The sequence below is a fragment of the Pistacia vera genome, unplaced genomic scaffold (genome assembly GCF_008641045.1).
Source record: "Pistacia vera cultivar Batoury unplaced genomic scaffold, PisVer_v2 Contig375, whole genome shotgun sequence".
NCBI classification, from domain to species: Eukaryota; Viridiplantae; Streptophyta; class Magnoliopsida; order Sapindales; family Anacardiaceae; genus Pistacia; species Pistacia vera.
Window position 1 is genome coordinate 13692 of NW_022196196.1, and position 72089 is coordinate 85780.

General features: G+C 34.1%; 3 protein-coding genes and 2 pseudogenes across 3 annotated transcripts; 2 read left to right on the forward strand and 3 right to left on the reverse strand.

The window, feature by feature from the left end:
* The first annotated feature begins 8583 nt into the window (after nucleotides 1-8583).
* On the forward strand, nucleotides 8584-11926 carry LOC116140707 (protein SULFUR DEFICIENCY-INDUCED 2). The gene is made up of 4 exons (XM_031426302.1): nucleotides 8584-8731; nucleotides 9835-10047; nucleotides 10676-10831; nucleotides 11314-11926. The coding sequence occupies exons 1-4, from the start codon at nucleotides 8645-8647 to the stop codon at nucleotides 11719-11721; spliced, it is 864 nt and encodes a 287-aa protein (XP_031282162.1). The 5' UTR covers nucleotides 8584-8644; the 3' UTR covers nucleotides 11722-11926.
* A 321-nt stretch (nucleotides 11927-12247) lies between these two features.
* LOC116140676 lies at nucleotides 12248-28682 on the reverse strand (annotated as a pseudogene).
* A 2722-nt stretch (nucleotides 28683-31404) lies between these two features.
* Nucleotides 31405-34848, reverse strand: LOC116140701 (annotated as a pseudogene).
* A 5048-nt stretch (nucleotides 34849-39896) lies between these two features.
* On the forward strand, nucleotides 39897-62729 carry LOC116140706 (chromosome transmission fidelity protein 18 homolog). Its single transcript, XM_031426300.1, has 23 exons — nucleotides 39897-40438; nucleotides 40801-40862; nucleotides 41816-41953; nucleotides 42088-42363; nucleotides 44246-44332; nucleotides 45760-45861; nucleotides 45943-46008; nucleotides 46917-47027; nucleotides 47105-47166; nucleotides 47715-47759; nucleotides 49097-49170; nucleotides 53589-53656; nucleotides 54779-54847; nucleotides 54942-55042; nucleotides 55130-55211; nucleotides 55323-55401; nucleotides 55517-55604; nucleotides 55700-55853; nucleotides 57221-57412; nucleotides 57503-57562; nucleotides 60366-60661; nucleotides 61429-61531; nucleotides 62282-62729. Exons 1-23 carry the CDS (start codon nucleotides 39943-39945, stop codon nucleotides 62333-62335), a joined length of 2865 nt encoding a protein of 954 aa, XP_031282160.1. The 5' UTR covers nucleotides 39897-39942; the 3' UTR covers nucleotides 62336-62729.
* A 1085-nt stretch (nucleotides 62730-63814) lies between these two features.
* Nucleotides 63815-67655, reverse strand: LOC116140677 (cellulose synthase-like protein D1). The gene is made up of 5 exons (XM_031426275.1): nucleotides 67027-67655; nucleotides 65913-66723; nucleotides 65324-65699; nucleotides 64837-65242; nucleotides 63815-64760 (listed from the first exon to the last, which is right to left on the reverse strand). The coding sequence occupies exons 1-5, from the start codon at nucleotides 67653-67655 to the stop codon at nucleotides 63815-63817; spliced, it is 3168 nt and encodes a 1055-aa protein (XP_031282135.1).
* Nucleotides 67656-72089: the final 4434 nt, after the last annotated feature.

Consider the following 72089-nt stretch of genomic DNA (forward strand, 5'->3'; position numbering starts at 1 on the left):
TGGGTTCTATGGCTTCTTCTGCTGTGTATTTTTGACTTGTGAGTTTGGGAAGTCGATTTTGTCTAAATTTGAGATGTTCCTTTCTGTGCTTGTTCCTCCCATGACTAGTGCAATGGGGAATATTGTGTCATCAGTTACAAGGGTGCCTAAGGAATTGATTAATCAAAGAATGCAAGCAGGTGCAAAGGGGCAATCTTGGGAGGTTTTATTGAGAATTATAGAGAAAGATAGGGTTTGGGGGCTTTATTATTCTACTACATTGTTGAGGAATTTGCCTTCTGGTGTGCTGAGTTATTCGTCTTTTGAGTACTTAAAAGTTGTGGTTTTGAGTAGGACTAAGAAGGGTCATTTGGAGCCAATTTAGAGTGTGTGTTGTGGGGCATTGGATTGAGTAATTGGTTTGTATATGTCAACGAGCTTCTCCAAATTTCTATCACATGGTAATCAAATACATGCCTTAGTAAATTCTATAATTTTTTTCATGCTAAATTGAATTTGTAAATTTTTGGGATTTTTTTTCATGCTGATGTCAATATGATGTCACTAGTCCGACCAGCCGATTGGACTGGTTCGATCACCTAACCCGGAACCCGACTACCTGGCTAGATCATTGGACGGGTCGGGTTTCAAAACATTGTTTATTACCCAGCTAAATAAGGGTTAAGATCTTATTTTTATGGAACTTATTCAAAATTGTCAATCACAGGGAAATATCCAAATATCCCTAAACTATAGGGATTAAGAATATTTTATTAAGATTAAACGCTAAACCATTGGTTTTGACGTTCAAGAAGCATGATCTGCAATTATGCATTTAAGCTACTTTGAGGGTACCATTAATGTTCTAATTGTATTAATGATGTTCAACAAGCATGATATCTTATATCATATTATAAACATATATTCTAGATTATATATATTTTTAATATATACCTTTTTAAAATTCTATAATTTATTTAAAAGTTGGTAAATAAGAATATCAAATACCATACAATACAATATCTATATATTTATATAATGCTGAAGCATACTGTTTCTTTTGATGCCACGTAGGATTGATATATGATCGCCATGTAAGATGTCGTTAATTGGTCCACATGTTTGCTGTTTATTGGGCTTACTATAATATGGATTATTCACATGCATTCAATTAATGTATTCAATACAAATCTTTCACATTCCTCTTCTAATTTGATAAAATAATGCTGAAGCATATTGCTTCTTCTGACGCCACGTAGGATTGATATATGATCGCCATGTAGGATGTCGTTAATTGGTCCACGTGTTTGCTGCTTATTGGGCTTGCTATAATAGGGATTATTCACATGCATTCAATTAATGTATTCAATACAAATCTTTCACATTTCTCTTTTAATTTGATAAATTATTAATGATTTGCTTGTGTGTTAGTGATTTTCATGAATATTAAGAGATTGCTATAATAGAAATTATTCACATGCATTCAATTAATGTATTCGATACAAATTTTTCACATTCCTCTTTTAATATGAGATCTTTCACATTCCTCTTTTAATTTGATAAAGATACAACATATCTTTTCATATTCGTGAAATTCAATAATACACTTTATTAATCCATTAATATTCAACGTTCATTCATGCATATTAATAATTATTATTAATTAATATTAATATTTTTGTACCCCTTCACATTCAATTAATTATTATTAATATTAATATATCTTTACCCCTTCACATTCAATTAAATGTTTTTTATAAAACGTATTATCATTTAACATTTAATATAAATCTGAAAATTTTAAACACATCCAATAACAATAAAACATTTAAATCAAAATAACCATAACCAATAACATGCAAACACTTACTAAAAAATATTAAAAGTCATATTAATTAGCAATAATCCAATTACATTGAACATAGCACGAACAGTTGTTGTAATCATTAATTATTATATAATATTACTTAATGACATCTAAAGCTATATAAGAGTAAGAGAATTCAACAATCCATACACCTTCAAATATTTCTTTCATTTCATACAGATACCATTAACAAATGGAAGACAAAAGACCAACTATTGTCAATCCAAAATCCAAACAAACAGAAGCGTGCGGTAAATAACATCAACTGATTACTCTTATATTCCTTCTACATATTTACATTTACATGTCCATTTTTTTATTTTTAGCAGGTCAAGCTGCAACGTCAGATGGTTCGCCTGAACTGGAAGGTATTCTACAAAACCTTAAAGTCATGCTGGACAAACTCAACACTGCCAAAGTGATGAACAGAGATATAATGAATGCTTTGTTAGAAATAACAGGCTCAACCATACATGTAATATTCGATTTACGGAAACGTGAATCCCTGATTATTTTCCAAAGAAAAGGAACTTGGTATTCCTCAAGGAAAAAAATAGAACTATATATATAAACAGTTCTATTATCAATAAAATCAATAAAAGATTCACAGTTTATTGTTTCCACTGAATGATTATACCAGAAGCTAATATAAATATTGTTTATTCTACAGTTAACGCATAATTCTACATTACTATTTTACACCTTTTAATCCATTTCTTAATTCCATTTCATTGTATAACTTAATGGGTTGGATTTAGATTTTAAAAGTTTTTAATTAAGTAGTGAATAAGTTTCTTAACAATTGAACTTAAACTTATTCTATATGTGTTGAATGATTCATTTCTTTGTATAATTCAATGACTTAGATTTAAATATTGATTTTTTTTATATGTTCCTAAAAATGACATAAGAACTAAATGTCTACAGTTGTTTTTGTTCTCAGAATGATCCAAAATTGTCTTTTTGCAGATTGGCTATATGGCGATATGTGGGATTGGTTCCAGTCCGGGTTTGGAGGGTGTTGAGAGATGGAGTTTAAGTGGGAATTTGTCAACAAGGCTTATTAGTAGGCAGTTTGTGGGAAGTCAAAGTCATGTGTGATATTTCAGAGGAGAAGTTTTGGAGTTCAGTGTTCATCTTCGAGGAAGGTTGTTTCTCGAGTTGAATCTGAGGTTGTTTCTGTGGAGGAAGAAGAGTCAGGGTATGTTATGAGGTTCAAAATGTCTGATTTCAAGATTTTTGATTGTGTTAGCCTTGGCCTTGCTAGGCGAGTATGTTTGTGTGAAGAATTCAAATGTTTATTGGAAATTTGATGGCGGTGCTTGATTGTTTTTGTGATTTAATTGAATTGGGATTTCCTGTAGGTTGATGAGGTTGTTTTTGAAGCCATTGTGAATGATTCTAACTGGTTTCATTTTTGTTTCCTTCTCATTATTTTCTTATGATATGTTAGACTAAGGCGTGAACTTATGATGTTTGTATTGTGAGATTGCAGCCCTTTGTATAACACAAGAGTTGTGCTAGAAAACCAGATGAAACGTAAGATCAATTGAGGAGTGAGTAACTTCTATTGCTATTGGTAGTGCTTTTGGGAACCAGCATGGTTATTGGTGATGACATTCTAACTCCGTCAATGTCTGGTATTATTTCTTTCATACATTACATATATTTTCCATGTGAAGTTATAGATTGATTATGGTACATAGCATAATGGTATGGTTTTGTCCATAGATCTCCATCAAATTGGATATGATATGGTTTAGCTATTGCACAATGTATTAGCTTCCAAGAATTGCACAACTTTCTCTTACTTTGTCACATTTAATGCATATACAGTATGTGTTTATATGTGTGCATGTGCATGGGCGTGTGATGGGATAAATGAGTAACATCCTTTTAATTTTTTTTTTTTTTTTAATCATAAATGAACTTGATTAGTTCTCAAACCCAGCAGCTAACATGATGGAAAGCAGAGACCATATTCGAAAGGTAATCTTTTCTTTTATAGAGTCAAAATTTGATGATTTATGTACCAACTTAGTGCAATCTTAAAAGCACTTACTTTTTAAGTTTTCTTAATGTCTAAATGCAGTTGAAATTTTTTTTCTTTGGTGCTTTTATGCAACCAGACTAAATTTAGTAGCCCATTATTTTCTTTGAGTATAAACTCAAACTTCTTGCAGAAAGAGTTTTTCAAATAGAAATTTTTAAGTTTTTAGTTAACTTTTGCGTAGAACTTAAGTTTGGATTAAAACATATGCGGATGTTTGACAAATTCTTGGATATTCATATTCATATTTGGCTAATTTGACTAACCTCTTGACTTGAGGACGAACTAAGCTCCAGCATCAAGGTCTTTGGAGAATCAATGATGCCTGTTTCATTGTCAGTTTTTGATATATTCATGGAGCTTGGAACTACAGTTCCCATCTTTCTCTCTGTGCTTGACTAAGAGTTGTTCCACCTACAACAACAACCTATACACAACCTATTGAGCAACCGGAAGTGGTCATTCCAAGTATAGCCAACCATTGCCCCACTCACAGATGCTTACTTTAAACCATTGTTTGTTTATGAAATTTCATATTATTATTGATTTATTTTTGAACGTAAATTGATTCAGTTTTGATTCATTTATTATGCAGCCAACCTTTGACAATGATGGTCACAGTGAGCATTGATGGGGGTGACATTCGGAATAATTTAGTGAACACTTTTTTTTGGCATAGACACAGTATGAACCATTTAAAAAAAAAAAAATATTGTCTATTTATTTTGTTTTTCTGTGTCTTATAAACAATGTTATATTGCAAAGTGTTTATCAATGAAGCATATTTTATTATCAAAAAGTTGCAAACTTACATTCCTAGATAGGTTATACATGTTTTTGTTGTGGACTCTGTAGCCAGTAATAGTTTGTGTTTTGCGGCGAATAGAGTTTGTGTTAGATGATGAAGGATGACAATTTTTATTTTATTTTATTTTTGCTCATTTCATGGTGTTGGGCAGCCTTTTAAAATGGTAAAAGATTAACTATTGGACCTCAAAGCAATGATTATATTCCATGCAGGAACTACTAATTTTAAGAAGGGCAAAATTGTTATTTCAATTATATTATTATGTACCAAATTGTTGTAAGAAAAGTGTTGCAACTCTTCTTTTGCTTTGAAAATGGAATATATTCCTATCACTAAAATATTTCTATCACTAAAATATTCTAGTATTATTTCGTTCTTCAATTAATTAATTTATTTGTGTCAAAACCACTTTCATAAGTTGCGGGACTTTCAACTTCTATCTATTGAATTCAATTAATTCAATTCCTACTGAATTACAAATTGACAATTTCAATCTTCCATCACTTGCATTTTATCAAATTAAAAGAGGAATGTGAAAGATCTATACTGCTTACATTAATTGAATGCATGTGAATCATCCCTATTTTATCAACACCAATAAGCAGCGCATACGAGGACCAATTAATGACATCATAAATCGCAATCATATAACGATTCTCAGTAATCTTTAAACATAAAAACCCAATTAAAAATAAAAAAAAGAACAATAACAAAATATTCTATTATAATCAATATTTGACATATTTTTTTATGAAGCAATAGTCTTTTACAATTTCTTGAAATAAAAAAATTTGATAATAAAATAAAAACAATATAATAAATAAACCCGTGCAACGCGCAGGCATCCCATCTAGTATATATATATTCTTAAAGCACTTGTTATTTGAACGCTACATAAGACTCTATAATTGTGACAAATGTCAACATGTTATTAGTTTAAACTATAATTGTTACAAGTGTCCGCATGTTACTGATTTAGGCTATTTTATATTATTAATAACAGATATATTCAATATTTTATAAATATTAAATGTGTTATTATTATTATATAGATCAAAAGAAACTCTTCACATTCATGATAAATGATTTATGATTATACATAGCTTTCGTTGTTTTTGTCTAATTAAATGTGGAGGGGTTTAGAACGTGAAAAGGCACAGAACTGAAAGGAATTGAAGATCATTTATTCGCAAAGGTTAGTTAATTAACGCACGAAACGCTCACTAACGACAAATTTTCAAAGCATAATCTCACTGAATCATCATCTACAGATTTATAATTGGATTTCTAATTTTTAATCCACTCATCTCAATCTTAATTTGTGTCATGCATTTTTGATGATTTTCTAGGGTTAGGGTTATATTTTTGCTGATTTAGACTGATTTATATGTTGATGTTTGAAATAGTTTGATTAAACAAGTTTTTTTTTTTTTTTTTTTTTGGATTTTCAGATTGGAATTGTTATTTGAGCATAACAAAATGGAGGACGAGAAGAAGAAGAAGAGAAACAAGAAGAAGAAGAACAAACAAACGAAACAGGCAGAGGACATTGCGTGTGGTGCTAATGAGAATCACGTGAGCAATGGGGATGATAATCATAGCGAAGTTTCGGAGACGGCCGAGCTTCAAAATGGTGGTGTGGATCTGAGTAGACACCAACACCATTCCAATGGTACAGAAGCCGTAAGTTTGGCTTTAATCAATTTGGAGTTACTGCAATTATTTTTATCATGTTGTATGGATTTATGAATTAGGGTTGATGAATGGGCCTACATGATATGTTTTGTATAATCTGCTTTGTATGGCGTGATTAGTTCAGGTTAACATGTAAGTACTGATTAATATTAAAGGAGAATGAAACAGTTTATACGGTTCATTTATTTTGTGAGAACTCTATAAAGATTTTTAGAGATTCCTATGTGTTCTGGTATCTTTTTTTTTTTTTTTTTTTTTTTTTTTCCGGGTGTTCTACTAAACTTGGACACTACTTTTTTGAAAAATTTGTTATACAGGCCATTTTAGCCCAAGCTAAGAAACAAGAGTTGCTGCCAAGAAAGGAGAGAGGAGACTTGTGAACTCTTAGCTGCTTTTTTTTTTTTTTTTTGGGCGGGGGGTGTGAAGTGAGGAAGTGAATATTGATGTTTTTACAGGGGAAACATTGAAGACGCCACTATCGACATCTGCGTCTCTGTTGAAAACCCATCTGCCATCACTATCAACGATTTCTTTGTATATTGAAAACACAGAGAGAGAGTTAAAAGTTGAGTTTGTGGTGTCTTAATTCGTTTATTCTTCTGTGATTAACATCAATATGATGATCAAACGAGAGGTAATTTCATTCTTCTTTTCGTATATTTACTGTTTCTTTATCCATCTCAATTGGGAAGTGGTTTTAAGTTAGTTTTATTTATGAGGGTGCTTCTGATGCAGGGGTCTAACGTTTCTTTGCTTTCAATGAATAGACAGCTTGAGATGCATTCAGATATTGCTGTATAGTTTTTGTTCCTCCTACTGTATTGTTTTTATTTATGGTGCGATCATCTTGTCCATTCGTGTACCTCCTTTTTCTTCTTTAATATATATCTTTATGTTTCCTATAAAGACATAACCAGTCAGTTTGTGCTCGGTTACTTTGTTGGGTGAAAGAAAAAAGAAATTGAAAAAAACTTAGTGTGGCTTCCATGGCACCATGCTTTTCTTTGCTTTGTATTTCGATCTCTTTCCTTTTGTTTTCGTGTCGAGTGTTGTTCAAGAAGAACCAGACATGGAAGTCTCCAAATTTCCTTGATCTGGCTAATATTCCCATGTTGTTCACCACTTCCATTAATGTCTCAATTAAATTAATGTTAATTTGAAATAGTTATTCTTACGGATGGAATATGCTTTTAGTTTAGTTTAGTATTTGTTGAGAGAGACTTTGCAGAGAACATGGGCTGAACTCTGTTGTTGTTTGGCTCCTCCACCCTCTTCTCCTCCTCTGCCTCTCTCAAACGTCCCTCCTTTAAACCCAACACTCTCCAACCCAGTTCCAAGAAAACCCAGACAAAACAAAACATAAGAAAGGAGAAAGACAAACACTGCAGGCATCTTCAAGAAAATGTTCAGCGACACCACAAGCCAGACCTAACCCAATCTTCGCAGAAAGAACAAAAAAGTGAAAGCAAACGAGGGGAAAATGAAAAAATAAAACCCTAGGAACTTTTACAAGCAAATAAACCGGTTTAAAATGCATTTAAAAAACTGGACTGCCATGCAATTCAAAAAACAGAAAACCGGAAAAAATTGCCTCTTTTATATACAATATTTCCATTAGTTTTTGCATATAAATCAATAATAATGAAAATAAATCTTTACACCTACATTAAATATATACTATTTATTTGATATATAATAATTTTATTATTGATTTCTTTAATTATCAATTCAATATCCAATGAAATTCAATAATACATTTAACACCACAAGGAAAATAATGTAAAAGAAAAAAAAATACCCGCGCAACTAGTATATTATTAATCTTTAATCTCTTTAAGTTTTGTATATGTTTCTATAAATTTTGATCAAGATTCATAATGGATTTAATAAATTATATGAAAACTTTGATAAGTTTTAATGAGAAATTAGTGCTTCTTGACTTGGTAACGCTAATCCTTACCCAAAAGCCAAAATCAATTATATTTTATTTTATATTAAGCTTGCAGCAATTATCAAATGCAAAGGCACGTCTGCATAATAAAAAATAGCCACGTGTATAGAACTCATACGTGGCAAAAATTTTGTAAAAGAAATCCATCAAACAATGAAGCTGGACTTCCGTTGCGTCCAGGTTCATTCCTTTAAAAAATTTCTCTCTTAAAGTCTCAGTTGCAAATCGAAAGTTTTTTTTTTTCTCAAGAAACAAACATCTTGAATTCACAGAAAAACAGAAAAGTTTCTGAAAATGAGCCAGAAGAAAGACCAGCCTTATCATGTCTTTCACAAACTTCCTCCCGGTGACAGCCCGTACGTTCGCGCCAAGCATCTCCAGGTACGTACATACATACATACATCAGAGGCATACATGTATGCATGCATTTGTGTTGCATCATGTTACTGAGTCAACTCATTCTTCTTCTTCTTCGTTTTCTCCTTTACTTGTTAGGAACTGAGTTTTATATCTGTGGACCGTTGATTTTATGGTGTAAGATTAACGCGGTGATCTGGACCGTTAGATACATTCTTGTGTATCTGAACTCTGAAGTTACCTTCTTTTACTTTTTGACTGGGAGTGAAGAGATATATTTTTTTTTTATCGTGAAATGACTAGAATACCCTTGTGTTGAAGTCGTATTTACCTTTCTAGTCATTAACTGTTGAAGTAGTTAGGTGTTGTGGTTGTCGAGGCAATGGTAGTTCACAGAAAATGGAAAAGGGTGATTGAGTAAATTTAGTGTGACGGTTAGTTTCAGGTGTCTCTCAGTATCTCTGGAAATGTTTGATACAGACAGAGTGAAGGTAGAACTAAAGACTTCATAAATTCTAATTATAATAACATATAAAATTAGAGTATAAGTTTCATGATTAAATTAAACACTCAATATTATCCATATTATTTTAGTTGACTCAAATTTTTAGATGATAGGTATAAATAATAATTTTTATTTTTACATCCAAAAAAATGGATGGGATTACTTGCAATTGCATCCCTACTCTTATTCTTGCATCCAACCTTCAATTATTTAAAAAATTATTTTCTCACTCTACATATTTCCATAAGCTGTGTAAATCTAATGTAAAGAAATTGACCATAACCTCTGTATTTCTTTTTATATACTAGTGTTTCCTATCAGAAAAAAAATATGACTTGCAAATGGAAATACTAATAGAAATCACCATTGTCGTCAATTTTCAATAGTAATTTTTTTTAGTTTTATTAGTATTGTTCTTTTAATTAACTTATATTAAAAAAGTTAACAATTTAGTGTAATTAATTAGAACAAGGAATGGAAAGTAGTTTTAGGGGTGCCATAAAAAAATTTCAGCTTGGTCTAGAAAAAATACTTGATTAATATTGTATGTTAAAAGATTTTTTTACACAAATGTGTTATCTCAAATAATACTTATTTTTACTCCCTGTCTATGCCAATTCAGTTAGTTGAGAAGGACCCAGAAGCTGCTATCGCTTTGTTTTGGAAGGCGATAAATGTAGGAGATAGAGTAGATAGTGCACTTAAAGACATGGCAGTGGTTCTTAAACAGCAAGATAGAGCTGAAGAAGCCATTGAAGCTATAAAGTCTTTCAGGGATCGCTGCTCCAAGCAAGCCCAAGAATCACTAGACAACGTCCTCATTGATTTGTACAAGGTACCCACCACTACACTAAAGTAAATGGCATGCCAAGTTTATCCGGACTTTGTGTCATCACAATTGAAATTATTAAATGTATAACAAAACAGTGTCTCTTCTTTTAAATAAGAGAGTGTTTAGTAAATAACTTAATGCGATGAATGACTAATGAGTTCTGCATGTTTCAACCTCTAGATTTTTCTTTAATAACAACACGAATCTTTTATTGGATTTGTTTCAGGAGAAATATACAACAATCTGTTTAGTAAGAAACGCTATCATCCAGATAACTTAATTTCAAAGAGTAGTTTATTAGATCATGAGGTTTAACTTTTGTCATTTTTTTTATAATGCTTTGTTTAATTGTTGAGAAACTTGTTAAAGTAGAAATCTATCTAGCTGTTATGATTCCCAAGTGTTCCTCTACTCTCTAACCTATTTGGGAATGAATTTAGGATTTATAGACCCCTTTCACCTCCTTTTCGCTTCAAATGAAAAGGCCTGATCCAATTTGTTATGAACCAAAATTCAATATTATTTTTCAATCATATGTTAATTTCAGAACATGTATATGGGTAAGACTTTATTGCCTTGGTTTTCTTCTGCTGCTTTATTGTTTAGGTAGTGACCCTATTAAATTTGGCAGAAACGTGGGAGAATCAACGAACAGATAGAACTATTAAAGCAGAAGCTTCGAATGATTTATCAAGGAGAGGCCTTCAATGGAAAGCCTACTAAGACAGCACGTTCTCATGGAAAGAAGTTCCAAGTCACCGTCAAGCAAGAGACCTCCAGGATACTGGTACTAAAGTTATTCTACTCAGCTTTCTGACTACAATATTTTCTACAAGTTAATTTACGTGAGCTTTTCAGAACTGAAAAAATTAAGTTTGGTCCCCCATTGGTGAAATGAGGTGTCATATTTCACTTACCGCAGCATTTTACTAGTAGCACTGACTCATACTGATCTTTTTTTTTTTTTTTTTTAGGGTTTTTTTTTTTTTCTCCTGCTTACTATTGACATGTTATGCAAGAGCCTCATACTTCTTCGTAGTACTTTGCTCTCTCGCCACCTTTTAAAATTCCCTTTGTTTACTTATTCAACATTCTTTGCTCTCCCCGCCGTTGTTCCCTTTCTGCCACATCTGATGATACAACTTTGTAACTTTCTTTCTGAAGGAGAAATTTTGTGCATACATGAACTCCACTTAGTATTGATCCCTCAGTAGCCCCATGGTTTACATTGTCTTTACAATTACCTGACTTTACAAACATGTAATTCAGGGAAACTTGGGTTGGGCATACATGCAACAAGGAAATTACATGGCGGCAGAAGTCGTATATCGTAAAGCTCAGCTTATTGACCCTGATGCCAACAAAGCCTGCAACTTATGCCATTGCCTGATCAAGCAAACACGATATACTGATGCACAGTCAGTTCTCGAAGATGTATTGCAGGGTAGATTATCAGGGTCTGCTGATCCCAAGTCTACTAACCGTGTCAAGGAGCTCTTGCTAGAGATAGAGCAGTTGCAATCCGGGCCCTCATCTTTAACTACAATAATACCGAACTTAGAAGGTGCATTTTTGGAGGGCCTTGATGATCTGGTGAACCTTCAGACCAAATATAGATCACGAAGACTTCCCATCTTTGAAGAGATCTCTCCTTTTAGAGATCAATTAGCTTGTTGATTATGTGTTAGCTTACCAACTTATAGTTTAGGCTGTTGAGCCTGAAAAGAAATTATAAGTTAGGACTAGAGTCTGTATACAAACAAAAACACTTAAAAAAGTAACTCTGTAAATCTTCCTCATTGTTCTTTGAAATAAAACTGCATCTGTCAATTGGATGTAGCTGTGGCTGAGGCCATGCTATATAAGCGAAATTTCTTGTCCAATAATCACAACTTCATAAATATACCACGTGTGCCAATGTGTCTAAGTCTTGGAAGCATGCTTTGAGAAAGATTTAATTTAATTTTCTAATTTAAAAGGCAAAAAAAAAAAAAAAAGATAGTTATTATGCAAAGAAATTCAATTCACTGGTATAATAAGTTTAATAACAGTGTACATATCTTCTGCTAAACCAATCTGGGAGAACACATGAAATATTATCTATGCTTCTAGGCCTTTTATTTGTAACTTATCACTCTGCAAATTCTTGAAATATAATATTTGTATGTCTCGTTATCTTGCTTCCTATACAGCTAATACTTGTTTACTCAGTTCCCACCGAAGCTCTGGAGCTGGTACAATCTTGAATAACTCCCTGTGAAGCTGCAACAAGAGTTGAGTGTGAACCCATCTCCACAATTTCACCTTTGTCCATCACAACTATTGTATCAGAATTCATCACTGTCGAAAGCCTGTGTGCAACAGTGATCTGAGTGATCCTGGATGGCAATTCTTCACAGCTGCCTTTCTGATTTAGTGATTCCGGGCACTCACGATGACTCTTTCAGACTCGCCACCAGGGCGCTGTTGCTTCGTCTAGAGTAATATTGCCGGCTTCTTTAGTAGAGTTCTGGCAATGCTATCCTTTGCTTTTGGCCTCCGGAAGTTGGCAGCCTTTCTCGCCTACAACTGTGTCGTAACCATCAGGCAAACTACTTATGAATTCATGAATGTTTGCTTTTTTTGATGCTTCCACAATTTCGGATTCAGAAGCTTTATCATTCCCATAGTAAATGTTGCTCTGATTGAAGAACTGAAAAGAAGTGGTTCTTGTTGTACCAAGCCTATTTGCGACCTCAACCTTCTCAAATTGTATTCCTTATGTCCTTCCCATGAATCAGAATTCTTCCTTCCCGGGATCATAAATCTCAGCAAAAGGGCTATACAGATGATTTTCCAGCTCCACTTGCCCCACTAGAGCTACCTTTAATCCAGGTTCAATTTGTACTGAAATTGTTCAGAACTGTCACCTCAGGTCTTAAGGGGTAGTTGAATTTTACATTCTGAAACTCAATTTCACCTTCAATAGCCGGAAGTCTGAAGTCTCTGGTGTGTCAGGTTCAATTTCAGTTTTCTCTATCAAGGATCTCAAACACTGGATTTAGGACATTTATGGCAGGATGACAAGAGGGCAGTGTCCATAATTCTGTGATTGAAGGTACTGTGAGGAGAAAATCTGATATGCTCTTATGCCATTTTTAACTGGCCTGGTTCCTTTCAATCAAAATTGTTGTGTACCACAAAGCAACAGCGTGTGCTATATTCCACAAGCAGAGGGAGACGCCTTGAATGAGCCCGTACTTGATACTTCGTTTCCTGCTATTTCTCTTGGAATTTCTGAGAAATTTGGCTTTCCTGAGTATATTTTTCTTCGTGCAAAAAGATGCAATGGTTCTTATGTGGGCTGCAGACTCAGAAGTTAGGGCAACAAATTCAGAATGTGCAGCAGCAGCATTACCTGAAATCCTTAGCAGAAATGGCTTGAATATATCCCCCTATGAAATGGCAAGGCATCACTGCCCAAGCTACCAGTGCCATTCTCCAATTAACAACTGCACTTACTATTGTCGCAATAATAGGAAAGATGCATTGGACAATAACAGACATACGATCAGAGATAATGGTCTTGCCCATGGCGGTGTCAGTTATAATCCTTGAGGTAAGTGACACAGCATTGTTCTCAGTTTTTCAAACCAAGCTAGCTCATTCCGCAGTACACCTACAGCATCATTGAAGTGAAAGTTATAGTGTGCTTTTGTAGTTTGAACCTTTGAGAAAAGCTCATAAACATGACTAATTATTATCTGTTTAAATCTAATGACGCATGTACACCCAAAAACGTTAATTTTCGATCACTTCCCCTTACAGGTAAACCTTCATATTCTGGAAACAACATGAACTTTCTAGAAGAGAAATGAAACTTCAATGGAGGTTCATGTTGATTTTCAAAATTTGGAGGAAAGTTTAGTCTATTAGAATGACATAAGAGGGAAATGATTTTTCCTGAAAAAAAAAACGTTATGCAGATAATGCACATAGATGAAAGCAGTAGAAACCTGTATTAGAGCTCTTTTGAGGTTTTCATGGCCTTCTCTCCTACCACTACCATCCAAAGAAGTAGTGCTGCAAGAGTGTAGTGAACAATGAAAACAGTCCAACCAAGAGAAGAACAATGAACCGTCCAACTTTCTGCTTGGCACCTTTCTCTATATGCCACTCCTATTGTCATGATGAAGAACCCAAATAAAGGCTTTGAGATTCCAGAGAAACCTGCTGCAACGGAACCAATGACAGTCTCTCAGAATGTCTCCCTCTTTCAAGCCAAACCAAATTCTGAAGAATATAGTCCTTCTATTCATTGTCCCTTCTTGTTGTTTGGTAGATTCACTAAGCTCCCTGTTGGCCTCTCCAGATTTCTCTTGTTGCTCAATATTTAAAAGTTGTTCATGAGTACTTTCAGGCTCTTCAGTGGAATCTTTAACTCTGCTATGCATTCAACAAAAGCAAGATATAAATTGCTATGTGCTCATCATGATTATATATGAGAGCAAGATGAATTCTTTGTCTACCAACCTTGAATCGCTAACTTGGTCAAGGTTCTGCATGTGAAATAATCTGCTGTAGAATTTGCTGGTGTCTAGCAAGCTGTGGTGAGTGCCTGTTTCAGCGACTTGTCCATTTTCCACTATGGAAATTATATCTGCATTAATGATAGTTGACATCCTGTGCGCGATCAAGATGACTGTCCTCCCTTTCATAGCATTCTCAAGGGCCTCTTGAACCAGCTTCTCCGACTCTGAATCAAGTGCACTTGTGGCCTCATCAAGTAAAAGGATTGGTGGATTCTTTAGAATGGCTCTTGCTATAGCAATTCTCTGCTTTTGTCCCCCTGATAACTGGACTCCCCTTTGTCCCAACTGGAAATTTATCATGGAGGCAAAAACTTACTACGTATAATGCACAAGAAAATTAGGCTGGGATTATCATATTGTAAGACAATATGTGGTTTGTGTTTTCTCCTGTGATTTAAGTCCTAATAAAGGTAACTGATATGCAATCTGCAATTCGAACTTACACTTTGTTTCCTTCCTCTTTTCTGTTGAAACTTTATGTATGTCGGTTTTATACAATGCATATTGATGCCGCTATAACAACTTTTTATCAGAGAAAGGTGCTAGAATTGGAGACTTATCAATATACATATTGAATTGGTGTTTAGGTTTTGTTCATGTACTGTATATCAAAAACTGACCACACATTTGTTTCAACTACCTATGATTCAATTAGTGAATTTGTGTATCATTTTCCAAAAATATTGATGAGGCAAGTAAATAGAGGAAACGAAATACCTCAGTTAAGTACTGATCTGGAAGGTCTGATATGAAAGTGTGTGCGTTTGCCATCACCGCTGCTTTTTGGATATCCTCATCAGTGGCATGCATGTTCCCAACTCTAATGTTATCCTTGAGGGTGCCAGCAAAGAGTGATGGTTCTTGGGAAACTGCTCCTATGTTCTCTCTCAGGAACTTCAGATCAAGATCCTTGATGTTATTGTTGTCAATCAAAATCTCTCCTGGAGGATATTTATTACATTAGACTTAGAAAACCTCCAATTCAATATGTTTAACTTGATGCTTGAAAATTAAGATGTTGCATGTATACCTCGAGTGGGATCATAGAATCTTGCAACTAAGGAAATGACAGTGCTCTTTCCACACCCACTACTACCCACTAAGGCCACCATCTTTCCTGCTGGAATTGACAATGAAAATCCATCAAGGATCAATTGGTCTGGCCGCGATGGATACGCGAATGTTACATCTCTTATGTCAATGTAGCCATTAACCTTCTCAAGTGTCCTTCCCTTTGAATCATAACATATAATCGGCTTTCTTTCGATCACCTGGAAGATCTCAAACCCTGCGGCTTTCGCCTGATTGAAGATTTGTATGTCTGGTGCTGCATAAGTCAGTGCTCTGCAATTCAAAAGAAGCCAGATTCAATAATTAGATGCTTGTTTATGTTGTGTCATTATATTTATATTTATTGGAGACGTTTCTTACACAGCTCCAAAAAGAATGCTCATCACAGCGGCTAAAACATCTCCTCCCGTTGCCCTTCCTGCAAGGACAACAACAGCACCAATCCAGATAACGAGAGCCCAACAACAGAAAGTGACAGACTGAATCATCCCAACTCCAACTCCTTTTATAAGTGCCTCTCCTTTGCTTATAAAAATCTGCCTGTCCATGCCCTCCGAGAATGATTTGATTGCACTATTCTCCCCAACAAATGCAAACACTGTTTTGATTTGAGAAATAACCTGTAACATATATTCAAACCATTAATACTTAAAACACAACTTCTATGCACGGCGAACATAATACTTTGATTGTAACACCTCAGCTCACTGATAAGATATTATCATTGGATTTGTCTCGTACTCACCTCAAATAGTTGGTTCAAAGGTATCGATTGAATTTGAATCAAGGGGAACACACTTTAAGCCCACCATTTGAGATGAGTGACAGACAAATCCAAGAACAAATCATTGACAGTGGGCTATAATTAATTACCTGTTCTACCATGGATGCAGCTTCTGAAAGGTATTGCATTTTGGTAGATGAAATAGTGTTCATTTTATTGGTGTAAGTGGCTCCAATCACAAGAATCATTGGAACAACTAAAAAGTTAAGTAGTGATAGTTCCCAACAGCAGATTGCAGCAATCAAGATTCCAGAAAAGAAAGTTGCAAGGCTTGAGAGAAGATGGCCCAACTGTAAGGAAGAAAGATAAATACATATATGATTATGTTAAGCTAAATGAGGTTGGAAAATAATTAAACTGGTTAATCATATATATACCTTCTCTCCTATGGCATCTTGTATAACACTCATGTGGTTACTGACTCCAGTAATAATCTTGCCACTAGTTAAATCTGTATCAAAAGCTCCGATCTCTTGATTAAGGACTGCTTTCAAGTAGGCTAATCTCATTCTTGTTAATTGCCTTTCACTTGCATACATCCAGCATCCGATTTCTGTTGTGAATAACAATACACATGTAAATGCCATCCATGCAGCCTAAAATATCTTAATATATAAAAGTCGAATCCTGGCCTCAACCAAGTAAAATTTGTCAGTTCAAGCATCTTTTACCCAAAACACGTTCACTTAGTGAAGAAGATCAAAAACTTATAAACTGAATCAAAGCTCATTAGCTAGACAATATATTTAACGTAGTAATATATTCATATATAAAAGACATTTGTTACGTACCAACTATTCCAGCAGGAAATGTGGCGAATGCCATGTACCAAACAAATGGAATAACCTGGACAAATCAACAAATTGATCAAAATCCATAATTATATCAGTAAAAAACAGGGAAAGCTAGCTGTAAGTACCTTTTTGAGGGCTTTAACTGTCTCGCCTTTATCACCTAAGTTGTTTCCAAAAGCATCAAGCGCTTTGCCAAGAAGCAAGTAGCCAATGGGTAGAGCCATGCCATGCACAACTGAACCAAAAGTCCCAAGCACCATGAGCAACCAATCCACCCCATCTGCATAACTCAAGAGCTTTCGAAATGGCAAAGCTTTGACAACAATCTTCTTCTTGATAGCTTCCTCATCCTTATCCATTACATCAACGCTACTCTTTCTCGGTTCCTCGTCTTGCATGATGAAATCATGTAGGTGAGTAGGCGTAGCCCTTTGCATAATATTCACACACACAGACACACGTACTACTGATACTGATAATAGAGTTAAGTTAAAAATAAACATGCAAAGATCCTCTTGTCCCTGTTAAGAACGTTTAATATACAATTATTTTACATTAACAATGCCCATCAAATGAATATTTGTTGGATATACTCAGTATATGATGATATAAATTCTTCCGTTCTCCTTGGCTTCATCTCACTGTTTCTTTTTCAGGGTCTATATTAAAATGCTGGCGTATATAAAACACGCAGAAGATACATAAATGATGAGCGTTTTGCATTATTTTATTTGGTTAAATACTGAGGAAGATTAGTTCAACATGTTTTGGACATTATTCTCAACTTTGTTGCAATAAGCCAATATCAGTCGCTTTGACAAGAGTTTGTGAGAAACTTGCTGCCATTTTTCTCAACATTTTCAAGTTTCAACATCTGCAGGAGACATTCAATCTTAATCAGAAAAAATAGTGAAAACTTAGATAAAAACTGGAGGGTATCATTTCATATGTGTTTTATTATATTGCTATTTGTTTATTTGTAGCTTAGAGATTATTAATGCTATCGATTTCTTATAGAAAATTAGAATCATATTTTAGCAATATGTGGCAGGCTTCTGATATCTAATCCGTGTGTAGTTTAGATGAGTAGCGTGAGTTAGGGATAGTATAAATAAGCATACAATCTCAGGTTCAATCTCTATCTGTGCATCCGTAATTTAAATGGAGAGCCATGATACTGGGTTGCAAGATCTAATTGTGACAATAAATTTGAAATATATAATTTTATGTTAGATATCCCATACTATTATTTAGTAATTAATGAAATTATTGATTAACTTGGCTTTAATTGGAGCGTTCCTAAGGCCGAAGGGTGTATTAATAATATATTTTATGAGCTATATATGATGATAATAATACTAATAATGAGGGAAATTACCCCAAATATATAAAAGTATTTGAGATTGAATGAAATATTATGTTGTGTTGAATGTCTACGATGCCCAAAGAATCAAATTAAAAAAAGAGTTGGGGAGGAATATTTGTTTCTCTATTCTCAAAATTCAATTCAATTCCATTCAAAAAAAATTTAAATCCCTAGGTTTATTAATTTAACTAAACACCCCCAACAAAAAAGTTTATAAATTGACAAAAACATCCCCACCCATCCACATTTGCCAGATTCTAGCCACTATCACCAAAAGGTGGCCTGAATCTGCCGTAATGACACACTACCGGCTCAACAGCCATATCTGACCTTTTTTTGCCAGATCCATGATAGATCTAGCCAAAAAATGTCATATCGACGCACGACGAATCAGATCCAGTCGGTCGTGCGTCATTACGGCGATTCCGTCCACCTTCTGGTGGTGGTGGCCGAAATCTGGCAAATGTGAATGAGTGGAGATGTTTTTGTCAATTTATAAACTTTTTATTGTAGGGAGTGTTTAGCTAAATTAACAAACCTATGAAGTGTTTTTGTTAATTTTTAAATCATACCTTATAATACCAATCAAATTCAATGTTTTTAAAAATACTACTCAAAATAAAACAAACACAGCCGATGTTGTTTTCTTTTATCCCTAGAGACGCGGAGACTTAGAAAATTCATGTAATAAAACTACTTCTTCACTCTTTATTTGAATATTGCACTTCGATTTTTTCAAAGGCCAGGTTCTATTTGATATAACTTAAAATTACTACAAAGACGGCAACAGGTTGAATGATCTTATATACTATATACAGCTGGACAGCGAAGAATGTGAGTACCCTATTGGCTATGTTTGGTGATATGTAATTATGTATTGGACTTAGAGACGGCAAAAGCCCCCATCTCATTCGAACAGGGACTTAAACGGAAAAAGTCGGAGACGGGGATGATTTTTCATCTCTGCATTAATTTCGATTGAGGACAGGGATTGCTTCTAATCTCCCGCACTGCCCCAAATTCCTCGCAAGTTTTAAAAATTAAATAAATAATATATTTTGTAAAAACAATCCCAAAGCAAAATAAATAATGTTCGGAAAACATATTTTATGTAGTCTGAATAAATATTTTGGATGCATTTGGTCAAGAAATATTGTATTATTAGAAATGTTATAATGAAACTTCTCTGTAGTCATAATGGTAAAATAATATAATTTTATTACTATGAGAAAGTTATAAATTAATAGAAGTGTAGTTACAAAAATTATTGTTTTAACTTAATTATTTTATAATTTTTGTTTTAGTAGTATATATTAGGGTTTCAATTCATTGTTTTAGTAGTCAATTTTGTAATTAGATAAGAAGATAAATAAAATAATCTTGAGGGTAATAATACGGAAATACAAAAAGTTTCATGCCAAGAAGCTCTAAACATGTTTAAAAACTTAAAAATATTTTGGTTTCAATAAGAAGTTGTTCATGCTAGTGAGTTATTATGTACCCGCAAGTTAAAAGATAAATATATATATTATTATTTTTTGGTAACCGTGGTGTCTGGCCAGCTTGCACGTATTTCAACTAATCTCCGAAATCTATTGAACAAGTTAAAAGATATTATAAGTAGAGATGGACACTTGGGACCGGGCCCAAAAGCCTAGCTCTAAAATCCGGTTCTAGGACCAGTCTTTGAGAGGACCGGACCTAGGAGGCCTGGTCCCAAAACGGGACCAGGCCTAAGGAGGAGGGCCCGGGCCCTCCATTGGGCCCTCCTCCTTGGTCTCAGTCTGGGCCCAAAGATATTTATATTTTTTTAATATAGTATCCTATTAAATTACATAAAACCCCATGTTAATTTGAGAATAATTTGAAAATAAATATAAATTAAGAGGGTTAAAAATTTAACCCATAACACTTTTAATTAAGCTTAAAAAGAGATGAACAGCTTTTTTGCAGAGCCGCCTTAAATTAGTCGTGTAGTGCAGGTGCTCTAGTCACTAACTGATACCAAAAACTCCACACACACACACACACACACACACACAGACACACACACACACACACACACACACACACAACTAAAAATTTCTATAAAGAAGTCACAATGTGCCATAAAACTTTTTTGAATCCTCCATATGCTGCTCCGTAAACCAATCAATAATAGAAGAAATTAAATTATATTAATTAATTAATAATAATAATAATTAGGTTGGCAAAGGAAATAAGAAAACAAACACTATAAATTAATTATTTGTAATTTCAGAAATAATTTTTAGAAATAACCCATAGCGTAATTAATTTAAATAATATTTATAGATTATTAAGAGGAAGAAAACAGTAACGTCCGTGTCATGATATTGGGAATATTAATCATTTCATATGAAAACAATAAGTAAATAATTTGACAACTATTTGTCATGATGAAAAATAAAATCAAAGAGACAACGAAGCTCACTTGAGACTTGAGAGAGGACAACCAGAGTGGGGTAGAGAATTATTCACTTTACGAACAATTAATTAAATTCAAAAAATATAATATTTACTTATTCATTTTAGCCCCTGAAAAATACTAAAAACTCCCTATAAAATTTCATTTTGCCCCTCAAATACAAAAAAAAAAAAAAAAATCAGGGAGGAAAAAAAATTATCTAAGCCCATAGGAACCGATCCTGGGCCCATGGGACCGGTCCCTACCAAGCCTTGGGCCTGGTCCAAGTCTTGATTTTTCTCAGGAGTGACTGGTCCCATTTGGGACTAGTCCCAAACGGGCCCAGGCCCAGGCCTGCTTGGGATCGATTGATAATCCGTGGATTATACTGTTTTCATTAGACGTTTTAGTCAGATTTCATGTACTTTCTAGTTCATCTTAACCTAAATTGTTGCTTAATTCTTTACATTTAGTGTTTCAGGTTAAAATTGACATTTTGAGCAAATAAGGACAAAATTGAAAATTCTGAACTCAAAAGTAAGCGGATCTCAGAAGGTGGGAGAGTTCTGAAGCAGAATAAAGCACTATGAAGCTTGCTTCCAAGGGAGAGCACCGAAGATCGAAGAATCAAGCGAAGATGCAAACAGAGTGGCAGTTCTGTAATTGCAGAACTTTTCAAGAAGCTTCGCCGCGGCGAAGACTTGTCCTTCGCCTCGGCGAAGTACGCCAGACACGAACAAGTCTGCTTCTTTCTTCGCCGCGGCAACAGTCGTAATTTCTAGTTTTGTAAAACGCACAGTTTTACTTTGTGCGTGTTTTGCTGAGAAATTTGGAACGAGATATAAAAGAAACACTTGGCCTTTTTGGTGGGGGGTCGAATAGGGTTTTTAGCAACTATTTACATTTCTTTGGATTTACTTTTGTGCGATTTTGAGCTGTAACAAGGGTGAAGATTCGATTTCTAACCAGGGGATTCATCATTTGGGGAGATTTCTTGTCTTTTCTCTCATTTTCATTATGCTGAACTTTAATATTCTCGTTTTTCTTGTTTGTAGTGTTGATTTAGCTATGAACTAACCCATTTTGGGTTAGGGTTTTGATTGTAATTCGGATTTGTAAATGGGTTAAGTGATTGATTGTTTTAATTTCATATGATTATGCTTTGATTGTGTGTTTACTCTGAATTTTAAGGCTTATATGTGATGAACATGGTGAGATTGAGAAATGAATCATGTTAGGCTTCTTGGGTAATCACCATTGTAGTATTGGATGCTAGAGATAGATTCAAAAATCAATGAAATCATTGTAGGATTCTTATGCTTAATGAGCTTGGATTTGTTAACTTTCAATTTGTTGGGTGCGGAAAGTTGATAAGGAAGAGTAGGAAAACATAGCCTGAGAAGGTATGTTTAACACCTTAGAGAGTTCGATTTATAACCAATACATATGAATATGAATTTAGTTTAATTCTTAGGTTTAACCCATAAAATCCGAATGAAGTCAAAACCCTACCCGTTTTACTTGAATTGATTTTTTATCCGTGTTTAACATCTTGCATTCTTAGTTAATTCGCATTTTAGAAATTTTGTTTTAGTAATAGATTAAATTGCTCCCATTAATCCAAAAGTTTTCGGTTGCTCCAACTTGAAAACGGTAGAAAACTTAGTGCTTAGCTAACAATCCTCGTGGGAACGATACTCACTCATCATTATATTACTTGAGTGATTAGTATACTTGCTACATATTGCATGTTGTCGGAAACACGCATCATCGGTCCCTGCCCACCTCTAATTATAACAACTCTAAAGCATAAATTATTATTCCAAACAACTTTAGATAAATATTTTATTTAATCTTAAACTTTTAATGTAATATAGCATATATTTTTTTGTAATATATAGATAAATATTACTATGTGGACGCAGTTTTCTTTAAGACGGGAATTAGAAAATTTATAACATATTAAAATGTAAAGTTTATTCTTATTTATAACTATCCCAAGTTAGGACTTGAATTTTTTATGACCATATAGAGGCTATTCTTATATATAATATCACTATAGAGAGATTTTATTATATATTAATGGGAAGATAGATTAATTACCTTGAAAATTACTATGAATGTTATATTAGATGTGTTTAGTTGGATTTGAATATGTTATATTGATATGTTTGATTGGTGGGAATAAATTAGTAGGTATGCTATATAGATTATTGAATTGCCCTTCTTTTTTAATATTCTTATTATTATTATTTAAACCATTTTTTTAACCCCTTACATTTAAGATTTTGCTAAAATACCCCATCCACAATAAAAGTTTAAATTTTAATAAAATCACCCCCACCCACCCAAGCCACTATTGGTAGCCGACCACCACTGCCATCGACAATCACCAAAACGGTGCATGACCAATTGGATTTGGCCGTGGATCTAGTCGAAAATGGTCGGATCTATTATGGTCGTGGATCTGACTAGATCCATGGTCGTTAACGGCCAAATCTATTCCAACGTTAATGGCCATGGATCTGGTCATTTCCAGCCAGATCTACAACCATCTGGCCATTTCCAATCACTAATCTAACCAAAAACGGCCAAATTGGCACACGATCGGCCAAATCCGACCGATCGTGCTGTGTTTCGACGACTGCCAATGGCGATTAATAGTGGTGGCCAATGATTAGTGATGGTGGCCAAATCTAGCTATGGTCTTGGGTAATTTGGTTGAAATACAAGGGCAATAATGTCTTAAAAGTCTTGTTTATAAGGTTAAAATTGTCCATGAAAGTTCTTGTAAATTGTTTAGATAACAAGAGCATTACTATTTTAAAAATTTATTAATAAGGGATAAAATTATAACAAAAATAAGATTACCAAGTAATCTCATAATACCTAAAAAAATGATGGTAATCAGATTACCACGTATATAACCAACAATAATTACTATTAGTATTGGAGGATCACAGGAATCACATATTACTTGACAACCAAACATGGTAATGTAACTAATATAAGATGACATTACCCCCGACCAAACACACCCTTTATGTTAACTATAATAACTAAGATAAAATCATATTAAGTTTTAAGCATATACCTTATTAGATGTAAGGAGTTTTGAAAAGTAAATATAATAAGATACTTCCTTAAAACCTAATATGATTCTATCTTAATTATTATATTTAACATCCAAAATATTAATTCCTCAACTATAATATGTAGATTATATAAAATATATTTTCCATAAATGATATTAAGAGTGAAATTTATATTTTGTTTTTACAAAAAAAAAAAAAAAATCATTTAAAGCTTGTAGGGATTTTGGGCCAAGCTGGGGTTAGCACGAAATCAATGTGGGGCTAAAAAATCGTCCTCGACTCATCCTTGATTTTTTGCCATCCCTATCTATAATCAAGCTGAACAAAGTTTAAATTACAAATTATACTGCGCATAAGAGTAATTTAGTCCAATACTGCAAAGTAACCGTCGTAAGGCCATATTGTATCAACAAGTTTAAACGAGCACTATTTTTCAGTTTTTGGCAAGTTCTTTTTACACTATCAAATCAAAAGAGTAGGCCTAACTCAACAACTGTTTTAAGACCCGGATCGAACCGATCGGTCAAACCAGTCCAACTGGGACCCGAAAGCCTCTCTAGTTAGATTCAAGGTTTAAGGGGGGTTTTCTATATTTCAAATTTATAGGGATTAATTTATAGTTTTATAGGGGTATTTTTTAATATATCAAAACTTTAGGGATTAATTGGTAATTTTTTGGACTTTTTTGAAATAATAAAAATTTGAGGGACTACTTTAAAATTTTTAAGGGTATTTTATAATATACTAAGATTTAAGGGACTAATTTAATTCTTTTAAAATATATTTGTTACTAACATGACCGGTCCAATTGGTTGGTTGGACCGTGACCCGGTCACCTTACCGAGTCTTACAACAAGTCGGGTTTTAAAACAATGAATTCAACTACAATCTTAAGCTTGATGAATGAAAGACTCCAACCTTCTTATCACTATCACTGTTTTAAAACCCAGACCGAAGGGTAACCCGTCCTGCTGCCTAGGTCACGGGTCAATCGGTCCAACATGTTGGACCGCCGTTGGACTAGTGATGTCATCACATCAGCATGATGATGTCAGCACATACAAAAGAACCTGTTTTTTATTTTATTTTAAGATTTCCATTTTTAATAAGACAATAACAACTTAATTTTTGCCCAACATGATTCAAAGTTCAAATTCAATAACAATCCCAACATAATTTAAGTATTTAACAACAATCCAAAGTCTAAATCCAAACATGATGTTGTGTTCATCCATTACATATTAAATGACAATACATAATAATTAATAACAAAACATTTGGTATAAGTGTTTATTCTTTGATCTATCTCCATGTTGATTGAGCTTCACATACTAGCATCAAAATTCATCATCATCATCTTCATCATCATCATCATCACCATCATCACCATCATCATAACCATCACCATCATCTACATAAATTTTAGTAAAAAATAGAAATCATAAATTAAAACTTGTAATTTAATTTAAAATAGATACTAAGTTGCTTAAATATTTGAAACCAACCTTCTGAACCATCAGTTGAATCATAATAAGAAGGGTGATCGGCAACTCCAGCAGGAATAGATCCTTCTCCATATAACATTTGTTCCAACTCCTCATAATTAAGTTCACTAACGTCTTCTTCATCGTCAACTATCCAACCTTCAGTTTTGTCGATACTTTCATAATTAATAGGATCGAAACTTATTTTCTTGTAACACCTCCTAAAATACCATAATGAAATATTAAAAGCATGACAAGTAAAATATCAAGGAAAATAATAGATAATAACAATAAGAGTGATGCATAATTGAGTAATTGACAATGTTTTATACCTGTTTTGTAAACGCAAGTTATAGTAAACAAAAACAAGATCATTCAACCTTTAATGCTCCAATCTATTCCTCTTTTTAGTATGTATGCACTCAAAAACACTCTAATTTCATTCACATCCCAAAGAGCTTGAAGTTTGGCTAAGAATTTTTATTGCAAACTTTTGCAAATTTGGAGTACTATACCCAAATGATCTCCACCATTCATCTAATTGAAAATTAAACAAAATAAATAAATTAGACTTACAAAACAAAAGAACTCATAAATTTTATAACTATTATGTACCAGGACATGTGGTTTTGGCGGTTTCAAGAGCAAGCCCAGGAGAAAAGCTTTCCTCCCGGTTTGAATATAATCTACTCTCTTCCATTAACCTTGTCTTGTTCAAATTGAACGCACTTGCTTTACTATCAATAGTATAAAAGAAACCACTCGTGACTTCTGGCTTGGCGCAAAAAGATGCTTTGTCATATTTAAAGGTAGGATTCAAATAATAAGCCGTAGCATGGATATCATGGTGCAACGTCCTATCCCAGCGTAGCTTAATGATTCATGTATAAGGCTTGTACAATCTCTTTTTATTCTTAAACAACTTCTTAATTGCATTTTTCGCTCTGTACATGCTGAGTCAACAATCAGCAACAAGCGCATCAATGGACTCACAACTTTGGATATCTTACCCATATCATCCCAAAAATCGTTATCTAGAATTATGTCAATAACATGTTTGCCTTTATTACTTTTTGCATATCAGAATCGACAAATGACTTATCTGTCACCATGGCTTGCAAGTCATGTTTGTGCTCATGAAGGCTTCTCATTGCAATGAAAGTTGTAGCAAAATGGGTTGCGCCTGGACGAACAATTTCTTTCCAACTCTGTTCAATTGATAAATAATAGATGTTAGTCAATTATAAAAAATGCATATTATGTTATGACTTGACAAGAACATGAGCTAAAGGTATATTACCTGTCTTTTCCTCAACCAAGCTATCAAGAATGTATGATTATATACAAACTTCGTCACCTCAGAAGCACGTCTCGCAAGATAAACTTTGTGATTCATCTCAGCTATGTCTTTTAACACCAAATTTATGCTATGTGCTGCACAGGGTGACCAAGTAATACTCGGATATTTCTCAGACAACATTTTTCCAGCAGCTTTATAATTGGATCCATTGTTTAAGACAAAATGGACAATACTATTTGGTCCAATCCATAAAGCTACCTCCTCAAACATCTTCAACAATATCCTAGCATCCTTCACAACATCTGAAGCATTAACTGATTTCACAAAACAAACTCCTTTAGGACAATACACCATAAAATTGATCAATGACCTATGTAAATTATCAATCCAACCGTCAGCCATTAAGGTACATCGAAAATTTTCCCAAATTTTTCTGTAACTATCAACAAGAAGCTGTACTTCCTTCTTAACATCTCTTAACAAATTGATACACAAACCATGATAATTTTGGTGTTTATACCCGGGCCCAATTGCAGCTATAGCATCCACCAAAAGCTAAAGATAAATTGAATTTACAACATTAATTGGGATGCAAGCATCATAAAAGAATCTTACAAAAGTCATGTCTGCTCTCCACGTCCCATCTTTTCCAGCTAAACAACTCCTAATTGATGGTTAAGATCCACCAATTGTCCTTGGAGCAAAATAGTCACCAACCCCAATAGATTTTTTTTTTCTTTTTGATCTGTCTAGCATTGTACTTTGTTTTTTACTGCCAAACCTACTTTCATTTATGTGAAAGATGGACGAAACTCTTCACTATCTTCATTTAACATATCTGTCTCAATCCATGTACAGGAGCACCGTAGGGAGTATTATACTTACTAGAATCAGCCTTCTCTTTATTTTTTATCCCAATGTCTTTTAGTGATTCTCTCATCAAGTATTAAACATCAAAAGGAACTTTTAAACAAGCACCAACATCTCCCTTTATTCCAGCTAGATGTTGTTTCATTCTAAAAATACCTCTTCCTCTAATTACTTTCCCATAGTGAAGACATTTTAATGTCTTCCTTCCATTTGAATCTACACCTTCAATAACATGTGCCCATGTTATATCAGTCCTACCTCTACTAGATTGTGAAGAAGACCTAGAGCCAGAATGTTGACATTGTCTATTTTTAATCTTTATCTACCTGTCACACAAGAAATAACAACAATTTAGTATGCCTTTTTTAAGCCTATTAATATATATCTAATATTATTACACTTGGTAACTTGTAGGTGAGAGATGAACTTGAACATTTGCTGGATGATGACAATGACATGGCTAATTTCAAAGCTATAATACAATGAGAAAAACAAAGAAAACAAAACAATTTACTGAAGACAGTTCTGAAAAGTATGGCTGAGTTTGTTTATAGTTGAAGTTCAGTTTTTACTTTTTATACAATTTGTTCTGTGATTTAAGGAATGTAAGAACTGAATTGTCACTGACTAATCCAAATATATTGAGAAATAAAAATGCATAAAACAAATCCAAACAGTAAAGTAACAAGATGAATGTGCAATCAGGAGGCGCTCCATACAACCAAATTTCAAGACATCTTGAGGAAAATGGAGTCGCAGATGTGGCTCTGATACTTGAACACATAAGATATATGTCGTCCAATGAAATCATACACGAACTCTGTAACTTTTGATGGAATGCCAGATACAACACTGCCTCCTACTATTTCTACAGCCATTGCATATTTCTTTTTAGATATTCATTTTTTTTGTTTTTTTAACAAAGTAGAGCCAACTGACAAACAATGGTTAAAAGGATAAGTAAAAATAAAAACATCGATGACAAACTAGACAGTATGTTCTGAAAAAATTAACAATTCATCAAATCATTGCTGAAAATATGAAAAACAATATCAAACAATATTTTTAAAAGTTGATAATAATGCTGGAATTTTTAGAATGAAACTGCAATGTTGAAAATAGTAAAACAGCCAAGAAAAATAAACTAGAACGAAACTGCAATGTTGAATTTATCAACGAAAAATGATCAAGTGCACCTTGATCAGTATATCTCACAGAGCTAGCTAATCAAAGACCCAGAGAGTTTGCTCTTCTTGTTTGTGAGGATGAACCAACAAAGATCGAAAAGATTCAACGCACAAGTCTACTTTAATATATTATGATAAATGCATTAATAAAATTGAAACCTGCATATGAAAAACGAAATCATTATTGAACCCGTGAATGATGTGTTTTTTACCTGGATCGTTGACGAGAGGAGGAATGGAGCTGTCATTGTCCGGTCGTCGTCGTCATCTAGGAATGAAGTTGTTGTCGTCGTCGTCGATTTCCGACGAGGGAGGAAGGCGTCGTCGTCGATTTCAGAGAGTTGAGTTGCGATCGATTTCAACAAGGAATGGTTGCGATTTCAGACTTCAGAGAGTGGAGTTCATTGAGATTGAGTGGCGATTTGTGTGGGATTTCAGATTTTCAGCATGGTTTTTAAAAAAAATTCAGAGGATTTTGCGTAGAGAAAGGAGAAACTGAGAAATAAGAGAAAGTGAGAAATTAGGGATTTTTTCCCCTTTTTAGACGTTGGACCGACGGTTCACACTGTTCGTGCGGTTCATTGGTGGTTCATAGCAATTCATTGAGTAATACCGGGTTTTATATTGACTCGAACCAGACATGTGACCAGGTCCCGGTCCAACCGGTTGGACCGACTGGTCTAGTCTGGTTTTTAAAACCATGATCATTATCATTGTTTTAAAACTCGACTCGGCCTGGCCTATTTAGCCAGCTTAACCGGGACTCTGAAGCTTCACAGGGTCGAGTTTACATTACCCCTATTCACCCAAAACCCTAGAATTTGGGATGATGATAGACGAACAATTGAAGGCCAAGACGTTGGGGCTCTTGAAGAGAAATTGTCGATGAGTGTAATGGTGGCGATGGATTTGATTTCCGATGAGTAAATCGATCGAAAATAAAAAAACACTAGTGACAGCAACAATTAGCTTTTGCTGACGATTGGCGAGGCTAACAAGGGTGGAGTGAGGTGGGTTTTGGTCGGGAGGAAGAGGGGAGTATTTTCAGGGTGTGGGGAGGGTTGTCAACGCCAAAGTCAGTGAGATCTGGCCTAGAATGCCAATGCCAACGTCGGTGAGACTTGGCTGAAATCAAACCGATATCGGCTAGATCTTGGATAGATTTTCAAGGGAATTGGCTCAAGGGACAATTGGGGTTACATTTGGGTGTCGCTACTGCCAACCGATCGTTGATCGATTTGTATTTAGGGTATGTTTGCTAAATTTCAAACCTATAAGGATGTAATAAGGGTGTATTTGCTAAATTTTAAAAAAATTTGTTAACCGATTTGACCAACGGTCAAACCAGTTAAACCGGTCAACCTAAGACCCGACAACTTTGCCTGGTTTCATCCCGGGTTGGGTTTTGAAACATTGATCATTATCATAAATTCACCATCTGGGCAAATGGCCAGTTTATCACGATTAGATGATTGAGAATTGATATCAAAGTATAGAAATCGACCTATTCTCTTTTAGCTATTTGGGAATTAATTTGCAGAAAAAGATGGTAGAAGCAAAGACCTGGAAGCCACTACGTATCTAGCCAATTCTTCTGAGTAATCTTAGGCTCCGTTTGTTTTGTTATTCCTATCCATATTCTCAATCTTATTCCCAAAATACTTGTTTGTTTTATTATTTGAGAAATATTATTCTATTTTTTTAATTACTTTTAAACCCCTTAAGTTTATTAATTTAATTAAACACCCCCTAGAAAAAAAGTTTAAAAATTAACAAAAACACCCCCACCCACCCATAGTTGCCAGATTCCGACAATCACCGTCAGTGGTTGCTCGAATCTGTCACAACGGCATAGAAACGATCAAAAATGGCCTGTAATTCATCGATCTGGCCTTTTCCGGTCAAATGCACACTGGATCTAGCCGGAAAAGGCTAGATCTGGCCGTTGCAAAGAAAACGACGACCAAATCTGGCCTTTTACGACCGTTGAAGGCCAGATCTAGTCGTAGATCTGACCTGGTGGATCTGGTCGAAAAATACCATATCGACACACGACCGACCAGATCCGACTAGTCTGCATCATAACGCCATTTTCCGACCAGATTCCAACTATAGTGACCAAAATATGGCGCTATAAGTGGACAGGGGTGTTTTTGTCACTTTATAAATTTTTTATATATTAAGATGTTTAGTTAAATTAGTAAACCTAAAAGATTTTTTTTGTGAATTTTTAAATTTTACCTCGTAATACTCACCCTATTCAACTACCCAATATTATTTCTAAAATTCTATCCAAAATAACAAAACAAAAGAACCCTTGATTTTCTGGATTCAATAATATCAACAATCCCAAGCAACCAACATATTACTCATGATATTACTAATTAAAAAAAAAAAAAAAAAAGACAATCAATAACATTGTTAAGGAATAATTTGTTCTGCAAACATCCAATTAAGTACTCCTCCATTACATCAATATAAAGCAACATACGAAATTTATCTACTTCAAAAGAGTTCAACCATATAGCCTATACAATCAATCCAAAATACAAACTCCTCCCCTTCCCTTACGACTAGAAGGGGAAAGACAACCTAAAAGATCAAAGATCCCAAGTGAGAAATATGCAACGAGGATGGTCAGAACAAAAAGATGGAGAACCAGTTTACCAAGACGACCAAGTCAGCGTAGCGGCAAGGGCAGTATCCAGGGAAATCCTAGAGAGATCAACAATTGAAACCATGGCAAACCGAAAGGATAATGATAAGAATCAATGCGATGATGATTCCCAAAACAATCAATTTAATCTTCATATTCTGGAGCCACATCTTCCTTCTCATCTTAGTTCCTTGTTGCCTGAAATCTTGCGCCTGCACCATGACAAATATGCCAAACCATGAGACCAAGATTTCAGAGAAGGTAACAGTGAAGTAAAAGAAAGAAAAATGGAAAACATAGGATATCATTGCAGAATCCGATCTAATTATACATCACTAACTGAATACTGCTACCCAAAATCATCTATGGAGATGTTCTGTCAATTTCCAGTGATGACACAAACAAGTTGCTTCAATGAATGCAAACAGTGTGTCCATTCCAACCAGATGCAAAACAAACAGACAACTACAAGCTGAACTAACCTGTGATCGAAGGTTCTCAGTTTTATCCACTAGCAGCTCAATCTTCTCACCACGGTCAAGAACCTGCAGAAAAAATGAATCTCCTCAGCTATAACAGCCATCATACTCTATATATAAAAGGATGGGGCACCCTTTATAGCCAAATGCCTCAGTGTTACCCCATTTAGCAATCGCATAACTAATTGGTGAAAAATCATGAAAAAATTTCAAAGAAAGTTAAAACAGTTGCAAGATAAGCCAGAAGCTACTCCTCACCTTCTCAATGTTTTCCATCATAACACCCTTGACTTCAGAAACCTGAGCTTTTACTTTTGCAAGTTTGCTGATCTCTTCAGGATGATCCACACAATACTGCATGTGCTCTTTCAATTTAGGCCTACAGAAAAGACAAAAGTGTAAAGAATAGCTATCAAAGGAAAAAATACAAAATGCGTCTTAATCAATTATAAGAATATAAATACCCAAACTCTCTGTTAAGGCTATTTGCAACAGCTGTGGCAGCTTTCCCTCCACCATATCTCTTGTTGAAATCTTCCTTAACTCGCTCCAAAAAGGCAATTGGAAGTTGTCTGCCAGCAGATTCAACAGCCACAACACAGTATGCTGCAGCATCAAGTGGCAGAGTTCAGCAAAGCAATAATGCATTTGTGTAACATATATCAACAAATGAATAGCCATAAATTACTAAAATAACTTTGACTCTTGACAATCCTCTGATAACTGTTTCAGTCAATTTCTTGTCAGTTAACAAGGTGCAAATGAATTAATCACCAAGAAGCCAACAACAACAAGATGGGGGTTCCATGGAAATGTTAAGTACTTGAATGATGGAAATGATTGCAAAATTTGTTTGTAGTTCCGAATCTTGGTGACAAGGACTATCATTTTGTGTCTGCTTCTCAACTTAATACAGAACCATTTACATGAATGGAAATAATGCAGCCAAAAACGGTTACAGAATGAGCAATACCAAGCCACATCTAAATTGATACCTTCTTTATGATCTATGATATACACTAAAACATTATACACAGAACAGAATATTATAAGAACACCAACACTATGTGTTGAAGAAAATATAAAATATCTATGCATTTCATAAGCAGTAGAATTGTGTAGCAGAGACTTGTAAGCAACGGCAAATATCTACACAATGTATCTTCCATGTTGAGATAAACAACCAGATTCCTGATCCAAGAATCTTTAGAGAAATATCCAAAATCAATGACAAGTTAATAGATAGATTTTCTCTTTTTCATAATAACTGATTGTTGAAAACCCACTTTGGGATTGTAAACCCAAATAACTAGTAAAAGTTTCGAAAAATTTAGTTAGCATGGAATACAGTAAAGGAGTGAAGAAGCAACAACTGCATAAAGTATCTTAGTACCCTCACAAACAACTAAACCCAAATAACTAATAAAGTTATTTCCCTAAATAAATGAAATAGATATATAACTAAATCACCTGCCATCTACATTTTATTAAAAAATCACATGACAAAGATGGCTAACTTCATGTAATCACACGTGACTTGAAAATTATAAGACTTGCCCCATCAGTTTTCATCTGTCAAACCCATCATCACCATTCCACACAGACTCCAATGACATGGGAAGAAAGAAAAAGGACATTTTCTTTATCACTAAACGAAAAGGAACCTTACCTCTGACATTAGTGAAAAACATATTAACTGAGCATATTAGATGATTTAAACCATCACACCAACTGTTAATCAAATATTAACATCCAAAGCAACAAACTAATCAAACACTTCAGCAGAAATATTTCATAATTTACTAAATAAATTATACTTCACGATTCTAATTCGTTTACACCCCAGAAATGGAACGGAGTCACCCTCGAGCAATTATCATTTTGCAATCTATTACTTCTTTGTGTTGCACAATAAATACAACCTTTCCAGATAATCCAAGGCCATTCCCAATATGCCGAACAACATTCAACACATTGACATCAACTCGTAACTTAATCTTACACAAAAATAATATAAAACTCAAAAATCTCCATTCCTCCGTTACCCTGTTTCACGATCCATACAAGATCCACCGAAATTAAATCTTAAAACACATCTCACAACAACCAACTCAATAATCGAAACACGAATCAAACGGTCAAACTCATAGATCCACGAAAACAATAAAAAGTAAAACGAATTAAAGACCTCAAAAAGATTAAAAGATTTAAAAAAAAAAAAAAAAAAAATTAGACCCTGATCCAGATCAGACATCACCATTTCGTCCAAATAAAACCACAAACACGAATATTTCAACAAAATAAAATAGAAATGAAACTTACTGAAGCCATTCTCAACGAGGTAATTAAAAGTATGGCCATCGCAGTTATAGGTAAACTTGTTATTGGTAGCAGGAAGTTTCTGGAGGCATTGCGAGGCGATGCTGGTGAAATTTCCGGTGAACTCGGTGTACTCGGAAAGAATCACCGTACCACGAGCCACAAAGCTGTAGATCAGAGACTGTTGGCCCATGTCCAAACCCTAGCCCTAACTCCGAATCGAAACAAAAAAAGATTTTCTAAGGAATGTGTAGAAAGAGAAAAAGGAAGAAGGTTTGGGAAAAAGAGAGAAAGACGGTGAGATGCGAAGAACAAACTAAATAATAGTAAATAAAAGCTAGATTTACGCTGGGGAGAGTTTTATTGACGCTCTTTTTCTTTTTATCGTGTGTGTCTGTTTGTTTGTTGGTTTTGGTTTTAAATTAAGAAATTGTAAAAATAAAGTAAAATAAAAAAGAGAGTCACGCGGTTCTTTTCGAAACTTTGTGGGGTGATGTACGGAAAGGTTGAAAAATAAAATGGGAAGTTTCTTGGTGGCCAATTCCAATATAAATAGTAAATACGGTTGTGGATTAGTATTTTGTTTTATAAGGTGATTAGTTAATCTAAGTATCAAATTAACACTAATCAATACAACTTAATTGGGACACACAAATTTATGTAATACGACTATTGTTGGTTGTTACACTTTAAAACTTTTACCCTATTTGTACACTATCAATCCACCCCACAGCTAATTTCTATTAGCAAATTACACCCAAATTTTTAATAAATGTTGAAATATGTTAGTTTACGATAATATCTAGTCCAAACTCTAAAATTCCCCTGCCATCTTCCATAAGAATGGTATGACCTTAAACTCTATCTCACTCCCATATTTCATTGTAAACAAGTTAAAAAAAAAAAAAAAAAATTGTGGTTGGGATTCATGTATAAGAATAGGTTTTCGGATATTTTATTAACTTATAAAAAAAAAAATATTGGTTGATTGTTATTTTCTTTGATTTATTATTGTATGTACAAAATTGGTCTTTTAATCTTACATATTAGATTCTTGTGAAATAACAAATTTTATAACCGACATTAGTTTTTTTTGGATGTTTTTGTTAGTAAAAAAATAAACGTGGAGTGCACTTAGTCTACTAAAAACTCAAGGGAAAAAAAGATATTAATCAATGGCGTTAGAAGGCAGCTTATGTGTCTATCTACCCCTTAATCCACAAACTTTTTAAGATTAAATTGTATTTATCCAAAAGATTAATTTAGAATATCACATGTACCATACCATTTATATGTGAATTTTTTTGGCTCACATCTAATTTTATTCCAACTCTTTCAAATCCAAATAAAAATCATCTCATCCCAAATTAATCAAATTCATTTTCACCGTCTTCTTCCTCACAAAACCCAACATCAAGGACAAAAAATTTAAATAGCATATTTGTGATAATAAAAGGTGGATCAGAAAACCACTTAAACTTGTGTCCAGATTGTAAGACTTTAAGTTACCTAAATGTCTTGTATTCGAGTTTCACCAAGTGAATATCTATCACATTTATGACTTATTTGACCTATTGGATTTGTACTTTTATAGGGTATGCGCAAACTGACTCAAATACTCCGGTCATTAAAAAAAAAAGAGGATCAGAAAAGGAAAGACTACGATGGAAGGACTATGACCGCCTCATGGCTCATTGCAAACTGAGTTTTGACGAGCCCCACAATGATCGTAAGACAACAAAAGTTTTGTAATTTTAATTTTTTTTTCTCATTTTGATATTTTTGGTATTGGTTTGAATTGTCTTTAGAGTTTTGGCAGTTTGGTTGGGCGTAAGATATATTAAGGTTTGTTTAATGTTATATGTGATGTAAAATGAAATAAATTATCCTCGGATGTGTAACTTTAAAATATTTCGACATGGAAATAGGGTGACAGTTGTTTATGAAATCAAGGGGAGAAACGTTTTTTCACGATAGATTTAAAGTCAAAATGTATTTCACTGTATTTATATAACATTAATGTACAGTATTAGCTTATAATATAATTGATATGATGCCTTGTGGTACTTTTGTTTTCTTGATAGTTTAAGTTTGGGGATATTATCAATTGGATACAAACATTTCAAAAAGTTATTATTGTACACAGAAGTTTCAAATTCTTCGTTAAGGTACAATAAAGTCACAAATCTTTCGATTAAAGGACAATAAAAAATTAATTGGGTTTAGATCTAACATTTTTTAAGGATAAAAGGGTAATTATATATATATATATATTTTTTTTTTTTTTGGAAAAACCATGACTATATTATGTGTGCAATTGGTAATTATGATCATAGGTTGTCACTAGATATATTAGAACTATAGTTGAACAAAGGTGAAATGTTGTTTTTATTCAATAATTACTCAATTGATTTGCTAATGTATTAGAGTCGAGTAATTTAGAAAATATGTTTATAAAGCTGGTTTCTGATTAATTTATTGAAATATGAGGTGGAGATTGATTAAAATCCTGTGTGCTTTTCACATGTTACTTATACTTTAGTATTTAAACATGTTTTAATGTGTTTAATTAATTTAGAAGACATAAAACGAGTTTGAATAAAATGTTTTGGTAGTTGAATGTCTACTGCAGAAGCTTTGGGAAATAGTGGATTTGTTTTATAAGAGAAAGTAAAATTGACCAATCATATATTGTCGCGTATATGTTTATCCAATCTTATCTTATTTATTTTAATATGTATAAGTTAAAAGTTTAGCATTATGGACCGATTCCCATTCTTCTTATACTTATTTTCTTTAATGTATTTATTGAAAACATGCTTTTTTTTTTTTTTTTTTTTGATGGTTCTATAATAATAATAATATGACACTATCATATAACTTATTCATCCACATCCTTTCTTTTCTTTCCTTATTTTTAATCGTGGCGTGGGACCTTTTTTTCAAAAAAAATTAAAAAAAAATCACTAGTTTTAAAAGTCAAAGAAAAGGATCAAAACCCAATTTTGTTTTATTTTACTATTTTTTTCATGTAGTTACTAAAATACACTTAATACTATAAAAAATAAAATAAAATTTCTTTTTAACGATAAATAAATAGTATTTATAAATAAATAAGAAGGGTTTTTTCGACGCTTTAGGTTTAATCAAATAACAATCACATTCTTCTGAGGTTTAATAAATTGTTGAGCAAACGACTGTTCCCCCCCAAGGTTTAACGAAATCCCGAGTTCATACCCCTAGTTGTATTTATTCCAAATTCTCACCCTTAAACTATCTTTGTTAGTTAATTTTGAATTCTGATTTGTGCTATTACCATCTTACCTTTCACATGTTATTTCATTCCACCTAGCCACCATCACCCAAGCACCAGCGTTTTCAGGCTTGTTTCGGCTGATTTTTCACCCAAAATCACCTCCAACATCTTCCTTGTAACCCTTACATCAAAACCCACCACGCCCCTTCATTGTTGCACCCTCTGATCGTTAGAAAATGACATGTGCTTGGCTGGGTAGTTGATTGAGGAATTTTCTCAAACAACTGGTGGGCGTGACTTTGAATGAAGATTTTTAGGCTAGTGAATAATAACCGGTGGCCAAAGAATGCACAACAACCACAACAAAGAAACAGAAAGGAGGATGGGGGTCAAAAAGGCAGAAAAAACAGTGAACAAATGATGGAAAAAAGGTGCAAAAAAAGTTGTCACACGGCGGTGGGAATGGAACTTGGCCAGCAAACAATGAACAACCATGGGTGATGCGAGGGGTTGTTTTGTAGAGGTGTTGAAGGGGATTCGATTGGTGGCTTTGGGGTGAATTTTCAATGAGGGAATCAGCCGAAATTTGGCCGCAAGGTTGGGAGAATGCCAAGGAGGCGTTTTCCGGTGATTGGAGGGTGCAACTGTGAAGGGGTTTGGTGTGTTTTGGTGTAGGGGTTACAAGGAAGAGGTTGGAGGTGATTTTGGGTGAAAAATCACCCGGAACAAGGTTGAAAGCCTTGGCGGCTGGGTGGTGGTGGTGGTTGGATGGTGATGGTGATGGTGGCTGGGTGGGGTGAAATAAAATATGGAGGGTAGGATGGTAATAGCACAAGTCATAAGTCAAAATTAACTAACAATGTTAGTTTAAGGATGTGAATCTAAAATAAATGCCACTAGGGTATGAACTTGAGATTTCGCCAAACCTCGGATGGGAACATAATGTTTGCTCTAAATAGTTTTTACAATAGTTAAACAAAAACATACTTTCACCAAACCAACAAAAATCGTCCAAATATTAAGGGCTTGTTTGGTAGATTATTTGAAAATTGATATTCTGAAAAACTATTTTAAGTTGAGTTGAGTTGGATTAAATCGACTAAGATAGGATTTTGAGAATGTGTTTGGTATAATATATGAAAATTATATCAGAGTTGGATAAAATATAGAAAAGTTGTTTGATACATTTTTGGAAAACATTTTCTGAAAATATTTAGATTATTTTTTAACCCCTCTACATTTGTTAATTTAGCTAAACACCGCCACAATAAAACTTTAAAAACTAATAAAAACACCCCTATCCACCCAAGCCACGGTCGGCTGTAGATTACCACCGTTAGACGGTAGCCAGTAGTCGTTGGAACGAAACGACCATAATCTGGCTATAGATCTGGTAGTTGTTGTTTTGGCGTTGGTGGTTGCTGGCTGGGGTGCTTTAGTTAATTTTTAAACTTTTATTATGGAGGCTGTTTAACTAAATTAATAAATGTAGGGGGTTAAAATAATCTAAATGTTTTGAGTTGAATATAGTAGGATAATCTAAATGTAGAGAGTGCATTGTAAGATTTCTTTGTAAGTGTAGTATTATTGTAATAAAAAACAAGTCCTCCATCTTTTTATTTTCAATAGAAAAAATCTTATTTGATTCGGATTAATTTTATGATCCCAATAAGTAAATAAATGTATATTTTGTTTTCCAATCTTAATAGGATAATAGAAAAATGATTCTAAAAAGTGAAAGGTGCAGGGGCTAAGATTCATTCACGAGATCTTCCAAATAGTGGTTTTGCTTTTGAATTCCATTGTGGAGGGAGAAAAAACAAGTTTAGTCAAATAAGGGTAATGTTGTCCTTAGAAACAATTGGATTATTATTATTCTCATTTCAAATACCGCTTTAAAAAATGATAATGAATACATTTTTAAAATTTGAAAATACAAAATGGAACTTACTATTTTTATTCCTAATTTTATTTTTTTAAAACAAAAATAAACGCCACCTTAGTTTTCATTTGAGAACTCATACATGAGTTATTTCATATAATTTCCTTTTCATAAAATTTCATGTCAACCAAAATCTATTTCACAGGGCATTTTGGTAAATTGATCAACCCTTAGCCGCTGTGCCCGCTCCGTACTTTCGTCGCCCAATTTCCCGCCAAAATTACATTTTCGCTTCAGTTCCATTCCATCTCACTTTCTCTCTTAGCACACCATCACTCTCACTCTCCCAAAAATTTCCAATGGACATGGACTTCGACATCCCACTCCCGGAAGAACTCGAATTACTCGAAGCCGACGCCCGCCTCCACGACCCTTACCTCGACGAATATCTAGACCTCGAACCACCCGAACAACACCCGCCCGATTCGCCGCCGCCCCAACTCACTCCACACAAGCGTACCCGATCCGAATCTCCCAGTCGCCCAATTGACGACACCGAACCCCAATTCGATGACAAAAGAACCAAAATTGTTGTTAATGATGATGAAGACAATGAAAACGACGAGGATTGGCTTCGGTATTCCCCGCCAAAGCAGAGTAACGGTGACTTGGAGGAGAGAGAAGATGCGACCGTTGTGTTGCAGGAGAAGGTCTTGTCTAGGTACGCGTTCGAGATTGACGGGGATTGCTTGCCGGTGACGGCGCCGAGTGGCGGAGATAGGGTTTACGTGAAGATTTGTAGGGCTCAGGGAGAGGAGAGAGTGAAGAAATTAAATGTGAAATCGTACTCAAACGGTATCGTTTGTTATAAAAAAAATCAAATATTTGTTTGTTAGGTTATTTTAAGTTTTTTGAGAAAATATAAATTTTATGATTATCAAGATGGACTCTAATTGTCGTTTCAGAAACAAGAAACTGAAATAGTTTATTTTGATTGTATGTTCTTATAAAATATTTTAATTATAATTTAATTACCAAATCTTTTAGAGTTCTTTCCTGTCTTGAAATTGCCATGCAAATGAGACTTAAGAGTTCTTCTCTGAACTGATTGCTATTAGAATGCCACGGTGTTTTACAATCATTCACAAAATACTGTTTTGTTGGAGTTATTCTATTTTCATTTCGGTTTATATATTGATGGCTTACAAACTTTGCAGGCCTTATTTCAGAACCTGTTAATAATCTATTACAAAAGGTGGAGCAGGAGGCCTTCGCAAAGGTGAACATTGCAGTAAATAGTTTTGGTTGAAGTGTCAAAATAATATCTGTCTCTGAAACTGTGATTATTTTGCACTAGTTAAGTATAATCACAAATATCCTGGTCGACATTCAATTATCTTCTTTTCCGTTTAGCTCAATTGCTTTACATTGTTTTTTCCTCAATATTTTTCCTGCATGACAGTGTCGAAATTTAGTTAAAAAAAAGAAAAAAAATTAATAATTGACTTCTTAATTGTATATTGAACCATCTGGGAGAGTTGTTTCTCATATACTTTGCAAGGATATGTATTTTTCTTAACCACCCCCCTTTTCTCTCTCTTTTGGTTTTACATTGGTGAAAATGAAAAATGAAATTAACATTTAAAGAAGGAACTAATGGTTCCACAGGAATTACCTTACTGAGACTTTACCAATGTTATCAAAACTAAGCGAGAGTATGAGGAATTAGGCAATCCTTCATGTAGCAGTTTAATATATGAAAGCTTTGCTTCAATGATTGCCACCTTTTTTGTATTGCAGTTTGAATAAGTATCAGCATTCTGTATACTTTTGACATATCATGTAATCACCGATAAACTTTCGTAGTGCATACTGATAAATAATTTTGACTACAAGTGCATTTACTGAAGCAAGAATACAGTAGTAGCTTGATACCGCCAAACTGATCCATCAGGGACAAAATGTTTGACATATACTTAATGATGAAGTGGAAGAAGGTCTTCAAAATCTTAAGTTTTCTCTGATCCTAGTTCTTTTTTTTTTTTTGGTTTTTCCTAAGACCCCTATTAATATTTAGTTGCTTGCTGATTGAATGTTCAAAGCTGAACTGATATATGAATTTCTTATGGCTTGAAATGTTTTATTAATTGTTATCACCAGTTCTTATTTTATTTTTCAAATACATAAAATGTATTATAACATTCTTTGTAATTCATTCTTTTGCTTATGAAGGCCTTGAATTCTAGTTCTGAAGATCAAAGTGAGATAAGTCTGCCAGAAAAACCACTGATGCATGAACAGCTTTGGGTGGACAAGTATGCTCCAAATTCATTTACAGAGCTTCTCAGTGATGAACAGACAAATCGTGAGGTGTATTGTAAAAACTCTTCAAGATTCTTACAAAATAGGAAAAGGCATATAATTGTTCGAGGTTTCTGTCTCTTTCAACTTTTTTCTTCATTACTTAACCTTCACTAATATATATATATATATATTTTCTGTAGGTCCTCTTATGGTTGAAACAATGGGATTCTTGTGTTTTTGGCTCTGAAGTTAGGAGTACATCTGATGATGTTTTGTCTGCTTTGAGACGACATTCTTCTATTGCTCAACATCAAAAATTAAATGATTCTAATTTTTCAAGGAAGTTCAGAGGACAGAGATGGAGTAAGGGAAGTTTCAGACATTCCGATAATTTGGAGCTTGAAAATAGTAATTCAAAAGGCATTCAGAACTTATGGAATAAGCACACAAGGCTCATTGGTCCCCCAGAGCAGAAGGTCAGCTATATTTTTGAAACATACTTGTTTCCAGTTGATAGATATCTCGTATTGTCTCTGGCATAGTGGATTACATCAATTTAATGTACATTCTTCCGGCAATTTGCTCAAGATTGGGAATGTTTAGATATTGAAATAAATGTCATTTCAGGGTAGCTTTGTATCTTTCAAGTGGAAAATTGACATTAGAGACTCCTAAAGCATTCCCTCTTTTCATATTTATTCTAGCTGGTAAAAGCTTTTTGTTATGAACCATATAATCTGATGCATCAAATATGCCCATTATTCTTATTTATTTCTCTTGTAGAAGCAATTTTTCATGAGTCACATGGTTTCATAAATTAGTTATGACCAAATTTGAGTGTTTTTGGTGAAGATTATCGTCTTGCCACCTTTAAAGAGATGATCCAGAATGCCTAATATGGTGAGCTAGGAGATGAACTGGGATGCTGTGAGATTGGGTTAGACTAGATTTCATTGAATAGTACTAGATTATATATAGAATTTGTTTGGCGTTTACTGTAGTATGGATTGGACAAAATTTAATAAAATTAACAAGTCCAAATTGATCTAATAATATGATTAAGACTAATTTAAATAATAAATAATTTGGCATTTACTTTTCTATTATTAAATATTTTATTTATCAGTTGGTTAGTGTGTAATATTATATTATTAATTAGTTAAAGCATAATTAGTAATTATTTATTTAATTGTTTATTAGACTTAAATTATTATGGATTTTTATTCATATTAATAATGCATGTTTTTCAGAATTAAAGTCAGATTAAAAAGAATTCAAATAGATACTAATTTTGTATTTAAAATTAAGTTGTAACAATTACAGTAAATTTGTGATTATGTTTTTTACTAATACATTATTGATGAATATTTTTAAATTATTAGTTTACTTAAAAGTAATTAATGAAAGAAAAATATTGGTAATAATGAAATAGTAGAACCCATAGTACTAACTTGACCCATCCTTCCTACTGGTCTATTTAGTGGGCTTCCCACAACAGTGCTTACTCAAATCAATCAATCCTGTCCAAAGCAAAAACCATGTCAAACAAAGGTCTTAAGTAAGCTAATAGAGTCCCTTGCTTTTATACTGCCCTCTCCTGTCACATAAACATGCCTTAAGGGAACAATTGGCCAATTATGGAACATGTTTCCCTTTACTTTTGATTATATTAGAGACGTTTTCTCATGTCCTTTGTTGAATTCACATCTTATACATATCTACATCTGTGTGTTTTACATGTGGACTTATAATGTTTTGAAGTTTCCAATAATATAGTTGACATGGATGACTTAGATGCTCTTTGCTGTTATTCAGTCCTTCCAGTATATAATACGCATCTATAATATGTTTGATATCGTGTTTGGTAATACTTGAATGCTTAGCTCACATTGGTCAATTCATTTTAAGGTGTTAAAATTGTTAAAAATGATTTTTGTTGGATCTCTGAATTAGTCTTTTAGGAATCAAGACACAATTATGATTATTATGATTTTTTTTTTTTTTTTTCTTTTTTGTTTTTTGTAAATTACATTGATATAGATCATGGAGTTATTTATACAACATAGTGCTTACCAGTAGTTTCTTATTTAAAAAAATAAAAAAAATAGTGTTAACTGGCTTGATTTTTTCTTAGCTAACTGACAGATAAGTAAAAGGTTCTAGCTTTGAATTGATAGCCTAATAGCTTGTGCATTATGTACCTTGCATATGATGAGTAACTCTTCTATTGCAATTATTTTGCTATTCATGCTATGTAGAACTATCTTTTCTAGTGCAAGCTTAAATCACACATGTATAGGTGATGCAATTATATCATGCGATGAAGTCTTCAGTAACAGCTTCTTATGGTCCTTGCAGATCCTTTTACTTTGTGGTCCACCAGGGCTTGGAAAGACTACACTTGCGCATGTGGCTGCTAAGCATTGTGGTTTTCGTGTTGTAGAGGTTATTTTGTCTCTTCTAACTCAATTGACAGAATAATTATTACTTAAGTCCATATTGTTTTTTGTTTTTGTTTTTGCTTTTTTGTCTTTGATTAATAATCTTAAGTAACTTTACTTGCTTGGCTATTATGTGTTAAATATCAGTTTCTTTGTTGATAGGATGATGTATGATGGCTTTGCAGACAAAGAATTTTTATATTTAGATGTGTAGAAAAGATATTTTTATTTTTTTGAGGTTTGAAGAATTTTTAATTAACTAGTTGTTGACAGTACTTCAGTTAATAGTGCTGTGAACATTACCCCATGGATAGTATCTTAAGCTTTATAATTAGGAGAAGAGGAAGAAAGACAAACAATAGACATCCATGTCTCCAATAGTTTATCCATATATGTATATTTTTTTGATGGGAAACAAGAAAAAGTTGTATTGAAGAAGAATTATAAAAAAGTGGACCAGTCGTCTGCAAAATTGAAAAGCCCTTGAGGGGACAAAATCGATACAACTTTGTATGTTATAATCTATATCTAACTAGCCCTGGGGTTTTTGTATAGATTGATTCACATCTATATTGCACAGCATGTGTCTTTTTGAGATTCTGTTCTGGACATCTGGTCCACTGCTGTAACTCATTTTTCTCATCAATACATATAATTTGTTTCCAATCCTTACTACAAAAACACCTTAGACCAAAAAGATTTTTTTATTGTTGCTGGACTAATTGTTTAGCTCTAGGCTTCTAAAAAGGATATTGTTTCTTTAAATGTGCTATAGATCATGCATTAGTTGTACCCTGTTTGCCAAATTGGCTTTGGCTAGTTAGGTGTGCAACCCATCAAACCAGCACGTTAACTACTTTAGGCATTTGATGAGAGATTTGACTACTTCTTTTAATTTTGCAAGTCGGAGATCTTTGATGGCACAACCTTTCTCTATTTGACCACAATGAGAAGGCATCATGTTGGAACTTATAATCAAATAACCGAGGATGGTATAGAATAATATGACAAACTTTTAGAGGAGGAATATCAAATTGACACTTAAAGTGTGGCAACCTAAGAACGGTTGGGTGCTTGGCTTTTAAAAATATTATGTGCATTGTGCAATATTGTCCAGTTTTTAAAAATATTGGCAAGGCTGTGATTTTGAACAATAATTATATGCAAAAATGTGTATTTGTAAACATCTATGTATTTGTTTGTTCGTTTGTTTGTCCTCTTACAATTATATAAATTACATCATAGGAGGTATTTTCTAACTATCAGGCACCTAGGATTTTATAGCAGATATTAGCCTGAAGTAAGATGCTGGAACACATTATCTTAACCTCATCATGTAGCATTGCTTTCAGCACTGATGTATAATGGATTTATGTAGATACACTTCTCATTCTATTTCTCACATATTATTCATACTTTTTGGTTTTGTAGGTTAATGCTAGTGATGATCGGTCATCATCAACTATTGAAGCTAAAATCCTTGACGTGGTTCAGATGGATTCTGTTATGGCTGACTCAAGACCCAAATGTTTGGTTGGTTTTATTTTTCCACAATTTTTCTTTTGGTTTTTGTTGTATGGAACGCAGAGAAAACACCTATTTGATTTTCTATAGGTCATTGATGAAATAGATGGAGCTCTTAGCGATGGCAAGGGTGCTGTGGAGGTTATTTTGAAGATGGTACTTGTTCCTACAATTGATGTCTTATTATTTTATGAAGTCTTTTACGGGCAGCACTTATTTCACTTGGTTTATCTAATAATCAGCTCCATTTTTTCCAATACTCTCATTTCCAACAAAGTTGTTAGTATTTGTTTTCTTTATTGCATGTTAGATGGACTTGATGGTTTCTTGTACTTCCATTTATCAGACTAAGAAAGTTGAATGGTAGAAGAAGGATTAACTTTACTACCATGGTTACATAGCATACTAGTAAACTTAGAAAAATATCTACCAAAATCTTAATTTTAAACTTTGCTTATTAGTGAAACCTGTTGGTGAAAATTATCTTAAAGTATAACTTAAATATGATTTTCCCTTGCTGGTATAATTTTTTCCTTTTGCACAATAGATGGACTTGATGGTTTTTGTACTTTCATTCATCATACAACAAAAGTTGAATGATAGAAGAAGAATTAACTTTTCTACTGTGATTATACTGTGGACTAGTAAACCTAGAAAATTATGTAGCAAAATACTGCTGTTGACCTGTGAAGCCTGTTAGTGAATGACTTAAACATGATTTACATGCGTTCACACCCTAAATCAGGCTTCTGGAATGGTCCAGACGGTAGGATATAAAGAAGATCTATAATGGCCAGTGGGGTGGTGAACTGCATAGTTGATATCAAACAATATTAGTACTTCTTTTTTAACATGTTCTTATTTTCATTATCTTTTTGAAGTGGGGTGGTTCTGCTTTGATTTTTGCAGTAAAAGCTTATAGGTTTTAACGCATTAACTTGGACACATTAGTCAGAAATGACTATGCGGGTATTTTGTGTGATTAATAAGTAATTCTGATTTCATATCTCAATGGAAACGCTAATTTACAACTTTTGAATTTCAATTAATAATTTTCCATTTAGGTGTCTGCTGAAAGGAAGTCTCATGCTGGGAAGGAAAATGTTACTAAAGAAGAGCAGTCAGGAAGAATATCCTCAAAAAAGGGGCATAAAGCTGCATCACTTTTAAGACCTGTGAGTTTGAAATGTTCATAATGATGTGTTCTTGATTGCAAAATTTCCCTGTGCATGATAATGGGTGTTCTGCCTAGGTAATTTGCATATGCAATGACCTGTATGCACCTGCCTTGCGACAGTTGCGTCAGATAGCCCAGTAAGTATTCTTTGTAATCAGTTAAATCATAACAAATGTGCATGCACATACACACACAAAGAGACAGGTAGATGTAAAGAGAGTCTCATATTGGGAGAAAGGAGCAATTAAGAATGTTATCCTAGTGGTTTTCCAATTCTCCACATTGGTTAGAAGTTTTTGACATTTGCTGCTAAGTATTTGTTTGATAATCTATTGAATGTTATGAATGCACTATATTCAGTGGATGCTAGGAATGCACTATGTTAAACAAAATGTTAAAGGAGCAAGTTTTGTTAAATCCCGTTTCTGTAATTTTTCCTAAATAAATTATTTCATTTTTCTTCTTTAATAGTTAATATTAGCAACAACAATAACTAGTGCTACTAGATTTAGACAGTGGCTTTAATCATGTCTTTTGTGCTTGGTATATATGGGTTTTTTCTGTTTAGATTGAACAATGTTTTGTTCCAAATATCTATAGTGTATAACAACTATTCACAGAAACATTATAATCGTTTTGTTAAATTTTAAAGTGTCTCTTGAAAACTTAGTGCTTTTCTTTACAGGGTTCATGTATTTATTCAACCAACACTGAGCCGTGTGGTAAGCAGGTAAGAATTTGCTGCAAGTAATTTCATGGATCTGGTTGGAAATGCTTGATACTTTTTGGATATTCTTTGGTGATCATGAAGTCACCGGATGAATTCCTGATTGGATATAACATATCTGGTTGTGATTGTTGCTCTGTTTTAGTTGCATCATATGTTTCTTTTCTCATGGTGTGGAAACTTGGCAGAGATTTTCCGCATCAGTGATCTTCGTAAGAATGCATTCAAGTAATGTGTGTGTGTGTCTATGGAAACATCTATCTCACTGTACTGAAATTGGAAACATCAATATTTATTTGACTGGTATTTTAGATTATATAACTCTAATCAGTTATAGACCTAAAGATATGAACAAATCATAAGCTCATATCGTATGTTACTGAAATATAACTTTTCAACAAACAAAAATTTTGATAAATGTCCACAGTTATCTCTAAAAAGTAAAGATAAGAACTTATAGCAAGGCTGGGTTGAGTTTAATTTTGAAAGGTGTTCTTTTATTTGAGGCAAGTTGTAAATTGAAGGATTAAAATTTAGCTCCATTATCCTCTCTCTATTGGTACGGGATTTATGTTAGTCTAGATCTGCACATCCTCCTCCCTTTTCTCTTTCACATGGTGGCAACAGTTGGGAGATATGGAAATTGGAAATGCTATAATTTTTTTTAACCTATCATCATTTCAACAAGTTCTTTTTCATTACAGTTTTAATAGAAAGTCTATATTTTCAACTTTGTTACATCTAAAAAGAAAATCAATGATGTGCCATTGGTCCTAAGCACTTTATATAAGGTTCTTTAAATGGAAAATGGCTATTCTCAAAGCTTAGCCATGCATGAGTATTGGTTTTGATGTTTGAACTGTATCCTTGTTGAAGATATGTCAGAAACTGTGTTGCCTCCTTCACAGTAACGATTGCTAATGGAAGGTCAGAGACAGCCAATTGTCAAGTGATTTGAGATATTTTACAGAATTTTATTACTTATTCCGTTTTTCTTCTCTTTTGTGTTCTGGGGGAAAACTTAATTATCAAGTGATTGGAGAAGAACTCTGTAGCTAGTTGAGTTAAAAATAGATAGAAATGCTTAATTTGTACATTTATATTTACTATACTTGTGCTAAGTGTGTATTGTAAATAAATACATCTAGTTATTATTGTCATGTATCATGTTATGACAAGTAAATATGACTTATTGGATAAATTGCTTTTTGGTATATTGTATGTTAGACTGCCTATCCTGATTTGATCTTCTTAGAAAGAATTTTTTATTTGTTTAGATATGAAATATCTGTATAGCCTAAGATTTGTGATACTGACTTTCCGAAATTGAATTATCATAGGCTCAAATATATTTGTAACAAGGAAGGTATGAAAACAAGTTCTATTGCACTTACTGCACTTGCAGAGTACACTGGTGAGCGATCTCTCCTTATGGTATTGTTTTGATTTTTTTTTTTATTTTGTCTTTCACCTTTGAAGTAATATGCCTCGTACAATTTGAACTGTACTGATTGGTTTGAAATATTAATTACCTTTGCTGTAGTTTTTCCAACCTATGAGTTTTCCTTTATGCTACTCATCCTTTTGTTTTGACTTTACAGAGTGTGATATACGCTTTGGCTAGTTAGGTGTGCAACCCATCAAACCAGCACGTTAACTACTTTAGGCATTTGATGAGAGATTTGACTACTTCTTTTAATTTTGCAAGTCGGAGATCTTTGATGGCACAACCTTTCTCTATTTGACCACAGTGAGAAGGCATCATGTTGGAACTTATAATCAAATAACCAAGGATGGTATAGAATAATATGACAAACTTTTAGAGGAGGAATATCAAATTGACACTTAAAGTGTGGCAACCTAAGAACGGTTGGGTGCTTGGCTTTTAAAAATATTATGTGCATTGTGCAATATTGTCCAATTTTTAACAATATTGGCAAGGCTGTGATTTTGAACAATAATTATATGCAAAAATGTGTATTTGTAAACATCTATGTATTTGTTTGTTTGTTTGTTTGTCCTCTTACAATTATATAAATTACATCATAGGAGGTATTTTCTAACTATCAGGCACCTAGGATTTTATAGCAGATATTACCCTGAAGTAAGATGCTGGAACACATTATCTTTACCTCATCATGTAGCATTGCTTTCAGCACTGATGTATAATGGATTTATGTAGATACACTTCTCATTCTATTTCTCACATATTATTCATACTCTTTGGTTTTGTAGGTTAATGCTAGTGATGATCGGTCATCATCAACTATTGAAGCTAAAATCCTTGACGTGGTTCAGATGGATTCTGTTATGGCTGACTCAAGACCCAAATGTTTGGTTGGTTTTATTTTTCCACAATTTTTCTTTTGGTTTTTGTTGTATGGAACGCAGAGAAAACACCTATTTGATTTTCTATAGGTCATTGATGAAATAGATGGAGCTCTTAGCGATGGCAAGGGTGCTGTGGAGGTTATTTTGAAGATGGTACTTGTTCCTACAATTGATGTCTTATTATTTTATGAAGTCTTTTACGGGCAGCACTTATTTCACTTGGTTTATCTAATAATCAGCTCCATTTTTTCCAATACTCTCATTTCCAACAAAGTTGTTAGTATTTGTTTTCTTTATTGCATGTTAGATGGACTTGATGGTTTCTTGTACTTCCATTTATCAGACTAAGAAAGTTGAATGGTAGAAGAAGGATTAACTTTACTACCATGGTTACATAGCATACTAGTAAACTTAGAAAAATATCTACCAAAATCTTAATTTTAAACTTTGCTTATTAGTGAAACCTGTTGGTGAAAATTATCTTAAGGTATAACTTAAATATGATTTTCCCTTGCTGGTATAATTTTTTCCTTTTGCACAATAGATGGACTTGATGGTTTTTGTACTTTCATTCATCATACAACAAAAGTTGAGTGATAGAAGAAGAATTAACTTTTCTACTGTGATTATACTGTGGACTAGTAAACCTAGAAAATTATGTAGCAAAATCCTGCTGTTGACCTGTGAAGCTTGTTAGTGAATGACTTAAACATGATTTACATGCGTTCACACCCTAAATCAGGCTTCTGGAATGGTCCAGACGGTAGGATATAAAGAAGATCTATAATGGCCAGTGGGGTGGTGAACTGCATAGTTGATATCAAACAATATTAGTACTTCTTTTTTAACATGTTCTTATTTTCATTATCTTTTTGAAGTGGGGTGGTTCTGCTTTGATTTTTGCAGTAAAAGCTTATAGGTTTTAACGCATTAACTTGGACACATTAGTCAGAAATGACTATGCGGGTATTTTGTGTGATTAATAAGTAATTCTGATTTCATATCTCAATGGAAACGCTAATTTACAACTTTTGAATTTCAATTAATAATTTTCCATTTAGGTGTCTGCTGAAAGGAAGTCTCATGCTGGGAAGGAAAATGTTACTAAAGAAGAGCAGTCAGGAAGAATATCCTCAAAAAAGGGGCATAAAGCTGCATCACTTTTAAGACCTGTGAGTTTGAAATGTTCATAATGATGTGTTCTTGATTGCAAAATTTCCCTGTGCATGATAATGGGTGTTCTGCCTAGGTAATTTGCATATGCAATGACCTGTATGCACCTGCCTTGCGACAGTTGCGTCAGATAGCCCAGTAAGTATTCTTTGTAATCAGTTAAATCATAACAAATGTGCATGCACATACACACACAAAGAGACAGGTAGATGTAAAGAGAGTCTCATATTGGGAGAAGGAGCAATTAAGAATGTTATCCTAGTGGTTTTCCAATTCTCCACATTGGTTAGAAGTTTCTGACTTTTGCTGCTAAGTATTTGTTTGGTAATTTATTGAATGTTATGAATGCACTATATTCAGTGGATGCTAGGAATGCGCTTTGTTAAACAAAATGTTAAAGGAGCAAGTTTTGTAAAATCTCGTTTCTGTAAGTTTTCCTAAATAAATTATTTCATTTTTCTTCTTTAATGGTTAATATTAGCAACAACAATAACTAGTGCTACTACATTTAGACACTGGCTTTAATCATGTCTTTTGTGCTTGGTATATATGGGTTTTTTCTGTTTAGATTGAACAATGTTTTGTTCCAAATATCTATAGTGTATAACAACTATTCACAGAAACATTATAATCGTTTTGTTAAATTTTAAAGTGTCTCTTGAAAACTTAGTGCTTTTCTTTACAGGGTTCATGTATTTATTCAACCAACACTGAGCCGTGTGGTAAGCAGGTAAGAATTTGCTGCAAGTAATTTCATGGATCTGGTTGGAAATGCTTGATACTTTTTGGATATTCTTTGGTGATCATGAAGTCACCGGATGAATTCCTGATTGGATATAACATATCTGGTTGTGATTGTTGCTCTGTTTTAGTTGCATCATATGTTTCTTTTCTCATGGTGTGGAAACTTGGCAGAGATTTTCCGCATCAGTGATCTTCGTAAGAATGCATTCAAGTAATGTGTGTGTGTGTCTATGGAAACATCTATCTCACTGTACTGAAATTGGAAACATCAATATTTATTTGACTGGTATTTTAGATTATATAACTCTAATCAGTTATAGACCTAAAGATATGAACAAATCATAAGCTCATATCGTATGTTACTGAAATATAACTTTTCAACAAACAAAAATTTTGATAAATGTCCACAGTTATCTCTAAAAAGTAAAGATAAGAACTTATAGCAAGGCTGGGTTGAGTTTAATTTTGAAAGGTGTTCTTTTATTTGAGGCAAGTTGTAAATTGAAGGATTAAAATTTAGCTCCATTATCCTCTCTCTATTGGTACGGGATTTATGTTAGTCTAGATCTGCACATCCTCCTCCCTTTTCTCTTTCACATGGTGGCAACAGTTGGGAGATATGGAAATTGGAAATGCTATAATTTTTTTTAACCTATCATCATTTCAACAAGTTCTTTTTCATTACAGTTTTAATAGAAAGTCTATATTTTCAACTTTGTTACATCTAAAAAGAAAATCAATGATGTGCCATTGGTCCTAAGCACTTTATATAAGGTTCTTTAAATGGAAAATGGCTATTCTCAAAGCTTAGCCATGCATGAGTATTGGTTTTGATGTTTGAACTGTATCCTTGTTGAAGATATGTCAGAAACTGTGTTGCCTCCTTCACAGTAACGATTGCTAATGGAAGGTCAGAGACAGCCAATTGTCAAGTGATTTGAGATATTTTACAGAATTTTATTACTTATTCCGTTTTTCTTCTCTTTTGTGTTCTGGGGGAAAACTTAATTATCAAGTGATTGGAGAAGAACTCTGTAGCTAGTTGAGTTAAAAATAGATAGAAATGCTTAATTTGTACATTTATATTTACTATACTTGTGCTAAGTGTGTATTGTAAATAAATACATCTAGTTATTATTGTCATGTATCATGTTATGACAAGTAAATATGACTTATTGGATAAATTGCTTTTTGGTATATTGTATGTTAGACTGCCTATCCTGATTTGATCTTCTTAGAAAGAATTTTTTATTTGTTTAGATATGAAATATCTTTATAACCTAAGATTTGTGATACTGACTTTCCGAAATTGAATTATCATAGGCTCAAATATATTTGTAACAAGGAAGGTATGAAAACAAGTTCTATTGCACTTACTGCACTTGCAGAGTACACTGGTGAGCGATCTCTCCTTATGGTATTGTTTTGATTTTTTTTTTTATTTTGTCTTTCACCTTTGAAGTAATATGCCTCGTACAATTTAAACTGTACTGATTGGTTCGAAATATTAATTACCTTTGCTGTAGTTTTTCCAACTTCTGAGTTTTCTTTTATGCTACTCATCCTTTTGTTTTGACTTTACAGAGTGTGATATACGATCATGCTTGAACACTCTTCAGTTTCTTAACAAGAAGAAGGAAACCCTCAATATGGTGAGGAATTTTTTTTGACCTTCATGTTACTCATATATTAATACAAATAAATCTTAGACCTATTTCTAGGATTTTGGTGCCAAGAGTTTGGCAAAATCCCAAGTGTTGGGTTGAGTAATTACACCCTTGGTTCCAATGAAAAGATTAGGGGTTCAAAGCTGTAAGGACCACCTACTTGAGATATTATATCTTATCAGTTTCTTAATTATCAGGGTCAAAATTTTGAACATGGTGAACTAGTAGGAAGGACTGGGGATTTTTGGGTGTTGAAAACAAAATCAAGGGTTGGTCAATTTCAAGAAAGAAAAATATTAAGTTTTTGGAAATGGTGAAAATATGTTGCCTCTAGTGGAAGAAACAAATTATCACAGTTGTCTGTTGAAGATGAAGGACAAAGAAATGAAGTCTCTACAATGCACTCTTTGATTTTTATTTTTTTAATATTAAGGATACTTCATGATCAAATTGGAGGCCTCTTCTAGATTTTCAAACATTGGCAGGCATGAAATTTGAAAACATAATATCCCAAATAGGTGGGCCAGGAGATCTGCATCCCTAACTCGTTGGTTAAAACCAACGTCTTAACCACTCAACCCCGACCGTAGGGGTTTTATCCATTTGTTTGAACTTCTTACAACCATTGGAACTTGAGTATTTCATGGTGTCCATAAAAATATGTTAAAAGGAGAAAGAAAAGCAATTAAGTTGATGATTTTGGCCTCTGTATCCAGTGTATTTTATTGGGGAATATATTTAGTTATCACAAGAACCAAGAGGTTAATCTAATCTTTATTTACTCTTGGTTCCATCAACTTTGTTCTGTAATTTCAAAAGGCTCCATCTGGAGTTTACGAGTGGTAACTGAGAACCACACCTTTTGTCTTTGAACACCAAACAATACATTATCGAGGAAAAGAAGTAAATGTCTGCTGACTTTATTACTTTGCCTATTCATCCTGGCATCTTCATCGGTTTTAAGAATACCTCATAAGCTGTCATCTCCAATTCAAATTAAGGCGATCTAAATCCATTAAATAAAGAATTCATGGCATTCTCCCCCGTCCCTTTCTTTAGTTCTTTCTTTCAAATCAACTAGCACTAATGTGTTTTGCTGGTTCTTAGTTGGAAATCAGTTCACAAGTGGTTGGTCGAAAGGACATGTCAAGAAGTGCTTTTGATATCTGGAAAGAGGTAGTGTAAAGCAGTAAATACCATTAATGATGTTTCTTAGTGACTTTATTATTCATCTCCAGCATCTCATGTTCGAAGATAATCCTCTCTCTAGATTTTCCAAAAGCGGAAAGTGAAGCGGCTGAGAAAATCTATTAATACCAGTGGCAGTACATCCAATGAATTTGACTTTTTGCACTCCCTCATATCTAGCCGGTGGGTAGGAAATTTCACTGAACAAATATGTTCCTTTTATTATGTTTGAATCGAGCTTTCTTATTTATGTGCTCATTGAATGTGTAGTGGTGATTATGATGTGATTTTGGATGGGATCCATGAAAACATTTTGCAGCTCCAATATCATGATCCAGTGATGCAAAAGACAGTAAGTCTTAATCACATGTTATTGATGACTACTTTATTGACTTAATTCTGGACATTGGCTGGTTCTATCATTGCAACAAGATATTTGACTATACACTTGCTTTATTTGAAGGTCAAGTGCTTAAATTGCCTTGGTGTTTCTGATTTGGTGCACCAATATATTATGTGTACACAACAAATGCCCCTTTACGGTAAGGATGTGCAATTTATTTTTAATTGTTATTTTTTCAGTTTTACTTTTCAAAGTTGATAATAATTTGGTTTTTATGCTCATAAAAGTGCTTTGACCTTTTCTCCTTTCTACAGCTTATCAACCACCTCTTGCAATTACCGTACATCGTTTAGTCGCTCAAATTCAAAAGCCAAATATTGAGTGGCCAAAGTCTTATCAAAGGTATTCCTAATTCTATCTCTGAGTCCACCAGGACTGGAAGTTAATTTTAGAGGATTCTCTTTTTCTTATGGTTCACACTGTATACAAATCTTCAGATACCGGACAACATTGATGGAAAAGAGGGACATTTTTAACTCTTGGCATTGCAAAATTCCACCTTATATTTCAAGGCACTTGTCGAGCAAGTCATTTGTAGAGGACTCTGTTTCTCAATTATTACATATTCTGTCACCACCAACTCTTAGATCGGTAATTACTTACATTTGTCATCGTCATTCTTTAAGTTTTTTGCATTTCCATTCCTTTTCCTATTTGTTTTATTTAGTGATATTGCAATTAATAGATACTTGAAAACTGTACTGGAAAATAGTAGGAAAAACGAAAAAAGCTCTTATTTGCCTGTCTCATTTATTTTTCTGGCAGCATGTCTATCTGAAGTTTCATGCAATTTCCACCTGATATCTAGTTAGCAATTCATATGTTGATCGAAGAGAAATTACTGGTTTGCTCGTGCTAAACCAGGCTCTGGGTTATAAATGCAGTTTTTGGGCAGGTTTACTTTAGCTGCTGATGAAAAGTCATTGCATGTTACATTCTGATAGAACTTTGAATTGAAGAATCTTTATCATGGTGAAGTATAAATTAAGAGATATGAAAAGAGCAGAAAAAAGGAGATGAGAAAAGAGTAGGAGATGCCAGCTATAGACACACCAACCTTCTTTACCCCATATTTATTTCTTAATGGGCACAAAATACAACCTTGTTTGCATACCATAACAATAAAAAATTATGGCTGACTCTTCTAACAGTAGTTATTATCATTAAAATTTCTAGGGAAGTCACTGTCTCTGTGCTACAATCCCTGTGTGTTTGAGGTTCCAATACAAAGGGTATGTGCAACAAAAGAACAGGAATATTCAGCTAACATTTTTCATAATTTTTCGTGCAACATGTAACGAGGTTGACCAAAGATTTCTTGTGTATCATTTATGAAGAAGAAAAAAATAATGAATAAAAATAAAAAGCAAGATAGAAGAGAAGCAGAGCCTAAAATATGTTTAGATCCTAATAGCTAATACCACAGTATTTATTAGTTCCTTTGCAACATTGCTAATGTCAGTCAATTTTTCCTTTTTATATTTTTTTTTCATTCATTCTTTGTAAAGGAATAGCTTTTTAGAGATTGCAGTTTGCTTTCACTTATTGCCGCGGTCTTAATGAGCTTTGGTGCCCTTTTTTAGGTAGCATTGCACTTACTATCGGATAAAGAGAAGAATGACTTGGCTCAACTGGTTAGTGCTATGGTATCCTATTCCNTGCAACATGTAACGAGGTTGACCAAAGATTTCTTGTGTATCATTTATGAAGAAGAAAAAAATTAATGAATAAAAATAAAAAGCAAGATAGAAGAGAAGCAGAGCCTAAAATATGTTTAGATCCTAATAGCTAATACCACAGTATTTATTAGTTCCTTTGCAACATTGCTAATGTCAGTCAATTTTTCCTTTTTATATTTTTTTTTTCATTCATTCTTTGTAGAGGAATATCTTTTTAGAGATTGCAGTTTGCTTTCACTTATTGCCACGGTCTCAATGAGCTTTGGTGCCTTGTTTCAGGTAGCATTGCACTTACTATCGGATAAAGAAAAGAATGACTTGGCTCAACTGGTTAGTGCTATGGTATCCTATGCCATAACATACAAGAATATGAAACCTGATCCTCTGCCTAATAACCTGGGACAAGATGGAGCTTCAAATGCCTCAACACTTTCTTTGGATCCGTCAATTAGTGACTTTATTAACTTCAAGGTTCGAAATGTTCTTCACACTTCATGGCTTGTATGTTTAGTCATTATCTTTTATTTTCCTTCTGAATATCATTTCCCTTTTATTAAACAGGGATATAGATCAGGTCATTATGTGCTTGCCTTACCGGTGAAGCAAGTCTTGGTGCATGAGGTAAGCAGTGTAGTTCCTAATGTTGAATGATTCCTGAATGATAATCTTTTGCAAAACTAGGATTCTGAAAGAGGGAAAATAGAACCCAAAAAAGATAAAAAAGGGATTAGCGCGCACTCATATTTTGTCCTAAAGCTAAATATGTCTATTAGTTGAATTTAAATATACAAGTCTGATTGATATATTATTTTATTTTTTTTCTTTTTCTTTTCAGTGTTTGATTATAAGTGTTAAATTATTGGTTTTGTATGTTGTAAATATCTTAAAACTAGTGTTTTGATACATATGCCTTATTAGTAGAACAAAATAAATATATATAAATTAAAGATAACTGTGTTATTATATTGTTTTGATATAATATTTAAAAATTATTATAAACAAAAAAAATTAAAATTACTAAAAGATGACCTAAAATATATAACGTTTAAGGGTTTTATTATGATTGGAATTTATAAATTTAATAAGGGTGTTGTTGGCAAAAAACATTACTATTGTTTAGATGTTTTGAATTTTGATAAAAAGCTAATCTTTTTGGCCTTTTGATTATATTAGATAAACAAATATAAGATAAAAACAAACCGCTTTAAAATGTTGAATAAATAAAATTAGTTATATTCAAACGTAAGAGCGAAAAACAAATAGGCCCTAAGCTAGTCTTTTCTAGACCTATGATGAACTAGCTAGCCAATCTCACAAATTATTGATATAACAGGGTTCTTTCCCTGCGATTTTTGNTTGTTGGCAAAAAACATTACTATTGTTTAGATGTTTTGAATTTTGATAAAAAGCTAATCTTTTTGGCCTTTTGATTATATTAGATAAACAAATATAAGATAAAAACAAACTGCTTTAAAATGTTGAATAAATAAAATTAGTTATATTCAAACGTAAGAGCGAAAAACAAATAGGCCCTAAGCTAGTCTTTTCTAGACCTATGATGAACTAGCTAGCCAATCTCACAAATTATTGATATAACAGGGTTCTTTCCCTGCGATTTTTGAAGGACCATAAGTTTGGATGGAGCTTCATTTCACATTTGAAATTTTATAAAACATTATATATGTTCCAAAAGGAGTACGTTGATTAGAAATAATTAAACTGAGCTTTTCTTGCTTATTTTAGGTTATCTTGCCATGCAGTAAACATATATCTGATGTATGTGCACTGTTCGGTTGTAATTTAGTCACTGCTATTGCTGAATCCCTTACTAAATCTGAAATGAAATTGTAAAATGGTGGTTTTGATCTCCACAAGCCTTAACTTTGACAAGGATATTCAAGCTTTTAGCAATTGTTGCCCAGCACTCTGAGGCATATGTCCTCTGGAGATGATGTTGCAATTCGTAATTCCTAATTTTTCATGTTTGGTCACTTATTGGATTTTAGCTATCTAATATGTTTGATATGTACAATATAAAGAAATTTCGCAAGCTATAGGACCTGTTTGGTAGATTATTTGAAAAATGATATTCTGAAAAATTATTTTAAGTTGAGTTGAGTTAGATTAAATTGAATAGGATAGGATTATGAGAATGTATTTGGTATAATATCTGAAAATTATATCAAAGTTGGTTAAAATGCTAAAAAGTTATTTAGTTCATTTTTGAAAAACATTTTCTAAAAATATTTAGATTATTTGTTGACCCCTTATATTTGTTAATTTAGCTAAACACCCCCCACAATAAAAGTTTAAAAATGAACAAAAACACCCCTATCCATCCAAACCACTGCTGGCCGTCTGCCACCATCGCTGAATGGCAACCGACAGTTGTCGAAACGGCGCATGACCGGTTGGATCTGACTGGTCGTAAGCCGATTTGGCCTTTTTTGGCCAGATCCATTGTTATCTTGATGATGGCCAAAATTTGGCTGTCGTAAATCTGGCCGTCAACGGCTAGATCTTTGGCTGTAGATCTGGTCGTTTCTGGTCAGATCCATGGTGGATTTGGCCAGAAAGGGCCAGATCGGTGTACGACCGGTCAGATCCGGCTGATCATGCGTCGTTCTAGCGTTGGTCGTGGTTTCTGGTAGGCAGTGGTGGTGTTGGGTGGATTAATTTTCAGATTGGAATGAGTGAAAGATAATTGTTTTCAGTTGAATAGGGTTGGAAAAATGTTTTGAATTGAATATAATAGAATAATAGAAAGCAAGTCCTCACCTCTTTTCATTTTCAATAGAAAAAATCTTATTTGATTTATATTAATTTTCACAATAATGATCCCAATAAATAAATAAACACATATTTTGTTTTTTAACTCAAATAGGATAAGAGAAAAATGATTCAAAAGAGTGAAACAAACAGGGCATAATTTCCTAACAAGATTTTTTCCATTTCTACCAGCATATGAGCCTCAATAAATGCATAAGATATGTCAAACTTGGGGAAAAATTTTGTGGTGCCAAACTTGGGGGAGGATGTGCCTAGGTGCAATCCATCTGGGTTTCATTCCAATGCCTTCCAATGCAGACAATTTTTGCTTCTTTTGAAAACTATGAATATATTATTGTATGGTCGTATTAGCTCCAATTCTTACATCCTTCTGTAAGCTCTAAGATTCTTACGCCTTTGAGATACTAAGATTTTTCATTGGGAAATTTGACCTGACAATGAGTATCTTCTGTAGCCATGTAATGATTGTTATTCTGTGGTTCAAAGAGGGAGAATGATTTTACATTTAGTGTCACCTAAATGAAAAATCCTAAATGAAAAATAGTGTCACCAAAGTCGCTGCACTGCTTTGCTATTCCAGTTGGAAGTTTATTTCATTTTATTTTTCCTTGCAATAATTGATTTTGCACTTCAGGTTGAAAAGCAAAGGATTATGCAAGCAAGCATTGGAAAACCTGTGCATATAACAGACGGACACAAGGGAAACCAGGACTTGGTAGGGACGGAAACAATTAGAGCTGGGTCTGCGAAAGTAAATCATGCATCTGCAAGTGCTGTGATGACGGGAAATGCAAAAAATATGTTAAATCCAATTACTTGTACCGTATCACCAACCTTAGATTCCAGTACAAGTGCTTCAGCCAATCCAAAATTGAAATGTTCTGGAGACACGAAGAAGCCATCCAATGGGTCTTTCAATTTCTTTGACAGGTATATTTTTCATGGCCGGTGGTGTGCCCCCTTTTTCATTTGTCTTTTATAATCACTTCATTTATGGGTTAAAATTAATGAAAAGTTGAGTTAAATTACATGTGTAATTAAATAACAAATACCTTTTAGTCTAAGCCTTCCTTCTCAGAACCATGAATCGACTAGAAATAGCAAACCTTAGGCTTGTGATGGAGAACTAGGAAATTAAGGAAATGGCTAATGTAAAATTTTTAATGTAGGATTAGGAAATTAAGGATTATAATTGTAATATGTTTATTATATATCTCTCTCATCACAATATTATATATTTTATCATTGAGTCATTGACCATTTCTTCATTGAGATTGTGACTGTTGATGCATCTATTAGTGGTATTCAGCTTTGAACCCATTGTATGTACTAACGTAGTTGGAGCACTTCTGCAAAGTTGAGGAAAATGTGTGCTTGCTGGCCTGCCTCATGATCCCAACATTTTTCTTTTAAGTTGGAGTAGAGACCTTGTTTCCGCATGATTCTCTTGGCAGAGTTCCTGTCTTGTTTTAGTTGCTTATATTTTCCAGTTACCTGTAGATCTGATGTGAGACTATTTTATCGATTTACTATTATCATCTCTGTAGTAAATCTGCATTGAGTGCTGATTTGCAACGAAAAAAAGCTTGTTGTGTCTAGGGTTGGAAGTGATAACATACTAGAATAAATGTTTATCATGCTATGTAGCAGCCAATCCCATTTTAAATCCTGATAAATCTTGTTTTGTCATAAACCAGGTTTAGGAAATCAAATAGTAAAGGGTCTCAGAATACTGATACTGTTGTACAGAAGGCAACAATGGAAAGAGATTCACGCCCCCTTTTATTTAAATTTAATGAGGTATGTCACTATGCATAGTATTTTTATTTGTTACTTCTAAATGCTAATCACGAGATAATTAAGATTATAGCTACATATACCAGCTTTTGAAGTATTTGGTTGAGTGGTTTTGGCATGAATTCGCTGCTTAAATTTGATAGTGACTCTGTTGGAACACTGAAAAAGAATCATAATGCACCATCTTAGCCTTAGGAGATATTTTTTTTTTCTTTTTTGGTAAAATTTTGTAATTAAAATTTTAATAATCAAATACCGTTGCAAATTGAGTCGATCACACCACTGCTCTTCATCTACCTTTTTTCTCATTAATTTCACTTGAAAAAAGAACAAATCTACAAATTACTACCGTAAGGTTTCCAAGATATCATTGCCTTTAGTTAACATAGTCATTAGAGGTAAATGCTCTTTTAATAATAATAAAAGAACAAATTTTCTGAAGTTTTAAGGGGTAATGTCATTTCATGCTTTCAATTTTTAAATTAACTAAACGTAGGGAAAGTTTGATGATATCCCTGAAATCTTTAGGGGTGAGTGTATTTTCCTTAAAGCGGAAAAGGGCGATGTACTTTACCCTGTTCTCACCTGCAGTGATCTAATAATTTTCGCCGCATAAAAAACACTAAGTCTGCAGTGGTTGGCATATAACTCATAAAAAGTGCATTTACCTGTGTTGATAATTTACAAGCTGGTACTATTAGTGTACATGAGTTTCACTTTGTTTCATTAATCGTTTTGTATTTTTGTATGCAGGGTTTTACAAATGCCGTAAAAAGGCCTGTTCGGATGCATGAATTTTTGCTATGATAATTTATACTTCCCAGCAATATGGAGAAATTTTCTCCATCCACAATACATAGTATATATGCCAAATATCTAAATTGCATACCGAAATTTTGAAATTAACCATGTACTATATTGTGTTTTTTCTAGATTGTTCATTTGGATGCCGCTGAGCTTTAGACTGTACCGTTGGAAAAAAAATTTGCATTGGGGCGCCGTATTTGGATGCCGCTGAGCCTTTAGGCTGTACCGTTGGAAAAAAAAATTGAATTGGGGCGCCGTGAGTGGTAAGTCCGTATAAAGTTTGATCATTGCGTATACAAGTTCATATTTCAAATTCAAACCTTGTACCGTGCCTCTTATTAGTTGATGAATGAAGCCTTAAAGGGATGATGGAGCAGAATAATCTCAAATTTTACTAAATATTTAGAGTCTTGAGTATTAGAATAGAAATACACCATGCATTATTCTATGTTAAAAAAATCTTCGCTATGATTGATTTTTTTTTTCAATAATAATAATGGGCAGATTTTTAATTATCTTATATTGGTTTCTTCTAAAGGGAATTGGTTTTGTGTTTGTTGATGAAGAAATGAACTTAGCTGGTCAGTTAAAAAAAAAAAAAAAAAAAAAAAATCAAATAAAAGCCCCAAATTCGTATTTTTTATAAAGAAACCTTTGATCAAAAAGATAGAGCAAGATTCATTTTGCATCATATCTAAGGGATTCGTTAGTTCAGACAGAAGAAACAGTGTCACTAGATCATGATGAAATCTGACTTAATCTGTTTCTATTCGTGAGGAATTTACTAATGGTGCATTCTACTTTTAATAAGCTATGAACCAGATCAGAATCATTCTTAATAAGTCTAGAAGAAGTGATCCCATTTTGTTAATTAGGTTTGAGTAGATCAAAAGTCTTGAACAACTGATATAAACAAAACAGCTTAAAGGATAAAGAAGTATCGGTAGTTTCTTTGTGCTCGTCCCAAGTTCAAAGTACCATTTGTAAACCTTCCAACCATCGTCCGTGGCCATTTTGGTTTTGGCACACCACTAAGTGTAGGACTTGAATACTTAAGCCGAATTGAGGTTCTGTGCAATTGTTACACTTGAAATTTCATTTTGGTTGATGCAGGCCATGTTTATGATCAGGGAAAAATATCACCCAAAAGTTAGGAGATAATAAGACTAATTGTGTAGCCGGACATGAAAAATTGAACCATGGAGAAGAAACAATATATCCATTGAAAGGTAAAAATTAAGAATATGGAGAAAAAGGAAAATAATATGAGTAATACTACATAAAATCTTCCATTTGTCATCAAAAAAATGTTTATAATTACATTGTAATTGTCTCAATGAAGCCGAAGAATCAAAGATATCAACCTAAGAACACAAAGTACACATTACTTACAACACTTGGGAGGCCAAAGCCAGGAGAGACAATAATATCAAAAAAGAATATTCATAGTGTACCTCCCCTTGGGTTTCAAATTCTTGCTTATAAATTTTGCTGAGAATTTTTGTTATCAGGGGGACTAATTGATATCCAAAGCAATGAAACTGTAATGGAAACCAAACCTGCCCACACATATACAATTGTGGGAACTCTCCCTCTTCTCCCCAACAATCCTTTGATGAATGGATACATGTGAGCCAACACCCAGAAGCTGAAAAATGTTCCTCCCAGTAGCTTACTCCATTGCGGAATTATGCTGTAAACAGTTCTCGAGAACGCCATAACAATTGCAACAATGTTCACCACTATGATTGTAAGTGGCATTATGAAGAGACTTGTCCATTTTACTACATAAAGATCGGCGTACATGTCCTCATCATCATCAGCTGCAGACTTTGTTGTTAACTTGAATGAGATTTCGATACCGGCAAGCACTTTAAGGAGACCCTGGATCACAGCAGCCAGGTGAGCGCTAGTGCCACCAATCAACCAAAATTGCTCATTTCTCCACCATTCCTCGAGCCCAATTCCTGACCATTTCACTTCTAAAAGGGAGATTAGTGTTAGTGTTACTGAGATTATGAGAAGGTAAGTAAGGAAAGTGGTGTTGAGGTTTTGAACGATGAATTTTCCGGTGAAGAGGCAAAGAGCTGGAAGGAAGCAGTATAAAACCAAGAAGAATGAAGTGAAAGGGTAGATGCCGACGTTGAGATATGCAATGCGCTGTAGAAACTTGAGGCGTCTCGTTGCGAAAATGGCATTGTTACGGGAGAAATAGATCTCCACTGAACCTGTAGCCCATCTAAGAACTTGATGGAGACGGTCTGTTAGATTAATGGGTGCAGAACCTCGGAAGGCGTCACGCTTTGTGATGCAGTAAACAGACCGCCATCCACGGTTGTGCATACGGTAACCTGTCACGACATCCTCCGTCACTGACCCATAGATCCACCCTACTCTCTGCCCCCATTCTGTCTTGTCCTCGTACCTGCACTTGGCGTCAAAACATCAATAACATAGCTCCATCTGGAAAACATATTCATCTGAATGTAGGCATTAATTACCAGCAGGAAATGACCGCAACTGCCTCAGCAACAGTAGGTGCATCGAGTGGAGGACGAGGCACGAGCAATGAACCAGGAGGCCTGCCATTCTTGACAGAAATATGATCTGCTAGCGGCCTTCCTTGGTACTCGGCAACAGCAATAGATTCGGCAAACAATTGTGAATTCCCAAACCTCCTTGGCAGGTCCAGGTCCGGGTGCGAGGCTAGCGCTAGAGGCTGTGTCTCTGAATCGTCTTCATTTGATCGTGGTTGAACAATAGGAGCTGGAGCTTTATTTTGCCCAACCACGCCTAAGTACTCCGTTGCCCTTGGTGGGTTGAATCCATAGAGTGCATATCTCCTGAACATTGTCCCAGTTCCCACGTACACTGGCCCCTGGAGACCGTCCAATGCTCTCATATTTCCTGCACCATTTTTAGTTTTATTGAGTTAGCTTGTGTTTATTTGGGTGCGTGCGTTAATTATGCAAATGCAAATTTTATTACCATCAAAGAAGACAGTGTTATGATTAGCATAGCGATCCGAGGGATCGATCCCTTCAAATCTCTGAGGAAACTGTATGTAGCAGATTCGATCACCGCCGCGGTCCATCATGAAGCACATTCCCTCCCTGATTGCTTTACAATTGTATATGTAATGGTCACAATCCAAATTCAGAATGAATGGCCCGTTTGACAATATTGCTGAAGCTCTAACCATGGCATTCATGGCTCCAGCCTTCTTATTGTGGTCATAACCTTTCCTTTTCTCTCTTGAAACATATGCAAACATTGGTAGCCGAATATCTACCCCTGTGAAATCCAATCTTTTCTCGTCTGGATGACCCATTACTGGATCAGGTTCCGGGACCTTGCTCATCACCTGTGTCACAAATTTTTACCATTTAGGATTATCTACTTGACACTCAAATACATATGAAAAAATTCTTAAATGCAAACATTCTGAAGTTTTTATTGTGCTAACCAAAAGTGGGTAACTAGTTCCTGACTTTTGATTTCACATTTCGTGAAGATAACGACCAATCATTCACCTTTGATCGTTGTAATATAATCATTTATGAATAATTATTCTGACCTGCAAAATTCCAGCATGGTCGCCTTTAGCATGATCAGCCGTGGGATGGAGCCATGTGCCAGGCCAGTGCGTCCCATCAGCCATCCACGTGGCTTTGCTTACATTGCTGGGCTCTTGTGTTGTCTCCCCACCGTTCTTTTCCCGGGCAATGTTCCTCTCCTTCATGTTCTCTCTGGAGTTGTAACCATCACTACGTCGTCGTATTACCTCCGGTAGACCGTTGATCCTCACCTTGAACTCGTCATACTCTCTCTTGATCCAGCGCCGGTCCTTGACAAAGTCCGGACGCTTCTTGTTCTTCGTCGGATCCCTTTTTTGGCTGAAGTAACTGTCCGGGTTCCTTGGCTCAATATTGTGCTTTCGACAAAACGGCACCCATACCTCCGCAAAACGAACGGCTTCAGCCATGGCCTCAAAGCTGAGAATGGCGCCACCATCGTCAGAGATATAGGCAGAGAGCTTCTCAGTAGGATAGTCCACGGCAAGAATGGATAAAAGGGTGTTGGCAGTGACAAGTGGAGGCTCTTTGTCGGGGTCAGCCGTGGAGATGAAGACATCGACGCCGGGAAGATCGGAGCGGCCGCGAGGGTTGGCGGGAGTAGGAGTTTCAAACTTGTCCTGGAGGGCAACGAGGTCAGTAGCTCTATTGATGGGGTTGAGCTTAGGGAGAATATCTAATATCCATGAAAATGCAAACCAAAGTTCACAAACTATGGATATCCCCCACAACCACATTGCATCCGGGTTTGGGTTTCGGATTCTCCATTGAAGGAAGAAAGCAAGAGCCACCAAACGAAATACTATGAGTAGTCTGTTCAACCACCACAAGAAGAAACATGTATATATGTTACAATTTCTTATGTTTTATATACGCAAATTAAATGATAAAAACTTTATAAATATACGCTACACAGAAATAATAATAAGGCAGTTTCATCATCTAGGTTGATCGTATTTTTAACATAATGGGTTATTGGTAAATAAAACAAATAATTACTCGTAAATCATAAGGATGAATGAATAATATAGAAAATATGTAGTGACATGTGATGTTGTATCAAATGAGATGTTGAGACTCTGCGCAAGTTTGTTTTTCTCTATTCTACAATGATACCTGTAAGGGCTGAGAATAGCAGGCGGAACCTTAACCTTCCTGGTGAGTGGTTTCCAAGGCTTGTCCATAAAATCTTGCATGCTCACATCAGGTCCATAAGCATCCTTGTCAGATGGTGTCCAAAATGCATTTCCAATTCCATACTTCCCTTTTGTTTCAAACAACCAACGATTATGATCAAAATCCCCCGTTTGGCTCCTCAACAACATTGATTTATTATTTGATTTCATTACTGACATTCTCCTGTCCGTTTTTGTTCCATTATTACCACCACCGCCATGATCACCATAACCACCATCCCCGGCCCCCACCCGCCGACTCATCTGTCGGGCCTCCGGCCCAAACCGCGAGGTTTGGTACGAGTTAGACCCCTCAGGCTTCGAGTCCGAGCCTTGTCCGGTGCCCGAAGAGGGTTGGTTATCCGGCGTTGGAGGCATAAGAACTGTGTAATTGATGTAGTCATTTTGGGGTGTAAATTCACCCGACATGTCCAAATCATCGTCCCTGGAGAGGCTCACCACACGTCCACTTGACGTCCGGCGAGCGAATTTCACAGCCTGAGGTGGACGTCCGGCTGTTGATGTTTGTTTAGACAAGGATGATTTCTTTGGGCTTGATGGGCTTGCCATGTTGATGTTGTCCTGGTGAATATTTATTTTTATATAAATATGTCTTAGTTAGGAAATTCCATTCTGGTCATAAATGGAAAAGTTTTCTTGCAGGGGAAGGGAGGAAGGTTAAAGGGATAAAAATGAGGTAAAAAGTAATGGAATGACTGGTTGAAGACATTATTTGGAATATGAGTTCAGTGGTCTTCATTTTTCATTTCTAAATTTAGTTTTCCGGCTGCGATTTTTTCTCCCTTGTTTTAAGCTTGGCCTCTCCCGCTCTCTCCAGAGCATGGATTCTTCACACACACCCACCATTCGTTTGTTTGTACGTAATTAATTTACGTTCTAATTAACCCCATCTCTCCCTCTCTCTCCATATAAACATCTGATATCACATAATCAAAGTGAAAGCAAACAATCAAAATACCAGAGAATGTTAGTACATTTATTCTTGACTTGAGGTAGATTGAGCTTAAGATGTGATCACTTGGTTACTACTATAATAAGTAATCATATATAATCTTAAACATTATGATAGTAGTATTCCACTGTTTATGATCATCCTGCACAAATGATACAAAACAGTTTTGAAAATCTTATTTGATTACACTTAAATACAAATATGCTCATCACCATTTCTTTCTTCTTTCTTCTCATTTCTTTCTTTCTTTCTTCTCTACGTCTTAAACTATAAGGAAAATAATACAGTCATCGACGGTAGTACACCGAATTTGTACACCGAATGACGTAACAAAATCCTGACCGTTGATTAATTTTAACTTAATATTAATCAACGGTCAAGATTTTGTCACGTCATTCGGTGCACAAATTCGATACACTACCATCGGTGACTGTAGCATTACTCTAAACACCATTTCTTTCTTCTTCCTTTTCCACTTCTTAAACCATGCATAAACATCAATTAAATTTTAAAAAAGCTTGAACACCTAGAGATTTACACACTATATTAAGATAGTTGATTGAACAAAGCATATGTTTTTAGTAATTTTTTTGTTCTTTTGTTGTTGCAAAAATAAATTAACAGTATTTGCTCTCATAATTGATATTGGGTTGATATGTACTATGTAGCTTGGGTTTCTAAGATGTTGTTTAAGTTTATATGTCATGTGAGCCAAGAATTAATGTGAGGAGAGGCATAATTAAAAACATAATATAATTTAAATTTTTTATTATAATGACAAATGGAAGCAGAAATGTAAAAATAATAAGAGAAAGTTAATGACTTGATTTTCTTGTAATTAATATACAAGTTTATTGATAATAATACGAGAAAATTACTAGACTAATAAAGACTTATTTATACTAAAAACTAAGAAAAGCCAATTATAATATCTTCAATAACAATTACTTTCCTCTAACATAAGAAAAATAACTTAAAGAAAACCCATCAAAATTCTAATTTCTAAGGGTAAAGTAAATTAAAGAGACATGGTAAATATGATTGCTAATGTAATAAATAATTTGTCCTACTGAAGACCCCTAATTTTTATTAAGTGTTTATAAGATGTATCTTATTTATTCATAATATAAAACTTCATTTACTTTGTTTTCTTAATTACTGATTGTGCAATTAAATTTGTATTAAATTTATAATCTAAAATTTTGTTTAGTTTATGTGTGCCTCTCGAATAGCCTAGAATTTATTAAACATTTCTCAACTTACAAATGATAACAATGTGATTGTGGAATTTCATACTGATCAATGCTTTATTAAAGATAAGATCACTAAAGAGGTTCTGTTACAAGGGAATTTAAAACATGGGCTCTATCAGTTGGAAGTCTCACTACCTCTTTTGTTACTTCTGCATCTTCCACGCCTACTGTACAAGCTTCGTGTCCTCAACTACGTATGGCAGAAAAGTCCTCCTGTTTAAATAAAAGATCAAGTTCTCATGATGTTGCTTCTTGTGATGTATCCGGCTTAACCACCAAAAAGTGTAAAGGTCATTGTTCATTGCGTGATCGGAATCTTACTCATACTTTGTTAGAATAAGGACTAAACGGTGGCGTTTTGATGTGTTTCAATTTCTTACAAAAGTCCGCCTCTTGTAACAGTATCATTTAGTAAAATGAAAAATAGATTCTTTATTATCTTGTTAATTTTTCTTTCGATTACTTTTCTTTCTTCTTTTTCTAAGTTCTTCCAGAAACTTCTTATATCCTTTCATGGTATGCAGGACATTTTATTAAAAGACCATATGAAGTTCAAATTTAATTAAAAGACTATATAGTTTTAAAGTGTTAACTAAATAACCTTATTATTGATTAAGGTTAATTAAACATGATTAGTAAATAATTAGGATTAATGAAATATTGTGTAATCTTTTAAAAATTATAATATGTCCCCAAAAACTTGCAAACAAACTCAAACACCTTTTTCTTCTTCCTTCCGCCATTAACGCATCCCTCCACTGGTTGCTGTTTCTTCTAAGTTTTGTCTACATCTTCTTCTTCCTCCGCCATTAACACTTTCTTCTTCCTCCGCCATTAACATCTTTTTCGCCACAGATTCGCCTCCTCCTCCTCTTGACATTTTGTCAAGGTATGTGTATCTCCTCTTTGCATTTTATATTTCGATTTACAAAGATTTAATGATGGATTGGGTTAGGGTTAGGGTTATGATTTTGATTTAGTTGTTTAGGTTGTTGGGTTGTATTTGAAGTAATGCAAGTTGAAAAGAGTGAAGTTTGTTAAATATTTTCTTGCATTGTGGGTAGCTGAGGGTGGTAGTACTGATTATAGGTGAAAATGATTGAAAATGTGTTCTGGATTTAATGGATTGCTTAAGTGATTTGGTATGTCTAGTATAATCCAGCATATCACAGATCGCTTAAGCGATCAGGTATATGGCAGAAGATCACTTAAGCGATCAGACTTATTTATACTAGATCGCTTAAACGATATACTAGATTGCTTGAGCGATCCACTAAGTGATATACCAGATCGCTTAAGCGATACACCACATCGCTTAAGCGACTCTACAGATGCTTTTTAAAATCTGTCAACCTTTATACATTAGTTAATAATTTTTTTTCTTGCATTATTGGTACTTGGCTATTATTAGACATGAGACAAGTTGTTTTGGGTGTTGTATATTTTGGTGAGTGGGTGGAGGAAGAAAGTTGCTGGAAGTGGATTGAGAAGAGCAAAGAAGTTATACCAATTGCTATGAACATAGAGGTTAGTTTTGATGAGTTGATTGATGAAATAATTAAAAGAGGTGATTTGAGTTGCTCATGTAGTGATATAGTTGTGAAGTATGTTTTAAGCAGAGTTCTTGAACATTATAAGGTACTTCCTGCTATATTAAAGTTGGATGAAAGTGTGAAGTTATATATGTTTGATGTGGACGATAATGGTTCGAGGCCGATTTTAAGGGTTTCTTTTGTAGATAAACCGTTGGAAGTTGGTTCAAAGGAAGGTGATAATGAGGAAGTTGGTGGAGAGAATGCTGGTTTTAATTTTACCTATGAGAGCATTGATTTCTTAGTTGAAAAATCAAGAGTAGATGGTGATTTGGGTGGTGAGGAGGACACTGTAGAAGAGGTTGGTCATGTGGGGTAGAATGAAAATGTTGACAAGGAGGACCCGTACATGTTCCCCCAGATATAGAGATTCCTATAAATACAGATTATGCAAAAGGTGTAGTTTGTGAGGAAGAGAACACTATGGTCCTTTATGTAGGTTTAGAGGCGGCAATTGCGGGTACTAGTGAATCAACTCATGTTTTTACTAATGGATCGGACTTGCACGTAGGGTATTTATTTGACAGTAAGGAGGAGGTGGTGAGGAAGCTAAAACTTGTTGTTGTGAGAGGTAATTTTGAGTTCATCACCAAAAAGTCTAATTCATTGGTAGTGACGGTTGCATGTCGTGACCAAAAGTACAAGTGACGGGTTTATTATAAAAGGTTGGTAGAATTTGAAAAATTTATTGGGGTTGGGACATATTTCAAGTGAGCATCGACAAGCCTCCGCTGGTATTATTGGACAATTTGTCAAAAATCAGTTTATTGAAGGGAAAGGTCCATCCCCTAAGGACATTCAGAGACTTGTGCGCACAGAATTGGGATGCGTTGTTAGTTATTAGAAATGCTAGAAAGGGAGACAACATGCATAAGATTTTGTGAGGGGCACGCTGGAGCACGGGTATGTAGTATTAGAAGTGTACCGTTATATGCTTGAGTTGACAAACCAAGGTAGCAAGATGGCTTTGAAGTGGGACAAGAATATGAGATTTAAATATTTTTTTGTTGCTTAAAATACTGTTATTAGGGGTTTTGTAAACATGAGAAAGGTGTTGGCTATTGATGGTTTCTTTTTGATGGTAAAGTACGGAGGTACATTGTTGGTGGCCACTGTACATGATAGCGAGAATCACACATATACTGTTGCATGGTGTGTGGTTGACTCTGAGAACGACATCGTGAAC

Coding starts and splice junctions, on each gene's coding strand:
- LOC116140707 (XM_031426302.1), top strand. CDS start 8,645: ATGAGCCAGAAGAAAGACCAGCCTTATCATGTCTTTCACAAACTTCCT. Junction 8,732..9,834: donor TTCGCGCCAAGCATCTCCAG/GTACGTACATAC, acceptor ATGCCAATTCAG/TTAGTTGAGAAGGACCCAGA. Junction 10,832..11,313: donor AAGAGACCTCCAGGATACTG/GTACTAAAGTTA, acceptor CATGTAATTCAG/GGAAACTTGGGTTGGGCATA.
- LOC116140677 (XM_031426275.1), bottom strand. CDS start 67,655: ATGGCAAGCCCATCAAGCCCAAAGAAATCATCCTTGTCTAAACAAACA. Junction 65,243..65,323: donor TAACACTGTCTTCTTTGATG/GTAATAAAATTT, acceptor AAAATGGTGCAG/GAAATATGAGAGCATTGGAC. Junction 64,761..64,836: donor GTTGCGGTCATTTCCTGCTG/GTAATTAATGCC, acceptor CGCCAAGTGCAG/GTACGAGGACAAGACAGAAT.
- LOC116140706 (XM_031426300.1), top strand. CDS start 39,943: ATGGACATGGACTTCGACATCCCACTCCCGGAAGAACTCGAATTACTC. Junction 49,171..53,588: donor TGCACTTGCAGAGTACACTG/GTGAGCGATCTC, acceptor TTGACTTTACAG/AGTGTGATATACGATCATGC. Junction 57,413..57,502: donor GTGACTTTATTAACTTCAAG/GTTCGAAATGTT, acceptor TTTATTAAACAG/GGATATAGATCAGGTCATTA.